Genomic DNA, 68725 nt, shown 5'->3' with positions numbered 1-68725 from the left:
TTCCAGTTTCTGCCAATATCCAGCAACTTGGCACAGCCATTGAAGAGGCTATAAACTCTATGCAAATGAGATGTTTTGCACTGTGTGAGGCAAATGGTAGTCACACCAGATACTGACTTTTTTTTTTAACCTTATAGATTCCTAATAAAGCAAAACTGCACACTTCAGCGTGGCCTTTTATTATGGGCAGCTTAAGACACACCTGTGCAATAATCATGCTCTTTAATCAGCATCTTGAGGAGTGATGGATTATTTTAGCAAAGTGCTCACTAACACAGATTTAGACAGATTTGTGAGCAATATTTGAGAGGAATAGGGTTGCTATAAATCAGGGCTCTCAAACTCGATTTACCCGGGGGCCACTGGATGCAGAATCTGGGTGACATACTTGATCAACAGCCATACAGGCCACACTGACGGTGGCCATATAAACAACTTTAACACTCTCACAAATATGCGCCACACTGTGAACCCACACCAAACAAGATTGACAAACACATTTTGGGAGAACATCTTCACCGTAACACAACAGAACAAATACCCAGAATCCAATGCAGCCCTAACTCTTCTGGGCTCCAATAGGGGCGGGGGTTTATATTGTAGCCCGGAAAAATTAGGGTTGCATTGGATTCTGGGTATTTGTTTTGTCTCGTTTATGTTGCGTTACGGTGAAGATGTTGTCCCAAAATGTGTTTTTAATTCTTGTTTGGTGTGGGTTCACAGTGTGGCGCATATTTGTAACAGTCCTAAAGTTGTTTATACGGCCACCCTCAGTGTGACCTGTAGGGCTGTTGATCTACTATGTCTTGCAGTCCCTTATTTCGTCTACAGAAGTCAAATACATTATGTGGCTGGGCTCGTACACTCTTTGTACAGGTTTTAGAGGACATTAAAGGCAATGTCTCCACGGTGTCCCTTTGATATTGTTCTTTGGGTGAAATTTGGGAGAATGATCATCCCTGGGGGGGCACTGAAAATTTGTAGTCTCCTGAAAAAATCGAGGGTATTCAAGTATGATGCTGTTAAGCGCCATTCATATCAAACTTGCGGGCCGTACCAACATTACATTTTCTTATTAAGGTGCGGGCCGCAAAACAATGTCTCGCGGGCTACGTGTTTGAGACCCCTGCTATAAATTGTGCATAACCGTGAATGTGTGTTTGTTTATAGCAGTGTTTCCCAACCTTTATTGAGCCAAGGTAGTTCAAATATACACACCACTAAACAAAAATGTGACAAAAATATCAACTGTACAGAGTGATTACCATAGATCAGTGGTTCTCAAATGGGGGTACGCGTACCCTTGGGGGCACTTGAAGGTATGCCTAAGGGGTACGTGAGATTTTTTTAAAAATATTCTAAAAATAGCAAAAATTCAAAAATCCTTTATAAATATATTTATATATTTATTGAATAATACTTCAACAAAATATGAATGTAAGTTTATAAACTGTGAAAAAAAGACAACAATGCAATAATCAGTGTTGACAGCTAGATTTTTTTGTGGATATGTTCCATAAATATTGATGTTAAAGATTTCTTTTTTTGTGAAGAAATGTTTAGAATTAAGTTCAAGAATCCAGATGGAACTCTATTACAATCCCCAAAAGAGGGCACTTTTAGTTGATGATTACTTCAATGTGTAGAAATCTTTATTTATAATTGAATAATGTGTTTATTTTTCAACAAGTTTTTAGTTATTTTTATATCTTTTTTTTCAAATAGTTCAAGAAAGACCACTACAAATGAGCAATATTTTGCACTGTTAAACGAACTAATAAATCATAAACTGATGACATAGTGCTGTATTTTATTTCTGTATCTCTTTTTTTCAACCAAAAATGCTTTGCTCTTATTAGGGGATACTTGAATAATAAAAAAAATTCACATGGGGTACATCACTGAAAAAAGGTTGAGAACCACTGCCATAGATGAACAAATATACATTTGGATTGGACCAATAATTTACAGACCAATTCAATGAAATTGGATGATTCTCCGCTGATAACACAAATTTGCCAATGGTTGAAAATCATTGGTTTCTACCGGGTTTCCCACAATACCATAGTAAATTCAGGGCGGGGTTTAGATGACGCCATCGTCTAATTTGTAATCAGATTTGTTGCTTATCAGTTTTTTTTAAAAAGGAAATCGAAAAAAAGTCTGAATACTTGCTAAAAAAGTTGGCAGCACTGATCTTTCCTCATATCATCATATTAGTTTTCTTTATCAGACCAGCTGCATATGAGATGTGTCAAGAAGCAGAGTTACGATGCCATCTACTGTACAGCGTTGGGACAACAAGCTATATACTAACACACAGTCCCATTATAATGTGTTTATGAGTGAGGGTGAACAGGTAGCACCAAATCTATTTACAGTTGGACAACATCAATTTATTTAACAAATAAATGTATGGGAAGCACCGAGTATGTTCCCTGTGAGTGACTGGCCACAATTCTATAGTGTACCACCACTTATTGGCTGGGATATGCTCCAGTTCAAACATGACCATAATAAAGACAGGCAAAATAAAAAAATATAACACACCAGACATTTCATTTCACCTGCTAAATCTCTTTGATCATTCTATTGTATTGGATGGATTGCAAGTTAATGGACTTTTACCAGGCCCAAATCTGGAGTGTCCAAAGATCGGGACAATTTCTGTCCGACAGTTTTTTTTTAAAAATTGGTCGCCCGAATACAACTGAGATAGGCTCCAGCACCCCCGTGACCCCAAAAGGGACAAGCGGTAGAAAATAAATGGATGGATGGTTGTCAGTTTATGTAAAAATAAAATGTAATATTTCGATTTTTAAACTTCCATCCATCCTTTTTCTACCGCTTGTCCCATTCGGGGTAGCGGGGGTGCTAGAGCCTATCTCAGCTGCATTCAGGCGGAAGGCGGAGTACACCCTGGACATGTCGTCTCCTAATCACAACGCCAACACAGATAGACAGACAGCATTCATAGTCACATTCACATATGAGGGCCAATTTAGTGTTGCCAATCAACCTATCCCCAGGTGCATGTATTTGGAGGTTGGAGGAAGCCGGAGTACCTGGAGGCAACCCACTCATTCACGGGGAGAACATGCAAACTCCACACAGAAGTATCCCGAGCGCAGGATCAAACTTACATTATTTATTTCAATGATGTCGCAATATACAGAAAATCTGCTGGATAGAAGAGTGAAGAATGCAATACATATACAATGAATCCATTAAAAAACTAAACTACCAGTGGTTAATTACTGTTCATGAGTCTGAAGTGAATATATAGATAGTGTATCTGTATTGGCCTATATTAGATTATTTTTTTGGCATGTTTACAAAGTGAATCCCCCATTTTTTTTCTCTAAGCGCCCTCACCGGGCAATCACTTACTGGAATCGACTTCCACAATATCTGGTATCAATCAACAGCATAGTGGGTTTTAAGAATAGACTAAGAGGAGAACTATTGCAGAAAAAGATTATTCTAGATTGTACCTAATGTCATGACTGGTTTTATTGATTATTGACTATTTTATAGATTATGGGACAAGCAGTAGAAAAATGATGGATGGTACTTTTTCATCACTTATTGTTGGTCTTTGGTACAATAATGTGTATATTTTAGGCCATTGGTTCTTTGTTTTATTTTTGCAAACATATATGTACATATATGTCTTGATTGGATTGTCCAGAGAATAGTGCTCGATACCGTGGTAGAGCGCAATATGTATGTGTGGGAAAAATCACAAGACAACTTCATCTCTACAGAACTGTTTCATGAGGGGTTCCCTCAATCATCAGGAGATTTTAATGGAAGCATTCACATACAATGGTGGTGATTGGCTCAGGTAACACAGGCGTAGGGGTCACCTGAACTACAAAGTGGTAAAAAACATGTCATTTGCTATAGATAACATCTTAGAATGTATTACCATTGAAATATGTCAGGAAAATAGCAAAAACATAGTAATTAGTTGTATATACAGATCACCTAAGTCAAGTATAGAAACATTTGAAGAATGGATCAAGGCAACTTACATGGACAATGGTAAAAAAATAATTTTCTTATGCAGTGACTTTAATATTGACTTATTGAACCCTAACAAGCAAAAGTTTATTGATGACTTCATTGATACAATATGCAGCATCAGTTTATATCCTAAAATCACAAAGCCAAGCAGAGTCACAGGACACTGTGCCACACTTATTGATAATATTTTTACTAATGATTTTGATAATAACACTACAAGTGGTTTACTTATAACCGACGTTAGTGATCATCTGCCAGTTTTTACAATATATGATGGAAACTGTAAAAAGAACACGGAAGACAAAAGGACATTTCAAAGACTGTGCACAGAGAAGAGGATGATTGCTTTCAAAATGGAGCTACAAAAGCAAGATTGGGACAATGTGTACAATGAAGAAGAGGTTGATGAAGCATATGAATATTTCTTAAACAAGTTCATAATACTTTATGACAAACATTGTCCATGGAGACAACTCAGTAGTAAACAGAGAAAGAATAATCAACCATGGATGACAAAAGGATTAAAAAATGCTTGTAAGAAGAAGAATACGCTATATAGAAAATTTATAGTACAAAGAACTACTGAGGCAGAAGTTGAGTACAAAAAGTATAAAAACAAGTTAACAAACATACTACGATCATGTAGAAAAGAATATTACAGTGAATTATTGGACAGGAACAAAAATAATATGAGAGCAACATGGGGCATTCTCAATAGCATTATTAAAAATGGCACTAAGAGGGATTACCCCCATTACTTCTTAGACAGAAATAAACACAATGACAACATAAAGGAAGTAGTTGAAAGCTTTAATAACTACTTTGTAAATATTGGACCAAAATTGGAAGAAAGGATTCCAGACCCAGTTTCAATTGAGGACTATTATGATACCATAGAGCGAAATCCCAACTCCATGTTCCTCAGTAATGTGACACAGGAGGAAATAGTTAAAATTGTGAAAAAATGTAAATCAAAGACTTCAACTGATTGTAATGGAATTGATATGGATACGATAAAAAAGGTGATTGATGAGATCTCAGGACCATTAATGTATATTAGTAACCTATCATTTCAAACAGGTACATTTCCAAACAAAATGAAAATAGCTAAAGTTGCACCAATATATAAGACTCGGTGATAAACATCTATTTACAAATTATAGACCTGTTTCTTTACTTCCACAATTTTCTAAAATCATTGAAAAACTGTTCAATAACAGATTAGAGAGTTTCATAAATAAATATAGAATACTCGAAGAGAACCAATATGGATACAGAGCTAATGTTACAACTTCAATGGCTTTAATTGAAATCACAGAAGAAATTACCAATGCAATAGATAATAAAAAATGTGCGGCAGCAGTGTTTATGGATCTAACTAAAGCATTTGACACAATTAATCACAATATTTTAATAAAAAAACTGGAACGATATGGCATCAGAGGGTTAGTCTTGAATTGGATAAGAAGTTATCTAACGAACAGGAAACAATACGTGAAGCTAGGCGAACATACTTCTACAATGCTAAATATTTCCTGTGGTGTACCTCAGGGATCAATACTGGGACCTAAATTATTCAATCTCCATATAAATGACATTTGTAAAGTTACAAGAGATTTAAAGTTAGTATTATTTGCGGATGATACAACAGCCTTTTGTTCAGGAGAGAACACACAGTGGATAATACAAATGATAACAGAAGAAATGAACAAATTAAAAAAATGGTTTGACAAAAACAGACTATCATTGAATCTCAGTAAAACTAAAATAATGCTATTTGGTAACAGTAGAAAAGAAAGTCAAACACAAATACAAATAGACGGAATAGAAATTGAAAGAGTAAATGAAACCAAATTTCTAGGTATAATGATTGATGATAAATTGAACTGGAAATCTCATGTAAAAAATATACAACACAAAGTTGCAAGAAATACATCAATAATGAATAAAGCCAAATATTTTCTAGACCAAAAATCACTTTATATTCTCTACTGCTCACTAGTGTTACCATATCTGAGTTACTGTGTAGAAATATGGGGAAATAATTACAAAAGTACACTTCATTCACTAACAGTGTTACAAAAAAGATCAGTTAGAATAATACATAATGTTGGATATAGAGAACATACAAACCCTTTATTTATTGAATCAAAGATACTGAAATTCCACGACATAGTGGAATTGCAAACAGCTAAGATTATACACAAAGCAAACTATAACCTGCTTCCCAAGAATATACAACAATTCTTCTCAACAAAAGAAGAGAAATATAATCTTAGAGAAAAATGTAATTTAAAACATTTGTATGCACGTACAACACTTAAAACCTTCAGTATATCAGTATGTGGAATTAAATTATGGAATGGATTAAGCAAAGCAATCAAACAATGTACTAATATGATCCATTTCAAGAAACTCTTCAAACTGGAAGTGTTCACAAAGTACAAAAATGAAGAACCATGATAAACATTCTGATTTTACTCACACATTCATTTTCAAAATAATCTGACTTATCTCATCGTATGGATTAAAATTTGAGCAATTATTTATTTATTTATTTATTTGTATTGTGATTACTTATTACTTATGGAGTATACATTGTGAATACATTGAGAACAGGAAGTGAACAAAAGTTTTAGCAACTGTTATGTAAAGAAAAGGGGTAGGATTAAATAAGCTCTGCTTCTTCCTCCTCCTTTTCGAACATGTTGGAAAGAGAAACTGGAAGTTGTGATGTATCATGTTGTATGCTTGCATGTTCGAAATAAACTCAAACTCAAACTCAAACTCAATTGTATGTGAATGCTTCCATTAAAGTCTCCTGATGATTGAGGGAACCCCTCATGAAACAGTTCTGTAGAGATGAAGTAGTCTTGTGATTTTTCCCCCACATATATATATATGTGTATATATATATATATATATATATTTTTTTTTTTTTATATTGCTCTTTTTATCTTTGGTATGAACATTATTGTGTAAACTTGAAGTTATGGGGTTTTTTTGGTTCTTTGTTGTTGCTGTTTTTGTATTACAACATTTTATTACTTGATCATGTTGTACAGCACTGTAATCTTTCGTTTTGTTATTGTGTGATGTTTTTTGCCTGGACCCCAGGAAAAATTGTCTCCACTGCGATCTAGACTAATGGGGATCCTTAATAAACTAAACTAAACTAAACCAAACTGGTAAAAGGTTGGACACTCAAATGAAAAGTGTTCAAACAAAATGCTTTTGACACCTGTAGAGCAGTGGTTCTCAAATGGGGCTGCACGTACCTCTGGGGGTACTTGAAGGTATGCCAAAGGGTACGTGAGATTTTTTTTTAAAATATTCTAAAAATAGCAACAATTCAAAAATCGTTTTTATATTTATTGAATAATACTTCAATAAAATATGAATGTAAGTTCATAAACTATGAAAAGAAATGCAACAATGCAATATTCAGTGTTGACAGCTAGATTTTTTGTGGACATATTCCATAAATATTGATTTTTTTTTGTGAAGAAATGTTTAGAATTAAGTTCATGAATCCAGATGGATCTCTATTACAATCCCAAAAGAGGGCACTTTAAGTTGATGATTACTTCTATGTGTAGAAATCTTATTTATAATTGAATCACTTGTTTATTTTTCAACAAGTTTTTAGTTATTTTTAAACCTTTTTTTCCCAAATAGTTCAAGAAAGACCACTACAAATTAGCAATATTTTGCACTGTTATACAATTTAACAAATCAGAAACTGATGACATAGTGCTGTATTTTACTTTTTTTTCCAACCAAAAATGCTTTGCTCCGATTAAGGGGTACTTGAATTAAAAAAATGTTCACAGGGGGTACATCACTGCAAAAGGGTTGAGAACCACTGCTGTAGAGCAGTGGTTTTCAAATGGGGGTACGTGTACCCCTGGGGTTACTTGAAGGTAAGCCAAGGGGTACGTGAGATTAAAAAAAAAAAAATTCTAAAAATAGCAACAATTCTAAAATCTTTTATAAATATATTTATTGAATAATACTTCAACAAAATATGAATGTAAGTTCAAAAACTTTGAAAAAAAAATACAACAATGCAATATTCAGTTTTTACAGCTAGATTTTTTGTGGACATGTTCCATAAATATTGATGTTAAAGATTTTTTTGTGTGAAGAAATGTTTAGAATTAAGTTGATAAATCCAGATGGATCTCTATTATAATCCCCAAAGAGAGCACTTTAAGTTAACGATTACTTCTATGAGTAGAAATCTTTATTTTTAATTGAATCACTTGTATATTTTTCAACAAGTTTTTAGTTGTTTTTATATCTTTTTTTTTCTTTAAAAAGTTTAAGAAACATCACTACAAATGAGCAATATTTTGCACTGTTATACAATTTAATACATCAGAAACTGATGACATAGTGCTGTGTTTTACTTCATCTTTTTTTCAACCAAACATGCTTTGCTCTGATTAAGGGGTACTTGAATTAAAAAAATGTTCACAGGGGTTACATCACTGAAAAAAGGTTGAGAACCACTGCTGTAGAGGACAATCCATTTAACAGTATTTCTGGTGTAGCGCTGCATTTTGAATATTAAAAACACATCATAGTGCGATGCTGTCATTGTAACTGGTGCAAAAGTAAGTCAAGCAAAACGGAGCGTTAGTACGCTTTGTAGTAAAGTCTAGAATATCTGACGTCATGAAGGTGTGCCCTTATGCTGTGGCGCGGCGCCACACTGCCACATGTGGACATTTTCGGTACTACGTGACGTCGGCGTCGTGCGCGTCCAGACGCTGTCATGGTTAGGAGGAAACTCCTCCCAGCACAAGACACCGCGTTCTGTCGCCTCTTCAGCGCTATGGTCTCCTGGATCATCTCCAGACTTGTGGTGTAAGTCATTTAAAAAAAATATTTTCACTGAAACAACAATAATTGTGTGGTTTGAGTCTTGAGCGTCGTAATCGTCACGCAGCGGAGGGTATGTCGGATTTATGGTTGTTGTTGGTGTGTGAGGAGAATAAGAAACACTTCGAGATGACATGAAACACTCCACCAGGAATGCGACAGTGTCACAGTTATGATTATTTATAATGCCACGGTGATATTATGTGACACGCTATAGGAGCGGTCCTGTGTTTATGTCCCACATCGAGGAGAAAAAACAAAACAAAAGGGATGGGTCAGCCTTCTCGGGTTACAGCCCTTCATGTCATTATTAAGATCATTAAATATAGCAATGCAACGCCCCACTGCTAAAACAAAATAAGCTAACTAATATTGCCCTGTTTTATATTTAGTCTGGTGTGATTCAGCGCCATGACCACAGGCCTGCCCTAAAAAAATAAAGCAGTTCAATTTAGATGAGGACTAAAAATATAGGCCTATGTATCAAATATATATGTCATAACCACCCCCCTACTCCCCAAATAAAACAGGTGAAATGAGTGTTGTCTGCAAAGTGTTCTTGGCCGAAAAGGTGCAACAGCATGCGGGTTAGTAACTTGATCGGATCGCCCACACAGCTGTTGGCTATAGTGCTTCTCAGGCGGGAGGACGCAGGTGTCTTCACACGAATAGAACCGTGAAGGGACATGCATGCTTTATAACTTTGTCTCAGTGTGTAAGACACACGTTCTGGCTTCTTATTGGGGCCTGAACGTAACATACGCCTGGTGACTTTATTGTCATACAGGAATTGGCATTTATTCACACTGGGGTGTCCAAGGTGCGGCACAGGAGCCATTTTTGGAGCTTTTTTTGACACACATTGTTGAAGTCAAATTAATCAATAAAGGCACAATATATAGTGCCCTATATTTTTAATATAAATGTACTATCAAATTACATCCACATCCTTTTAAGTATTTGTCAATATATCTTAGAGCAGGGGTCTTCAATGTTTACCAGACCCAGACGGACACATGTCTTGTATAAAATTGTGTGTCCCAAAGGTACACTGTAAAAACAAATTCTGTAAAAAAACGGTCATCTACTGGCAGCTACGGCTGCCAAAGGAAAACCATAAAATTAAAGTGAAACACTGTAAACCAAATAATGATCAAAAACATTATATTTACAGAAATTTTCATGAAATGTTTTGCGGAAAAGGCCCTGCGATGAGGTGGCGACTTGTCCAGGGTGTACCCCGCCTTCTGCCCGATTGTAGCTGAGATAGGCGCCAGCGCCCCCCGCGACCCCGAAAGGGAATAAGCGGTAGAAAATGGATGGATGGATGTTTTGCGGAAAAATATCGTAATTTTACAGATTTTTACTAAATTATTAAGATCAACCACCTTTAATAAAGTGACGATGCAAACAATTCTGCAGAAAAATACCTTTATTCTACAGAGTTTTTCCAAATTATTACGATCAACCAACTTTAATGAAGTAACAATGCTGCCAGTTCCTCAGAAAAATACAGTTATTTTACAGATTTTTTCTGAATTGTAAAGATCAGGGGTTTCAAACTCATTTTAGCTGGGGGCCACTGAATGCAAAAACTATGTGAAAGTGGATTCACCTTCTTTGAATGGCTATCCCGCCCTGGCAACATACTTGCCAATCCTCCCGATTATAACGAGAGACATCTTGTGACTCTCGCGAAAGATTGTCCCGATATCGACCGGACAAGTATTTTAAGAGGGTGCCCTGACAGCAATGCCTCCATCGTTCTCGGCGACCTTTCGTCGCTTTCGCTTTTTCATCAAATAAGCAGCGTGCCGACTGAGAGGCATGTTGTGCAAGCCTTCGATAGACATACAATAATGACTTCAAGACATTTTTGATCAACAGCCATACAGGTCACACTGACGGTGGCTGTACAAACAAATTTAAGACTGTTACAAATATGCGCCACATTGTGAAGCCACATCAAACAAGAATGACAAACACATTTCGGGAGAAAATCTTCACCGTAACACAAAATAAACACAAAAGAACAAATTCCCAGAATTCCATGCAGCACTACTTTTCCGGGCTACATCACCCTACGTCACCGCCCCCTTCTGTGCGTTGGTTGAGGTGGGCGGGGTTTGGTGGTTGCGGGGGTGTAGCCCGGAAGAGTCATTCTTGTTTGATGTGGGGTCACAATGTGGCGCATATTTGTAACAGTGTTAAATTTCTTTGTACGGCCACCGTCAGTGTGACCTGTATGGCTGTTGATTAAGTATGTCTTGCAGTCACCAACGTGTCATATTACAGAGAGCATTGTTAAATTGTTAGTATGAGCATAAACCTTTCTATAACAGGCTACAAATATTTTTCAACTTGAATATAAAATACACATAAATATTAAAAAAAATAAGATTTTCCTTAAAATTACGTATAAAACTGTTGGATTGTTAGTATGGACATAGACTTTTATATAACAAGCTACATATTAAATGAAAGTTAATTACTGTAATTTTACATGAATTTTAAAGTAATTTGAGAAAACAGAAAATGATATGTATTAATAATTTGGTATTTTTCTGTAAAAAAAATAGAAATATACATAGTTTGTCCTTACTGGCATATTACTTAAAATAACAGGCGGTATGTTTATTTACAGATAATGTCATCAATTCTACAGTTTTATAACCTATTTAAAAAAAAATTGAAAAATTACAGTAGAAATTTAGAGTAAATTAACCATGAAAATAGAATTTTTTTTTACAGTGTACCGTGTTCACTTTCGGTTGCTGGTGTTATCTTTCTTCTGCTTGTGTTTTATTGTGTTACTCAAACACTTGTGATTAAGGGCTGTATAAATAAACTTTGATTAGGCAGCGCGGTGTCTGTCTATCTGTGTTGGCCCTGCGATGAGGTGGCGACTTGTCCAGGGTGTACCCCGCCCCCCGCCCGATTGTAGCTGAGATAGGCGCCAGCGCCCCCCGCGACCCCAAAAGGGATTAAGCGGTAGAAAATGGATGGATGGATAGGCAGCGCGGTGTGCCAAGGGTTAGTACGTGTGCCTCACAATACGAAGATCCTGGGTTCGATCCTGGGGTCTGGATTTTTCTTTGTGGAGTTTACATGTTCTCCCTGTGACTGCGTGGGTTCCCTCCGGTAGCCCGGCTTTCTCCCACCTCCAAAGACATGCACCTGAGGCCAAGTGTTGTCTGTCTATCTGTGTTCGCCCTGTGATGAAGCGGCGACTTGTTCATGGTGTACCCCGCCTTCCGCCCAAATGCAGCTGATATATGCTCCAGCATCTGACCTTGAAAAGGACAAGCAGTAGAAAATGGATGGATGGATGGATGATAAACATTAACTAAAACTAATGCTAGAAGATGGATACTTTTCAGTGTTATGCTTATTTTTACAATTATCTGTGTTTTTGTTGTGTTGATTGTTAGATTGTTGAAATTGTCCTGTTTATTCATTACAGTAGATTGTTTACAAAATCAGTGAATAAAAATAAATTAATACAGGATGACTTTAGGGGTGAAAGCCACAAGAGTATTTTAATGAGAATTTATACTCAAGTTTTTGGTTTTACTTGTTTTATACCATTCACTTTATTAAAGGCCTACTGAAATGAGATTTTCTTATTCAAACGGGGATAGCAGGTCCATTCTATGTATCTTTCTTGATCATTTCGCGATATTACCATATTTTTGCTGAAAGGATTTAGTAGAGAACATCGACGACAAAGTTCGCAACTTTTGGTGCTGATAAAAAAGCCTTGCCTGTACCGGAAGTAGCAGACGATACGCGCGTGATGTCACGGGTTGTGGAGCTCCTCACATCTGAACATTGTTTACAATCATGGCCACCAGCAGCGAGAGCGATTCGGACCGAGAAAGCGACAATTTTCCCCATTATTTTCAGCGAGGATGAAAGATTCGTGGATGAGGAAAGTGAGAGTGAAGGACTATAAAAAAAAAAGAAAAAAAAAGACTATATAGTGGGAGCGATTCAGATGTTATTGGACACATTTACTAAGATAATTCTGAAAAATCCCTTATCTGCTTATGGTGTTACTAGTGTTTTAGTGAGATTATATGGTCGTACCTGTACAACATGAAGGTCGGCCCCGCACCTTTCTTCAGCACCAGTCGACGGGTGGTGGCGATGCCTAGCTCTGCCCTTCGCAAGGGACCCTCTTCGGAACACGATCTTTCGAAATGATCGCTGCATAATACTCTGTACTTTGTGTGTGTGGTCCAATCCAACAGTGTTCGCTTGACCGCTCTGTTCCATAGTAAATCTTCACCGTCATCTTTCGGGAATGTAAACGATGAAACACCGGCTGTGCTTGTGTTGCTGAAGGCGGCCGCAATACACCGCTTCCCACCTACAGCTTTCTTCCTTGAGGTCTCCATTATTAATTGAACAAATTGCAAAAGATTCAGCAACACAGAGTCCAGAATACTGTGTAATTATACGATGAAAACGGACGACTTATAGCTGGGAACGGTGCTGGAACAAAATGTCCTCTACAATGCGTGACGTCACGCGTTAACATACCGCGACGTTTCAGCAGGATACTTCAGCGCGAAATTTTAAATTGCAATTTTTTGGCATGTGTTGCAATGTTAAGATTTCATCATTGATTTATAAACTATCAGACTGCGTGGTCGGTAGTAGTGGGTTTCAGTAGGCCTTTAAACTAACATCCATTCATTTTCTACCGCTTATTCCCCTTGGGGTCGCGGGGGGTGCTGGTGCCTATCTCAGCTACAATCGGGCGGTAGTACACCCTGGACAAGTCGCCACCTCATCCCAGATTAAACTAAGAGTTTTGTGTAATAAAAGGGTATTAAGTCAATGAACTGGGAAATATTGTGAACATGTGTTTTCCTAAAACCCATGACCTATATATTTTAGTCTGATTCTAATGTAGTCATGATCAACAAATTGAAGGAAAAAACAATCAATTATCAATATTGGCAACGCCGTATCACACACTCCTAAAGTAGTGACACATAAGCATAACATTTTTTTGCATCCTAATATTAATGTTTTCTTTCAGACTGGTATTTGGTACACTATATCCTGCCTACTCATCCTATAAAGCTGTGAAGTCAAAAGATGTGAGAGAATATGTGAGTACACTACATTTGTATTTCATACTTAGTGTATAGTTTTGTTGGCAAGTTTAACACTGGAATGCTAATAATTTTAGGCAATTTTTCATCTGTCTGTCTATTAAGAATGAAAAATATCTATAATGCAATGTATAATTTAATTATCTCTGTCGGAACTGTATTGAACAATACTGTTACAGGATGAGACAATCGCTCAATTTTGATGTCATGATCATTGGAAAGCTAATTTGATGATATTGTATTTTGAGTTACTCTACCACACTATTCCATACACCGATTTCAGTGTTTCCCACGCAGTGGTACCTCAACTTAAGAGTGTATTGAGATAAGAGTTGTCTCTCGGCTCATTGTTATGCCTAAAGTTACAAACACTGCGCCATTAATCGGTGCAGCGAATGCCACAGTGAACCCCAAAACAACTTGTTTTACTTGCTAACTTACTCAGTGGCCTAGTGGTTAAAGTGTCCGCCCTGAGATTGGTATGTTGTGTGTTCAAGCCCCGTCATATCAAAGACTATAACAATGAGACCCATTACCTCCCTGTTTGGCACTCAGAATCAAAGGTTGGGATTGGGGGTTGAATGACGAAAAAATGATTCCCGGATGCGGCCACCGCTGCTGCCCACTGCTCCCCTCACCTCCCAGTGGAGAACAAGGGAATGGGTCAAATGCAGAGGACAAATTTCACCACACCAAGTGTGTGTGTGACAGTCATTGGTACTTTAACTTTTTGACTTAACATTAGTTTATAGCCAGAGACGGAAATAACTTGGTTTTCCAACCATGGAAAGAAACAAAGTGAGTATAGGACAGTGCTAAGAAGAAATGGATGATATTAATTGAAATTAAGATATAATTGATCAAACATGACAGTTTTTTGCCAACTTGGTGAAGCAGTTTGATCATAGCAGTGCTAGTCTGAACTATACTGAGGCAGAATGAGTCATACGACAGCCAAGAATGCTAAAATAATATCTAAATGGTCAACATTTATCCATGAAACTATGGAAAAGTTGCTGATGGTGTGTTTGACGCAACTGGAAGAAGATACCATAGAAGTCGACTCCAAGATAAATGTTGTGCATTATTATCACTGTACTTCATAAAACTACTGTAGTTTTTTGTTGTATGTAGTATGTATATACATTGTTTTGTTTTTATACAATATTTATATTCAAATTGTGTTTTTCTTTTTTAAAAGACATGTTAAAGTTGTATTGGGGATAAGCACCATTACATTGATTTCAATTTCAAACTAAGATACAAGTGTTTTCAGTTAAGAGCTCTGTCACAGACCCAAATAAGTTTGTAGGTTGAAGAGGGGGGGCACAGGTTCGATGGCCACAAATGAAGCTTTGGCTGTCCAGGGTCGGGACCCGGGCTGGACCACTCTTCTGTGCATCGGTTGGGGACACTTACACACTTGATCATGGACTAGACTCTCACTATTATGTTAGATCCACTATGGACTAGACTCTCACAGTATTATGCTAGATCCACTCGACGTCCATTGCACCGGTTGCCCGGGGGGGCGGGGGGGTCCCACAATAGCGGTCCCCTCCAAGGTTTCTCATTATTATCCCATTGGGTTGAGTTTTTCCTTGCCCTGATGTGGGATTTGAGCCGAGGATGTCGTTGTGGCTTGTGAGGCCCTTTGAGACACTCGAGATTTAGAGCTATGTAAGTAAACATTGATTGATTGAACTACAGCTGTATATTCATTTGTTTGTGGCGCTCTTAGTGTTACGGCTCAGACCCTTGCCTACGGCGTTCATCCGTCTGTGCGCTCCAATGAGCGCACCTCAGGACACGCTCAGGGACCCGCCATGCGCGTCTCTGCCCTGCAGCGGCCGCCAGCTGTAATCATTCACCGACAATCACCACACCTGCCCGTAATGAAGGACCTGCCTTCATAAGCCTGCACAACTTGGCATGCCGGAGTATAGCCTTCCGTACCTTCCCTGTGGTCATCCCCGAGTCACGCTGTGTGTCGTGTGCTTCCGGATCTTCCCTGTCTTCCTCGTGCTTCCTGGTTTTTGACTCCTCGCTCGCCCCGGACAACGACGACTCGCTCCTGCCTCTCGAACCCGCTTCCGCCCCTGGACTACCCTGCCTGTCTTGCCCTTTTCGGAATGCACCGCCTCTCTCAACACGCATCTCCAACACTTACGGTAAAATCCCTCCGGTTAAATCCTGCACATAGCCTTACACCATACACACTCTTCAATCTCGTTCACACTCCATTTCCCTAGTTATATCATTGTATTATTATATATATATATATATATATATATATATATATATATATATATATATATATATATATATATATATATATATATATATATATATATGATCTATATATATATATGAAATAAATCTTTGGACATTACTGCCACCTTGTGTCAGTCTGCCGTCATCTCCCCCTGTTTACACCTTAACACTTAGTCGCGAATACGTTTGGACCACCACAAGTGGATATGGCACTGTTAAAACATAATTCAGCTTCTTAACACAGCTCATACACACTTGGTCTGCTGTAGAATATGAAGATGCAGCAAGAGAGATTAGTGTTGTAAGCTCTAAACATAAAAGACTGGAGCGAAACACAAAAAGTGTTTCTGGCATAAAGAATCTCTGAAGTCTTGCATTTACTCTGAAATCAAACACAAGCTGTCATGAAAAGTATGTGCTGTGGGAGCGCAGATCTAGATATTCAGGACACCTCCACAAGCCTGGGGAGTTTGCATTGCCATTGCCGTGAAAGGCGAGATGTGAAAACAAGCAGAGCACCTCCACATGTGTGCAGACTAGCTTATGACTAGCGGGAGTCATGACTATAGCGATAGTCCTTCTATTATTGTTCAGTTACACTTTGCCCTCCTGGGGAAATAAATTAAAACAGGTTTGTTTATATTTTTATGGCACATTAAAGAGCAAAAATTATCAAAAAGGGACTAGGGAATGGGAAAATAGAAAAAAATGCAAAGTTTAAATGCTGATATTACAAAACCCAAAACCAGTGAAGTTGGCACGTTGTGTAAATCGTAAATAAAGACAGAATACAATGATTTGCAAATAATTTTCAACCTATATTCAATTGAATGGACTGCAAAGACAACATACTACAGACCTTCGATCCCTCAGGTGGTACTGCATCAAAAAGCGACATCAGTGTGTTAAGGATATCACCACATGGGATCAGGAACACTTGAGAAAACAACTGTCAGTAACTACAGTTGGTCGCTACATCTGTAAGTGCAAGTTAAAACTCTACTATGCAAAGCAAAACCCATTTATTAACTAACACCCAGAAACATCGCCGGAGAAACTGATGCCAAGTGAAAAAAATATTCTGCCAACTCCACATTTGAAATTGTTTTTGGAAACTTTGGACGTTGTGTGCTCTGGAACAAAAAGGAAAAGAACCATTTGAATGGTAATAGGCGCAAAGTTCAAAAGCCAGCATCTGTGATGGTATGGGAATGTATTATTGCCTAAGGTATGTGTACTGTAAAGGCACCAATAATGCTGAAAATTTACAGTACATACAGGTTTTGGAGCAACATATGTTGCCATCCAAGCAAGACAATGCCAAGCCACGTGTTACAACAGCGTGGCTTCATAGTAAAAGAGTGCGGGTACTAGACTGACCTGCCTATAGTCCAGAGCTGTCTCCCATTGAAAATGCGTGGCGCAATATGAAGCCTAAAATACCATAACGGAGACCCTGGACTGTTGAACAACTTCAGCTGTAAATCAAGAAAAAATTGGAAATAATTCCATGTGAAAAACTTTTAAAAATTGGTCTCGTTTCCGAAACATTTACCGAGTGTTGTTAAAAGGAAAGGCTATGTAACACAGCGGTAAAAATGCCCCTGTGCCAACTTTTTTTTAAATGTGTTTTTGCCATTCTAAATTAATGATTATTTGCAAAAAAAAAGTAGTTTCTAAGTTTGAACATTAAAGGCCTACTGAAATGAGATTTTCTTATTCAAACGGGGATAGCAGGTCCATTCTATGTGTCATATTTGATCATTTCGCGATATTGCCATATTTTTGCTGAAAGGAATTAGTAGAGAACATCAACGATAAAGTTCACAACTTTTGGTTGCTAATAAAAAAGCTTTGCCTGTATCGGAAGTAGCAGACGATGTGCGCGTAACGTCACCGGTGAGAGGGCCCCTCACATCCTCACATTGTTTATAATGTGAGCAATTCGGACCGAGAAAGCGACGATTTCCCCATTCATTTGAGCGAGGATGAAAGATTTGTGGATGAGGAAAGTTAGAGTGAAGCACTAAAAAGATTTGTGGATGAGGAAAGTTAGAGTGAAGCACTAAAAAAAAAAAAGAAAGAAAAGGCGACGGCTCCATGCGGCGGCAGTGGGAGCGTTTCAGATGTAATTAGACACATTTACTAGGATAATTCTGGAAAATCCCTTTTCTGCTTATTGTGTTAATAGTATTTTAGTGATATTATGAAGTCATACCTGAAAGTCAGATGACTGCGGTGAACGCCAGTGTCTCTGAGAGAAGCCGATGTGCCAAGATCACAGCTGCCTTTTGAGCTGCAGGATGAGGTCAGGTAATCCTCTCAAGTCTCCGGTAAGAGCTGACTTAATATCACAATTTTCCCATCCAAAAACTTTCTGATTGACGTAGAGAAACATGTTCGCTTGACCGCTCTGTGTTAAACCTTAACAACAAACAAAGAAACACCGGCTGTCTTTCGGTTGCTAAAGGCAGCTGCAATCCACCGCTTTCCCCCAACAGCGTTCTTATTTGACGTCTCCAATATTAATTGAACAAATTGCAAAAGATTCAGCAACACAGATGTCCAAAATACTGTGTAATTGCGCGATAAAAAGAGACGACTTTTAGCCGTAAGTGCTGCTGGGCTAATATGTCCACTCCAACCAATAACGTCACAAACACGCGTCATCTTTCCGCGACGTTTTCAACAGGAAACTCCGCAGGAAATTTAAAATTGTAATTTAGTAAACTAAACCGGCCGTATTGGCATGTGTTGCAATGCTAAGATTTCATCATTGATATATAAACTATCAGACTGCGTGGTCCGTAGCAGTGGGTTTCAGTAGGCCTTTAAATAACTTAGCCTTTGCAGTGCATTCAATTGAATATAAGTTGAAAAGGATTTGCAAATCATTGTATTCTGTTTTTATTTACGAATTACACAACGTGCCAACTTCACTGGTTTTGGGTTTTGTAATAACACAAATATGTGCTGTTAAATGTATGTAGAAGATTATTTTTTAGACTTTTTTTGTATGTACATGCGTCATGGCCAATAACACTATTAGACGATTACTATTTCTGGACCACGGCTCGATTTTTTCGTGGGCCTGTGGTACATTATAGAAATAAAATAAACAGGAAAAATCCATCAAAAATAGGGCAAGAGGCAAAACGTAAAAAGAAAAAAACTGGAAGTGTGAGGATGGTGCATAGCGGCTGTTGGCGTGATCACTGGATGCAGAGAAGGCAAGTGATGTGCAGACAGAAGTTCATGTAATTAGGCACCAGGCAGAAGTAAAGTAATACAGGTTGAACAGGATTACTGTGGCGTTATCTAGATAATGAACCGGCACTGAAGGAGGGACCAAAGTGGAACTAAATAGAAATAATTAATTGTGAGGAACAGGTGTGCTGACAGGACAAAAACAGAAAGTAAAGGTGCTGCAAAACACAGAGACTAAACACGAAATGCTGTCAAAACTAGAGCACCAGGACAGAAAATGATGCAATAAAAAGCAACAAAGTCCAAAATGTCATGTAGAACAGTGACAGGAATGCTAATAACTAATAATAACACAAAGATTTGTCTTTAAATAGACAGTATGCATACATTTTTAAGCCTTTTTAAATATATCCTTTGTATTCACATACTTCAAAGTCAATTATACAAATAGACGAAGACGCCAGTTCAACCCCTCACAATAATACCAATATTTGCATCAGTATCTGTAAAACCATTATCAAGTATCGATACTGTCAGTGTCCAATGTTAAAGTACGTGCACTTACACACTTGATCATGACTCTCACAATTGTAATTCTCACAATTTTGTTTTGATGAAGAGTTACAACACAATTAATTTGAACACTATTGTAAGATGGTTAAAAATAAATTATATCATAGAGCGTGATCATTGTGTGACAATAATAATAATGGATTATATTTATATAGCGCTTTTTTAGACACACATAGACTGTATTGTGACATCATTCATCATTTATATTGAACACTAATATGAACGCAAGACTTTTGTTTTTACTACCATATATTCATGAGTTAAACTCAAAGATCTAACAATTTTACTATATTCACAAAATACCTATTCCTCTCAAATCTGTCTAATTCTGTTAGTGAGCATGGTCGTAACTACCATTGCGGACACTGAGGTCATTTCCTCTGTATTTTTTAAGTGACAAAAAGAAGATATGACTGACGCAAAATGTACTTTGTATAGAACATTGAGCACGCTGTACTTTACCACGCCTGCACAGTACTGTGCGATCATCTTCTCACAATATACGATCTTTGGTCATTCACTGCCGGCTGAAACTCCAGCAACGTAACACAAGGACATCCACTTTTACTATAAACATCATCCGATCCGAAATGTGCTGTCAACATGACATTAACATTAAATTATACTGACATAACCAATGTCGGTTTCATCTGAAAAAAATTGATGTGAAACGCTGTCAGGGAAAATACCGTTGTCATGTCAGCCAGGTTCTGTTCTCAGAGATCACGCCCACTCGCCCTAAACTTAGATGCGCTTAGGTCTTTGCGATCCGTGGGGGGCCCCATTTTGCATAGAGAAGCACAGCACGTGTCAAATGTGAATTATTGAATGACATTGAATCACATAAAATTTTACCCCAAACGTATTCCTGGCCACGTCATACTCGCACTGATATTAATATGAACACATATTTCCCTTCCAAACTTCTGGCAGCTTTTGTGGCGCATGTCATTAAATCTCAGTTGCTAATCTTGAGGTCGTGGGTTCAATCCCCGGTCATAGTTAAAATTATGGAAAGGTAGGGCTGGAGGGGACAGAGCGCTTTCCGCTACCGGTTTGATCTGGGACACATGTACCACAGAATGTCTCTTGACTGAGGGTGGGAGAGCCAGCTTGACAGATACGGGGTTAATAATAGAGACGATGGGAAATGGACCTACATAGCGTGGAGTTAATTTTTTAGACGGTACCTGGAGATTAAGGTCCTTAGCTAGTAACAGAATTTGCTGTCCCGGCCGATAGGATGGAGCCTGGACGCGATGACGGTTTGCGTTGCGGCACATATTCTCCGAACCCCTCTCCAAGGCTGCTCGAGCGGCTCTCCACACCCTCTGGCACTTCTTGCCTTAGTCTAGGGCACAGCTATCTCCTGTTGTTGTTGAGGAAACAAGGGGGGGTTGATAGCCCAATGATCATTCAAATGGTGACATAGAGCCGCGCTCTTCAAGGAGTTGTATGAATACTCCACCCTAGAAAATAACTTTCTCCAGGATGTGGGTTGTTTGCTGACGACGCAGCGTAGCATGGTCTACAGGCTCTGGTTCGCCCTCTCTGCCTGCCCATTGCTCTGGGGGTGGTATCCCGAAGTGAGACTGACCGAGGCCCCAATCCCCTTTAAAAAGGGTCTCCAGACTTGTGACGAAAACTGGGGCCCCTGGTCAGAGACGATGTCCACCGAGATACCATGCAGTTTGATGACGTGCAGAGTGAGAAGGTCAGCCATCTCCGAAGCAGAAGGTAGCTTGCAAAGTGAGATGAAGTGGGCTGCCTTGGAGAAATGATCCACAATGGTCAAAATGGTAGTGTTACCTTTGGATGCTGGGAATCCCGTGATGAAGTCCAGAGCGATGTGTGACCAAGGGCGGGCAGGGATGGGAAGCGGGTGAAGGAGACCAGCTGGAGATCTGTGTGAGTTCTTACTGTGGGCACAAGTAGAGTAGGCTGCGATGAACTCACATGTATCTTTGGCCATGGATGGCCACCAGAAGCGTCTTTGCAGAAGTGACAGGGATCGCTGAAAGCCTGGATGGCACGAGAACAGACTCGAATGGCCCCAATCAAGGACTCTGGATCGCAGTTCCCGATGGACAATTAGTCTGTTGGATGGTCAACCCCCAGATCCTGGATTGGAGCGTAGCGCAGATTTGAGAAGTTCCTCGACTTTCCAGGAAACCATCCCCACGATACGAGAGGGAGGAAGAATGGGAACGTCCAACGACGGCCCGGAAGGTTCCTCCATAAAAAGTCTGGAGAGAGCGTCCGCCTTAGCGTTCTTAGACCCGGGTCTGAAAGACAGCAAGTAATCAAATCGGGAAAAAAATTGTTGCTATCTTGACTGTCGATTGTTCAGCCACCTGGCATAGCGGATGTGGAGGAGATTGCTGTGGTCGGTCAGGATTTGGAACTGGTGTCGGGCTCCCTCAAGCCAATGTCTCCATTCGGCAAGAGCCTCATGGACCGCCAACAACTCCCTATTCCCAGCGTCGTAGTTCCACTCTGCCAGGGACATTCGTCTGGAAAGAAGGTACAAGGGTGAGTCAGGTTATCAATTTTTGAGCGTTGGGAAAGAATAGCACCAATCCCAGAGTCGGAAGAGTCCACCTCCACAAGAAAAGCAACGTCCAGGTCAGGGTGGACAAGGACAGGGGCGGAGACGAAGCTCCCCTTCAGGTCCTCAAAGGCGTTGTTGGCTTTATGAGACCAAACAAATGGGCTCTTCGGAGAGGTGAGGGCATGGAGTGGTCCGGCTGGAGTCCCGGATGAAGCATCTGTAGAACCCAACAAAGCCGACAAACCGCCGCAACTCGATTCTGGAGGATGGCTGAGGCCACCCTATCACTGCCTCCACTTTCCTGGGGTCGGTTCTGATGTGTCCCCTCTCGACCACAAAACCTAAAAACTCTACAGAAGAGGTATGGAAACTGCACTCCTTGGCTTTAACAAACAGGCGGTTCTCCAGGAGTCTCTGGAGAACGAGTCGAACATATTGTTGGTGGTCTGACACATTACGAGAAAAAATCAAATTATCATCCAGGTAAACTACGACGAACTGGTCCAGGTTGTCCGGCAGAATGTCATTTACGAGGGCCTGAAAAACAGCCGGAGCGTTAGTTAGTCCAAAGGGCATGACCCGGTATTCGAAGTGCCCCAAATGGGTGTTAAACGCCGTCTTCTATTCGTCTCCCTCCCTAACCCGCACAAGGTTATAGGCGTTGCGGGGAGCCAACTTGGTAAAGATGGTTGCTGGGGCCAACGGTTCAAAAGATGAGTTAAGAAGAGGCAGGGGTTACTTGTTTTTAATGGTGATGTTGAGATGGCGGTAGTCAATGCAGGGCCTGAGTGAACCGTCCTTTTTGGTCACGAAGAAAAATCCAGCAGCCACTGGTGATTTGGACGGTGTTATGATTCCTGAGCTCAGACCCTCCGTGATGTATGCCTTCATTGCCTCTTTCACCGGGAGGGACAAGTTGTAAAGACGTCTGGCAGGTAACTTAGCTTCCGGGAGTAGCTCGCTGGCACAGTCGTAGGGTCTATGAGGTGGTAGACCCTATGCCCGCTCCTTGTTGAAGACCTCTGCCAGGTCATGGTAGCATGCTGGTACTAGAGACAGGTCAGTTTGAGGGGCACTGGTACTGGGATGGTGGAACGGAGGGGAAGCTGACCTGAGGCAGTTAGCGTGGCAAGGTGTACTCTACGCCAAGATGGAGCCAAGACCTACCCAGGACCAGTGGGGCGACAGGTGATTCCAAAACCCCAAAACTGATGGTCTCGATGTGGTTCCCTGAAATGGTCATGGAAATGGACTCCGTGCGATATTTGATGGGTCCCAAAGGTCGCCCATCCAGGGCTTGGGCAGGAAGAGTCTTGTCCAAGTGGACCAAAGGAACGCCCATCTGCCGGGCGAATTCGAAGTCCATCAGACTCTCGTCGGCGCCTGAGTCCAAATAAACTACCACTTGGATGGTCCTGGAGCCCCATGCTAGTGTAGCGGGTAATAGGAAGTCTGGGTTCTCCTCATCTTGGGGGTAAGACGTATGGCTCACCAGGATCCCCTCAGCTGGTGAGCCGGGTCTTTTGGTTTCGCCGGACAATAGTGGAGGATATGTCCGGCTCGACCACAGTAGAGACAGAGGCGCTGCCTGTACCTCCTCTCCCTCTTCTCAACGGTCAGCCGAGTCCCTCCCAGCTGCATAGGTTCCGGAGTAGTCATCATGGTGGGTGGAGGCTGGAGTGGAGCGGCTGGGGGCTCATAGGTGGGTAGGAGTTGAGCCGTGGAACTGATCTTCGCGGCTCCCTGAGCGCGCTCAGCCGCCCGTTCAGACAGTCTCTGGTCAAACATGAGTGCAGGTTCGATGAGACCCCTGCAGGATGTGGGTCTGTCCCTCAGTAGTCCATTCTTAATTTCCTCGGAGAGCCCCCAACGTAACGCACTCTGGAGCGCCCGGTAATTCCAGCCGCTGTCCGCCACCGGGGTCCGGAACTCCATGGTGTAGGCCGCCACAGAGCGAAGTCCCTGCTCGATGGAGTGAAGACGTCCTGTGGCGTCCCTCCCATCCTTGGGGTGGTCGAATACGGATATGAATACGTAGTTCGAGCTCAATCCCACGGCCCTGTCCACGGAGGCCGTAGCCCACTTTAGAGCAGGTCCAGTGAGCAGGGCGAAAATGAAGGCGATCTTAGCCCCAACAGAGGAATAGCGTGAGGGCTGGTGTTGAAAAATAAGATCGCACTGCACAAGAAATCCCCTGCACAGTTTATAATCCCCCCCCGCATCTTGCTTTGCCATACCTGTGAGGTGGAATGCATTATTTTAGGTAAAAGAGGACATGCTCACTAACACAGATTTATACAGATTTGTGAACAATACTTCAGAGGAATTTGTGTATGTAGTAAAAGTTTTAGGTCTTTGCTTTCAACTCGTGAAAAATTGAAGCAAAAACAACAGTCTTGTGTTTTGTTCAGTATATGTGTAAATGTTTCCTAACTGTTTTTTTTTATAGGTGAAATGGATGATGTACTGGATTATATTTGCCCTATATACGGCTGTGGAAGTGTTCACGGATATGTTTCTTTGTTGGTAAGTATGGTCTTTTGGCGTATAAATAAAAATACATTTTCTACCATGGTCATCTTTTACCACAGTCATGTTTTATTGAACACTCAACATTTATATTGGTGTGTTGCCAGGTATCTGGACAATAATGTGTTAACTTATTTTAAATGGACAGTACATCTATTTGGGGTGTCACGATCCATTATTGATATCGGACCGATGTCAGCAAAAAAACAAGTATCGCCTAATATCGGCGTGCATCTGAAGTGTCCAATGTAAGATCCGATACAAGCAGTCCTGCAGCGTGTTTACTTGTGCAAAAGCTGAACAGTCAGTGAACATCTAAATGTCCTCCAATAAACACACAATGTTGGTCTTTCTTTTTGTTTTAGTGAAGTCTTTTACAAAAAGTAAACATGGCAGGCTTTAGGCTACTCGGATACTAGCTCCTGTGTTGAAAGGTTATCAGGTGACCACAGATGAGGCACTAGCTGTTAAAAGTTGGGACCAGGGGTGGACCACTCCTCTCTGCATTAGAGATACGTTTTGTTTACATTCAAGATGATCCCTGCTGGCCCCACTATGGACTGGACTCTCACATTAACTATATCCACTCGGCATCCATTGCACCGGTTGCCTGTTAGGGTGGGGGGAGCTAGCAGCTACACAACATGTAAGCACACAATAGCACACAATGTTGACATACGTAATGGGTGTCCTTAATTTAACAATATTGCAGTCTAAAACAACACATTTGTCAATATAAACAAGTATCAAATATTTATAGTTGCATATTACTAACAGATACAAAGTCTCCAAGGCAGAAGCGTATTAAAAGTATTCAGTAACAAACGCGTCCGCATCATTCAATTTACTGTGTCATTATCTTTACTTTCGTATTGTGAGTTCTGGGTTCAAATCCAGGCTCGGGATCTTTCTGTGTGGAGCTTGCATGTTCTCCCCGTGAATGCGTGGGTTCCCTCCGGGTACTGCGGCTTCCTCCCACTTCCAAAGACATGCACCTGGGGATAGGTTGATTGGCAACACTAAAATTGGCCCTAGTGTTTGAATGTGAGTGTCAATGTTGTCTGTCTATCTGTGTTGGCCCTGCGATGAGGTGGCGACTTGTCCAGGGTGTATCCCGCCTTCCGCCCGATTGTAGCTGAGATAGGCGCCAGCGACCCCCGCGACCCCAAAAGGGAATAAGCGGTAGAAAAAGGATGGATGATCTTTACTTTATTAATTACTGGGACTACTTGGTGTCGCCAAAAACAAATTAGCACTCCACTTCAGGGGCATATAAGTTGTTGTTCCATACACAGCATTGTTCTTTGAGTAGTTTCACTTAATTAAAAATGTATTAACATTCCACACTACAAAATAAAGAAGACACTCCACTTCAGGGGCATATAAGTTGTTGTTCCATACACAGCATTGTTCTTTGAGTAGTTTCACTTAATTAAAAATGTATTAACATTCCACTCTACAAAATAAAGAAGAATGTGTGACTTGTGGCGATATCGTATCAAGTTAATATCGGTGTCGGTCAGTACTCAAAGCCCCAATATCGGTATTGCATCGGAAGTTAAAAAGGTGTATTGGGACACCCCTAAAATCTATATTTTTATACAAGCTGTTCACTGACTACTTTCATATATTTTGTTTTATAGCACTGTTCCCTGAGAATATATACTGTAATAAAAATAGCTACTGCAATGTGAAGGGTGTACTATAATCCCTTTTATGAGATATTATCATACCATCTACTGTTTAGTTGACTGTTTTGGTGTGTGTAGGATGGTGTTCCTATTGTTGTGTCCAGAAGGCACGTTGACTGTGTGTGTGTGTGTGTCTGTGTGTGTGTGTGTGTGTGTGTGTGTGTGTGTGTGTGTGTGTGTGTGTGTGTGTGTGTGTCATCACATCATTCCAGGATTCCTTTCTACTATGAACTGAAGATAGCCTTTGTGGTGTGGTTACTGTCCCCCTACACTAAAGGCTCCAGCGTACTCTACAGGAAGTTTGTCCATCCTACCCTTTCCTCTAAAGAAAAGGTGAAAAATACGACTTTTTTTTTGGTGACTTATCTATTGTAGTCCAAGCAAAGCATCGGTCTTGTAATTTGTGCTGTCCGTCCACCCCAACAGCATTCTCAGCTACCCAGGGAACAAAAGCCCATTTGTGCTAATTCACCTATTTAAATGTGTTGTATATGTTATGATTTGTGTGCTAAAAAACTAAAGTTAGCGTGTGTTGAGACATGACTCAATCAAGAAGTACTCCAGTGCGCTACCGTAGCAGCGCATGAAAGAAGCAGTCACGCAAAGACACACAATGTGCTTTTTGTTTTGTGGCCTTTCACAGGATATTGATGACTACATCTGCCAAGCTAAGGACAAAAGCTACGACACGCTGGTGCATTATGGGAGAAAAGGGCTGAATGTTGCCGCCACGGCTGCAGTCATGGCTGCAGCAAAGGTACTGCCGAATCGGGACATTTTTTTGTCCTTGTACTTGTACCCCAGCAGCTAATATCCCCCTGAGAGCTATCGTCATCTACATGGACATTTCTATGTGGTTTATTTTGTTGTCAAAATTACAAATGTTAAAAAAAATTGCCCAATTATGCATGTCCAATGTGGATGTGGAAATTGTTGCTGTTGTAGGTTGCACACTTTAAGAATACTAAAGGTAAAAAAGTACCAATGATTGTCACACACACACCATGTGGTGAAATTTGTCCTCTGCATTTGACCCATCCCCTTGATCACTCCCTGGGAAGTGAGGGGAGCAGTGGGCAGCAGCAGTGCCGCGCCACGGAATCATTTATGATGATTTAACCTCCAATTCCAACCCTTGATGCTGAGTGCCAAGCAGGGAGGCAATGGGTCCCATTTTTATAGTCTTTGGTATGACTCAGCCGGGATTTGAACTCACAACCTACCGGTCTCAAAGCGGACACTCTAACCACTAAGCCACTGAGTAGGTGTATGGTCATGCAATAGAACAATATTTTATTTGATTGTGTTGTTATGTGCAACATGCAGATAGAAAACGAATGAAAGAATCATCCCTGTAGGAAATAAAACTACAGATAAAAATTCACTTGACATTCAGCACCTGATCTACTAAGATCCAAACTATCACGTGCTAAACAGTGTGTGCAAACTATAAAATTATGAGTACTATTAGCAGGCGTGTTGCGTGTGATTTGCTAAGACAATTGATAACAAGTGCAAGCGTGATGCAGACCGCTGTATTTAAAGGAGGATTTTGCATGTACTACAGTCTGTCCAAGTAAACACTAATTTCCCTCCAAATGTATGACATCATATGCTCCAAAGGTCCAATATGTGCTGTTTTGCTATGTTGTACAATACGCAGCATACAACACCTTTTCAGGGTGATATATTGTAGTCGTGAGATTTGGACAACAGGACCTTTTTTTTTAGCACGCTGAAAGGTGCGCTTTGGGAAGCACCGGTGTTGCGATGGTGCACTTGGAATAATCCAAGATGCATTAAAGAATACATGAAAATACATGTTTCTAGAAGTTTTTTCATATATGAGATATATAAAAAAACACTATGGCCAAAATATACCCCACCAAAACATATCAATTGAATTTGTTTTAACCAGTGCCTGAAGTCATGTAGCAGCTATAACATTTTAAAAATGTATTGCTGAATAGACGATATGTCTATTTTTCCATTTATTTCTGACAAACAAAATATTTTGACAGACACAGAGGTTGGCCACATGATTCGTTGTCTTTGGCTTCTTTCTTACAACCGTTTGTCCCTAACTGTGCCAGATTAAAGAACTTGCTAAATATAGTCGCAAAAATAGTAGTCACAAAACCTTTCATTAATCACATTGCCAGCGCTAAATTATTATACTTGTATCTCTTCAGTATTGTTTGCACTCTATTTTTCAGCATATATTCTGCATATTCATGAAGACAGGCACGGTAAACAGATTTTGCCTATCATTTGACTCATTTAAGAGATGCATCATCCTCTGCGCAAAAGCTTAGTCGATCAGCTTTAAGTGCGCTATCAAGTTTGCATGTGTCTAATACACACGCAGGCCTTTAGTAGATCTGGCCCTTGGTAACATTTGAACATTCATAAGTCATACAAGTTTAAAAAGAAGTGCTGTTAATAATGAACCATACGATAATATCTTATTTTAGAGTCATGCGTAAAGTAATGAACGCTTATTCTTCACAAAGATTAAACACAGCTTTGTTCTTTTAGTGTTACTGTTGGCAGCAACATCAATATTGTACTGAGCTGCCAGGACACATTAGGTATGTTTGGTTAGTAGGTTACCATCACATTTGTGCTCCTCTTCTTACTTTTTGTGGTTATTTTCACAGAAAAAAAAAGAAGCAAAACATTTTTGCCGTTAATATTTTGTTAAGCTCTCATGTCGTCATGCAGGATAGTGTTTTTTTTTTAAAACTGGTGGATTTCCCCCCATTCCATCCATCCATTTTCTACAACTTGTCCCTTTTGGAGATGCAGGGAGTGCTGGAACCTATCTCAGCCGCATTCTGGCAGAAGGAGGTGTACGCCCTGGACAAGTCGCCACCTTATCGTAAAGCCAACACAGACAGACAATACTCACACTCACATTTCCCCCTATTCATTGCAGAAAATTTGAGGTTGACCATAAGAGAAAACTCAGTAAAAGTATGCTCACATAAATGCTTAAAATAGAAGCTGCAGTAGCCTTAAGTAGTGTACCCACTATGACAAATGATTAGCGGATGCCATCTTGTTTACTTAATATTTTCTGCCCCAGGGTCAAGGAGTTCTGTCAGACCGGTTGAGGAGTTTCAGCATGCAAGATCTGTCTTCTTACCAGTCGGACCAGGACACCCCCAGCTCTGAGTCTACGCAGCCAAGGGCCACAACAGCAGCCCAGCACCGGACCCGCACCATGATGCGCAGCAAGTCTGAAAGCTCCAACAAAGGTGAATATACAGTTTCAACCTTGCAGGAAATATTGATTTATCCTGCAGTTTTTGTAAGTTTATCCCCTTGCATGAACAGTTTTTTATGCTAGAATCATTTTAACAGAGGCAGATTATTAACGCAAAATTCACACCAAATGATTAAAATTGTAATTTAATTAATACATTTGATGCTATTTGTATGTTTGGATGCATGGATGCAGAAAAGAGCTGAATCTTTTCGGTCCAATATGGAGGCAGATGAATAGGGCCTTAGGCTGTTTCAACACTCAGACGGCCACGGTTATACAGGATATATCCCATCTAACCTTATCCCTGTCCACACACATACAATGCCATCGTTTGAGACCACCTCGCGACTCTGTCCGCGGGCGGGCCCTGAAGTGTATTCTCACCCGGCATATAAGCATTGTAGAGATGCACACAAGATGGTAATTTAGATTGTTTTCATCATGCACGCTGCCTGGCCATTTCACGGTCATATCCATAAAGCATAATGTTGCTCAACATTGCTATGTTGCCATCTGAGATGTGTTGTATCCGAAATAACTGCAATTGCGCGTTTCCTTCTCTTAAGGTATTCATGTGTGGTTTCTACAAGCGCCTGTACATGTAGAAGAAGGAGAAACATGGCTATGTCTGGATGACTCGCCTCCATCTTTCTAGTGTTTATCTCTAAGTGGAAACATGTTGTTATGAAGCTGCTGTGGCGCATTCTTTCTGACTTCACTTCCTGTGTGGGGCGCAGTCTTTCTGACGTCACTTCCTCCCCGAACTCAGTTTGTAAACGATCAATGAGTCCAGGAGCCGGAGATTCAAAAAATAGACAGCGCACTTACCCATAAAAATTCCCAAAAAGGAGAACCATAAAGAATAGGTTAGTGTGGCCGACACAGAGTTTAGGCTAAATAGTTATTCGTTTAAGGACTTATCGGCTTAAAGGCCTACTGAAATGAGATTTTCTTATTCAAACGGTGATAGCAGGTCCATTCTATGTGTCATACTTGATCATTTTGCGATATTGCCATATTTTTGCTGAAAGGATTTAGTAGAGAACATCGACGATAAAGTTTGCAACTTTTGGTCACTAATGAAAAGCCTTGCCTGTACCGGAAGTAGCAGACAATGTGCGCGTGACGTCACCGGTTGTAGAGCTCCTCAAATCCTCACATTGTTTACAATCATGGCCACAAGCAGCTAGAGCGATTTGGACCGGGAAAGCGACAATTTCCCCATTAATTTGAGCAAGGATGAAAGATTTGTGGAGGATGAGGATAATGAGAGTGAAGGACTAGAAGAAAAAAAAAAGACGAGGGCAGTGGGAGCGATTCAGATGTTATTAGACGCATTTACAAGGATAATTCTGGAAAATCCCTTATCTGCTTATTGTGCTACTAGTGTTTTAGTGAGATTATATAGTCGTACCTGAAAGTCGGAGGGGTGTGGTGACCGCCAGTGTCTCTGAGGGAAGCCACGGAGGAGGCAAGAAAGTCGCAGCTGCCTCTTTGACAGCTGCAGGAGGAACGACACAAGCTCCGCTCATGTTTATGGTAAGAGCCGACTTATTACCACAATTTTCTCCCCGAAACCTGCCGGTTGACTTGTGGTAGAGAACCATGTCCGCTTGACCGCTCTGTTCCATATTAAAGCTTCACAACAAACAAAGAAACACCGGCTGTGTTTGTGTTGCTACAGCCGGCTGCAATACACCGCTTTCCACCAACATCTTTCTTCTTTTTAGTCTCCATTATTAATTGAACAAATTGCAAAAGATTCAGCAACACAGATTTCCAGAATACTGTGTAGTTATGCGATAAAAACAGACTACTTTTAGCCGTTATCGGTGCTGGGAGAACATGTCCGCTACCACCGGTGACATCATGCGCATGCGTCGTCATACGCGTCATCATTCCGCAACGTTTTCAACAGGATACCTCGCGGGAAATTTAAAATTGCAATTTAGTAAACTAAACCGGCCGTATTGGCATGTGTTGCTATGTTGATATTTCATCATCGATATATAAACTATCAGACTGTGGTCGGTAGTAGTGGGTTTCAGTAGGCCTTTAATAGACAAGGTCTTAGCCAGAGTATTGAAGATATTTGGTTGATGGTTCTTCCAGTTTGACAATGTCTAAAAAAAATACTGACAAGGCAACAAAGTAGTGGCTCATAAAGAAACACATTCAGATACTGGTGCGGCCTCTTGCCAATCTTCAGACCTTAATCCTGTAGAAATGTCAGGTTGCCAAGCGACAGCCTCAAAACCTTAAGGATTTGCAGAGAATCTGTAAAGAAGAGCTGACCAAAACGCATCCTGAGACAGTGTTTTTGTCTTACGGCATAGGGGTTTGTGCATTTTCTAATTGAAATCATTGGCCATGATGCAAAACCCAGTGTGTGTGTGCACGTGTGTAAAACTGAGCGTTTTCATTTGTGTCATTAGAAATGTTATCTCATGTTTTTTAATCTTATTTAACAACAGAACATGAAATGTGTGTCTTGCAGGTGTTGGTTTGTGTGCATGTGCCTTACAGCACTCACCCTTTTGTGTCTTAGGCTCCATTTAAGTGTGCCCTGATTTTAAAGATACGGTTTGAATGTCTATTTAAAAACTTAATCGGTTCTTGAACAGGGTTCCTAAATAGAAAGGGTCACATATTGAAGCTAATTTTGCCGTAAGAAAGAAAGTAAATATTAATAATGGGTTGCAGCCTCAACAAGGTAAAATTGTGTACCCTTTGAACATAATATAAAGCTCTATACAGTACTGCATAACAGATAAACAAAATCAAGGAGATGATGGATCCTCTTTGTATTTAATAACAAAGTAAAAAAACAGCAACTAGCTGAACTGTCCTTGTCATTTTCTGCTACTTCCTAAGTAGGAGTGCAGTCTCAAATAACAGATAAAAGATATAAAGATGCCAGATATGACAAACAATTGTAAAATTAACCATATCAACATGAAACAACGAATTGAAACTTGAAAAAAGCTCTGACATTGTTTTACTTTAAGATCACTGATTCGCTCATTTTGCTGTCATCGAAAAGGGTTCAGCCTCAGGCAGATCATCCAATCACCTAACCTAACTTTACATTCACCTCCAGAGACGCTGAGCGTCCAAAGGGCGGGACAAAGCCAAGCATTTATTCAATGGCTGTCTAGTTTGGCTGTAATTTTGACTCCCATTGAAGTCAATGGACGCACCGTTTCAACACTGTTTAATGCACATTGATGCTACCACAATGAATGAGAAGAAATGGAAACTGGATTCTGAATAAAAGTTGAAAGCATTTTAGCGCATATTTAGTCAATAAATGTAAACACAAAAATATATGTATATATCTATAGGGGCAGCATAGCTCGGTTGGTAGAGCGGCCGTGCCAGCAACTTGAGGGTTGCAGGTTCGATTCCCACTTGTGCCATCCTAGTTACTGCCGTTGTGTCCTTGGGCAAGACACTTTACCCACCTGCTCCCAGTGCCACCCACACTGGTTTAAATGTAACTTAGATATTGGGTGTCACTATGTAAAGCGCTTTGAGTCACTTGAGAAAAAGCGCTATATAAATATAATTCACTTCACTTATATGTTGTGATGTTTATTATTTGATAGGACTCATCCTTCAGCAAACTAATGTACCTCTGAACATGTGGATGAGCAACAATGTCATCTACTCTTTGGAGTCTAAACTACAAGCCGTATTATAATGTGTTTGTGAGTGAAGGCAAGCAGATACTGTAGTGATACATCTAGAAACAAATAAATAGAAAAGATTGACACATCTTTCTACCGCGGTTCAAATTTATCTAGTGCAGGATGCCACAAATCAATGAATGTATGGAAATACTAAAATATGCAAACTTGGTGACCAGCTAAAAGAAACACTTTTTGCATTGGGATGAAATACTTAATATCCATAATCATACACGGATTAAAACATTTGTTTAATGTTTTTTTTCCCTTTATGTTACAATTACATAACTTACCATAAAACTCTAGACTGGATGAAATAATAATTTCTCCAGTGTGTGAAAGTTCAAATCCATATGGATTTATTGCTCAGACTAAGTAAAAGCCACAGATGTTTGGTCTGCCTTCCTGAGTGCCCCCCGCCCTGATTATGTCCCTCTAACCCCCAGGCCCGCTTTCCTGTTTTGTCCGATGATGTTGCTCACATGTAGCTGGGGGGATTTGTTCCTCACTCCACATCATGGAAGACTCTTATTTGTTGTTTTCTACGCTGTTCTATTTTTTTTAATCTTATTTCTTTCTTTATTTATTTTCGCCTTCTAAAATAAGATATTTAAATGTAAGCGCACCCAATATTTCAAACAGTCACTGCTGAAGTTTCGGGCTTGCTGTTGACAACTTTCAAATAATTCAAAGATTAATCATTCAGTAAAAAGGATAGTCACAAAATACTGCAGTGTGTAATACATTCAATGGACACAACATAATTTCTCATAAAAATAAGCTCTAATACATCAGCAATGATTACAAAAATACACTGTTTACAGAGGTATTGATTTAGTAATTTGATTATTATTGTGTTTACAGTTAACTGCGTAGTAGTAAAACACTAGTAGTAGTAGTATAGTCAACTCCATTGAGTTGTGTGTGCGTGCGTGTCTGTGTTTTTTTTGTTTGTATCAGTTTTATTGTTATAAACAGTACCTGAGATCTCAAAATGGCCTGAAAATAATATTTCTTCTTTCAATTTATATAAAAATTATGAAATAATTTTCTCTCAAATTATATGCAAAATTATGTTTGTGTGTTCCTATTGTTGTGTCCAGAAGGCATGTTGACTGTGTGTGTGTGTGTGTGTGTGTGTGTGTGTGTGTGTGTGTGTGTGTATATATATATATATATATATATATATATATATAACATTGTAACATAATTATTAGTATATTTATTAGTTGAACTATAAATGTATTTATATCTGTATAATTATAACAATACTAACATTATTATTATGTATTAACAATATAGTAATGAGAGAAGCCAGAAATTATTTAGCAAATAATCAACTACGTCAAATATTTTTTTCTGTTCAGAAATGTAACCTAAATAACAAAAATGTAATATAATTAGCTATATAATTCAGTTACAGCACTGTGATATTAACTGTAACTGTATGTTAATAGTTACGAAAGCATAAATGACCAACGCTGTTCATTTAGGGCAGCTGCAACATAAACCAGTGATTCCAACCACTATGGTGCACATTTAGCACACAATATGAATGAAATCTTTAGGAACAAACACATCTTAACGCTCAACATAATCATTAAAGTTACTTATACGTCCATATAACGCACAGTCACTCACAGAACAATAAACAACTTAGCGCCTTTTTCCTTTCTTCGTGTCTGCAGCATCAGCAAGCCCTGTTTCCCCTGCTTTGTGCAGGCGGCGTTCAAGCGCACTGCATACAACTACAAGTGTTCAGACACCAATGTAGTCACGCCGTTTAATTTGTATTCACATACAGTACACTCTATTACATTTAATCAGTGGTGTGCCGTGCGTTTCCCACCTAGGCCTTCAGTGATCTCCGACTTCAATGATTACCTCTCAAAATACCATCATTTATGTCACCACATGACAATTGCTGGAGAAATACTATATGGGAACACATACACGCACTACTGGTCATTGAATCCCCACATCAACATTGTACAAAACGGGTTAATCTCTGGCGCATTTAAAAATCAACAAACCCGCATCAGCAACTAAAACATATCATATGTGGTACTGTCAAAATTAAAATTGCAAAAAATATATTATCCATTTTCCATCCATTTTCTACCGCTTATTCCCTTTCGGGGTCGCGGGGGGCGCTGGCGCCTATCTCAGCTACAATCGGGCGGAAGGCGGGGTACACCCTGGACAAGTTGCCACAGCATATTAATCGTGAAAAAATAAAGAAATAAAATATTTGAACTCACAATTTGTAGAAGCCATTTTACGCCGTATAAGCCAGTGGTAACGCTCGTAGTCGGTTGATTCGAGTGGAAATGGCGGGCATTTCCCCAATTTATCGCCGGGACAGCTGAGCTTGCTTACGGAGTTCGCCGACATCGTCTCACAATATGTAGTTTCTCATTAAATATCCTTCTTGAAAGGGGCCTTGCGAATATATATTTGCCACCTAAGCAACATTTTGTTCTCCTTTTTTGAGGGTTAAAAATTTGAGTATTGGTGATTTTTCTGCTAGCCCGGCGCAACACTTCCTGCTTCCTGCTAAATTGCAACTTTTGAATGGATACTCACTTTGGAATGAAAAGTGAGTATCCAATCACAGTCTCGTTAACATCAGGTTACCTAGATAGGTTACTGTCAACAGGTAGTGATCTGATTGGCTATCGCAACTGTCTCTCAACTCTGTGTTCTCAAATTCATCCGCTAACGGTCCCGGTGAGTATCCAATTACAGGACACGTAAACGTCACATTTAACGTGAGGCCAGCTAGAAGGCCTTACTGACAACAACTCATGATCTGATTGGCTATCCCAATTATCTATCAACTGTATGTGTCCATTTACTTACACCCGCATTGTTAATACTGAAGGCTCTGGGCAGATTTGGTACAGCATGGCAACATAAGCTAGCTGAATTCTGATTGGATACAAACTAAAACTAAAAACAACAGCACTGGAAGGAGCATAATATGACATGCAGAGAATATGAATACTTTTAGATATTTAGGGAAAGTAAATTAAAAAATACTTTTATCTTTAGGTATGATCATGATTTCTGATTATGTTAGGCCAGCAGAGAAGGCCTCGCTGGCCCTGACGGCACACCACTGCAGTTAATGTACCCCAGGGGATATCATAAGCAGTTGGATCATCCCCTGTGGAGTACATTGTAGCTTTCTACAACCATGTATTTCTGTGGATATTAAAACATTTAAAAAAAAGTTATTTATTATTATATTATTTGCGCCACTTAATGTAGTGGCCAGAGGGAGATTTCTAAGCAACATTTTGTAGACTGCTTGCAAATTTTACACATGAAGATGTCCATAGTTGCTGTTTATAAGACTCTATTTTAAGTATGTCCATAAAATGTATTTATAACACTTTTCGAAAGCTGAAGGTCACAATGTGCGTTTGCAAGACGAGAGACGCCAAGTAAACACAAATACAGCAAGAGTAGATAAAGAGCAAGCACATAAATGACTCTATAACCTTTTGACAGTTTTCCATCTAGCCTCTCAGAGGACAAATAATAGTGTCAATATTTGTCTCTTGGACAATGTCACTGATTTCTGGTGTCTTCCATTCCCACTTTATGTGGTGCAGGACAGGATTTTGACATGACTGAATATGAGGTGTTGGGATTAGACAAGCCAAAGGAGTTGCTGACACCCGATCTCTCCTTGCACTGCCCACCCGCTCCCACTCCTCCAGCTCCGCAGCAGCCAGAGGAGGGAGCGAGTGAGGCGCATCAGGCTCAAGACTCACCACAGCTCATGTTGATGAAAAGAAAAGCTCCGGAGGTAACCTGGCAGCCAGCCTGCTCACCAAGAGTCTAACCCCGTCCTCCTGAGTGCTCATTCACTCACACAGCAGATTGATTACACTTATGTGTTGCTTGCAACTAAATGAGCGCACCTGGAGCTGGAAGCACGTTTTGCACGGATGCACAATGAGGTGTCATGTGCAGATGTGGCATGCCAGAACTAAATATAAATAATGCACTGTGACTTTCAGTATGCTTGTAGATTTGTCCGCCAATCCCCCTTTATTTATCCAGGAGAGTCTCCTGAGATTGAGAAACTCTATAAAAAATGTAAACAAGGAGATGATTTCTACTTTTTTTATTGTTGTTAGCAACAGTGCATACTGATGAACATCAGCAGTGTAAATATGACATTCTAGTTCAGTTGATGTGTTGTCCCCAGGTGCATGGAAACAGACAAATAAGAATAGGAATACAAGGGAAGCAATAAACAAAACTTAAAAATACATTAAAAGTAATCACAGACCTCATTCCGTTTCATCCGCTGTTTAGTAGGCGGTTCCAGTTTTTTATTAGTTAAAAAAGAATGCTATATTGAGCTTCAGCAGTGCAGTACAACAAAGTGCATAGATAAACAACAACTGGGCTCAGATGTTTTTTCATTTTGTTTTTATAGTGGAAGCTATCATCCACACCAAACAAATTAAAAAACACAAAAAAAACTAGCAATAAATAAATAAATATTATATATAAGAAAGATAAATACGTAGATACATTAATAAAGCATGGTGTGACAGGGGTTAGTGCATGTGCCTCACAATACAAAGGTCCTGGGTTCAGTCCCGGGCTCAGGGTCTTTCTGTGTGGAGTTTGCATATTCTCCCCGTGACTGCGTGGATTCCCTCCGGGAACTCCGGCTTCCTCCCACTTCCAAAGACATGCACCTGGGGATAGGTTGATTGGCAACACTAAATTGTCCCTAGTGTGTCTATCTGTGTCAGCTCTGCGATGAGGTGGTGACTTGTCCAGGGTGTACACCGTCCTCCACCCTTGTTTAGCTGAGATATATCCCCCGCGACCCCGAAAGGGAAAAGCAGTAGAAAATGGATAGATGGATACATTTGATCAAACTTATTCAAAGAACGTTGAAGAAAAAATCTTACAATTTTTAAATTTCCAGATTTGAATTGCACAACACAATTCCCTAATGCATCGATCGTAAAATGGAGGCCCAGCAAAGATGCATTTAACTATGAAAAATGGTGTATTAGAAGTGTGTTGTCCAAAATCTTGATGCTTGAATTTAGACCGTTTTTTAATGTGTTTTTTTTAATAAGTTCGACTTGTAAAATGTCGTTTTGTGTGTCTGTAGCTTTAATGCTGATAAGCTGCATTTGTGTGTGTCTCTATGTAACCCAATTGTGTATCCACTTTTTACATACACACTAACTTTTAGCTTTAGTACTAACATTTTAGCATCTTTATGTTTGGTTAGCTTATTCACTGAAGGGTCAGATACCAAATTTTAACCGACTGGTGGTTAGTTGGCAAACAAGCTTTTTTGAAGTGTAGCAGATGCTGTTTTTCTTTTTTTTTTATTTTTTTTTTACAAAACTGTGTTCCGTGAAGTGCAGGGCATGTACATATTTAGTAGCAGGTGGCATTATGTACAGGAGGAAGGAGTTTGTTTTTTTACAAACCCCGTTTCCATATGTGTTGGGAAATTGTGTTAGATGTAAATATAACAGAATACAATGATTTGCAAATCCTTTTCAACCCATATTCAGTTGAATGCACTACAAAGACAAGATATTTGATGTTCAAACTCAAAAAACTTTATTTTATTTTTGCAAATAATAATTAACTTAGAATTTCATGGCTGTAACACATGCCAAAGTAGTTGGGAAAGGGCATGTTCACCACTGTGTTACATCACCTTTTCTTTTAACAACACTCAATAAACGTTTGGGAACTGAGGAAACTAATTGTTGAAGCTTCGAAAGTGGAATTATTTCCCATTCTTGTTTTATGTAGAACTTTAGTCGTTCAACAGTCCGGGGTCTCCGCTGTCGTATTTTACGCTTCATAATGCACCACACATTTTCGATGGGAGACAGGTCTGGTCTGCAGGCGGGCCAGGGAAGTACCCGCACTCTTTTTTTTACGAAGCCACGCTGTTGTAACATGTGCAGATTGTGGCTTGGCATTGTTTTGCTGAAATAAGCAGGGGCGTCCATGAAAAAGACGGCGCTTAGATGGCAGCCTATGTTGTTCCAAAACCTGTATGTACCTTTCAGCATTAATGGTGCCTTCACAGATGTGTAAGTTACCCATGCCTTGGGCACTAATGCACCCCCATACCATCACAGATGCTGGCTTTTGAACACACTGAGAACACGAAGGGGGGCAGAACACAGGGAGAGCAGGATCGCAAAAAGCAGGATGAGAGCTTACTGAACGTCAGTTGAGAACTAAGTTCCCGCGAGGATCCCTGGGTCCACTGGTCTTTAAAGCAGCTTTCGTCATCAGTCACAGGTGTGGACTGCGGCCGGAGAGTGGGCGCGGTCCGCTTCATGAACGCGGGGGCGTGTCCAGGGGTGCGCTGTCAGCGGGCCGTCTGGGTGGAACCGCAGTGGAGGAAGATGCAGACCGCATGTGCCACAACACACCCGTTCCCAATTAGCCTGCACACCTGTGGGATGTTCCAAATAAGTGTTTGATGAGCATTCCTCAACTTTATCAGTATTCATTGCCACCTTTCCCAACTTCTTTGTCATGTGTTTCTGGCATCAAATTTTAAAGGTAATGATTTCCCAACTCATGGAAACGGGGTTTGTATCTCTGACAATAATGACATCAAGTAAAAAAGTCAGCGTTTGAGTGCATCTTCTTTCAAAAGAAATGAGAGGAAGAGAAATTCTCATAAACAGACTCACTTTAACGTTTTAATATTAAATAGGAACTGCATTATTTTGGGAATCAATTATCTTTCACAATCCCTATGTAAGACTGCCAACAATACTCCATTTACATCTTGTGACCTGAATATTAACATGTATTAGTGATATTGTCATTATAAGCGCTAACGCAGAGGAACTACTTTTATTGGCACCGTGATAACAGCGGTAACATGTTTATGCAGCTATTGACATACTGAGCTGGTGAGCTGCTGCACCACCTCTGAGTTGGTAAAAGTTAATTCTAGATTTTAAAAACTCATGAACCTCACTTTTATAGTAGGTTGTTGTTGCCATAAACCAAGACGTTAGTCAACTTCGACTTTCAAGTTAGACCCGCAGATCGCAGGAAAGACAAAAAGACTCTAATTTGCGCCCACCTTAAAAAAATATATATATATATTTTTTTTTTAGCTGCGTAAGGATTATGATGAATTTTTTATCCAAACAGGAAGATGTCAATCAATCAATCAACAATGTTTATTTATATAGCCCTAAATCACAAGTGTCTCAAAGGGCTGCACAAGCCACAACGACATCCTCAATCAGATCCCACATCAGAGTAAGGAAAAACTCAACCCAGTGGGATGACAATGAGAAACTTTGGAGAGGACCGCAGATGTGGGTGACCTCTGCCCCCACCCCCTATGGAGACCGGTGCAATGGACGTTGAGTGGATCTTAGCATAATATTGTGAAAGTCCGGCCCATAGTCGATCTAACATAATAGTGAGAGTCTAGTCCATAGTGGGGCCAGCAGGGGACCATCCCGAGCGGAGACAGGTCAGCAGCGTAGAACTTTCCCCAACTGATGCACAGGCGAGCCTTCCACCCCAGGTCTTGACTCTGCACAGCCAGCACGTCATCCGTGGCCACCGAACCTGTGACCCCCCTCCATGATGGAGAGGGGGGCAGAGCAAAAAAAAGAAACGGCAGATCAACTAGTCTTAAAGGGGGGTCCATTTAAAGGCTAGAGCAGGGCTCTCAAACATGCGGCCCACGGACCAATTGCGGCCTGCGAGACGTTATTATGCGGCCCGCGCTTTGATATGACAATTTAATGTTGGTGCGGCCCGCGAGTTTAATATGAACGGCACTTGACATCGTCATACTTGCCAACGTTCCCAGGAGACCCCTGAATTGCAGGGCACCAATTCTCTCGAAGCCCCTGTCAATTTTTACCAGATCAACAATATTCATGGAGTGCCATAATGGCACTGCCTTTAGCGCCTTTTACATCCTGAACTTACAGCGTGCAAGCCCAGTTGTGTGTTGCATCTGGCCATGTGATACGCATGTGTGTTATTGCAAGATATATTTGATCAACAGCTACACACGTCACACTAAGGGTGGCTATAAAAAAACTTTTAACACTGTTACCAATATGTGCCAGACTGTGAACCCACACCAAACAAGAATGACAAACACATTTCAGGAGAACATCCGCATCATAACACAACATAAACACAGCAGAACAATTACCCAGAATCCATGCAGACCTAACTCTTCCAGGCTACAATATACACACCCCTGCTACCACCAACCCCCCACACCCCCACCCTCCCTACTTGCGTCGGTTGAGGAGGTAGTTGTTCTCTTGTGTTTAAGTTGTGTTAGGGTGCGGAAATTCTCCCCAAAAGGGTTTGTCATTCTTGTTTGGTGTGGGTTCACAGTGTGGCGCATATTTGTAACAGTGTTAAAAGTTTTTTACGGCCACCCTTAGTGTGACGTGTATGACTGTTGAACAAGTACGTTGTTCTGCACAAGTCTTGCACAACATGATACAGAGCATTGGTTGTGTGATATAAAAGCATGCGCGATGACATGTAGTGGAGCAGTAGTCTTCTTTTGGGGGTGCGCGGACCACTGGAGGAACATGAATGTATACCAAGGGACAAGTGAGATTTATTTAAAACATTCTAAAAAAACAGCAATCAATTCATAAATCCTTTATACATATGTTTTTTGAATAATACTTCAATGAAGTATGATTGTAAGTTCATAAACTGTGGAAAAATAATACAACAATCTAACACTCAGTGTTGACAGCTAGATTTTTTGTGGACAAGTTCCATAAATATTGATGTTAAAGATTTCTTTTTTTGTGAAGAAATGTTTAGAATTAAGTTCATGAATCCAGATGGATCTCTATTACAATCCCCAAAGAGGGCACTTTAAGTTGTTGATTACTTCTATGTGTAGAAATCTTTATTTATAATTGAATCACTTGTTTATTTTTCAAGAAGTTTTTTAGTTCTTTTTATATCTTTTTTTCCAAATAATTCAAGAAAGACCACTACAAATGAGCAATATTTTGCACTGTTATACAATTCAATAAATCAGAAACTGATGACATAGTGCTGTATTTTACTTCTTTATCTCTTTTTTTCGACCAAAAATGTTTTGCTCTGATTAGGGCTACTTGAATTAAAAAAATGTTCACAGGGGATACATCACTGAAAAAAGGTTGAGAACCACTGTTGTAGAGGACGTTAAAGGCAGTGCAGTCACGGCAGCCCTTAATGTCGGCTGGGGGCAAAATGGGAAAAATTCGGGAGAATGGTTGCACTGGTAGATTGTCAGGAGGAGCACTGAAATTCAGGAGTCTCCCGGAAAAATCGTGAGGATTGGCAAGTATATTGCTAGGGCCGGAAAGCCATTCGTAGAAGGTGAATTCATTAAAAAGTGCATGTAAGATGTTTTAAGAAATCGTTTCTTGCGGCCCAGCCTCACCCAGTTTCTGCCTTCAGTGGCCCCCAGGTAAATTGATTTTGAGACCCCTGGGCTAGAGTATACAAATGAGTTTTAAGATGGGACTTAAATGCTTCTATTGAGGTAGCATCTCTAACTGTTACCGGGATGGCATTCCATAGTACTGGAGCCCGAATAGAAAACGCTCTATAGCCCGCAGACTTTTTTTGGGCTCTGGGAATCACTAATAAGCCGAAGTTCTTTGAACGCAGATATCTTGCCGGGACATATGGTACAATACAATCAGCAAGATAGGATGGACCTCGACTGTGTAGTATTTTATACGTAAGTAGTAAAACCTTAAAGTCACATCTTAAGTGCACAGGAAGCCAGTGCAGGTGAGCCAGTATAGGCGTAATATGATCAAACTTTCTTGTTCTTGTCAAAAGTCTAGCAGCCGCATTTTGTACCAACTATAATCTTTTAATGCTAGACACAGGGAGACCCGAAAATATTACGTTACAGTAATCGAGATGTAACAAACGGATAAATAATGATCTCAGCGTCGCTAGTGGACAAAATGGAAAAAATATTAGCGATATCACGGAGATGAAAGTCAAGTCAAGTCAATTTTATTTATATAGCACGTTTACAACAACTTTTAAATTGAACCAAAGTGTTTTACAGGTTAAAAAAAGCATAGAGCAACAGAAACAGAAAACAAACAAAAGAACATAAATAATGAATAAGCTGGACACAATAGTGCAAAAAGCAATACGGTAAAAGGGGTCGAATAAAAAGTAAAAACATTTGCTAAATAAAAATCATTGTAATAAAAAGAGCGACAAATAGAAAAATAAAACTAAAGCGAATGGGTCGGGGGTAGGACTAGAAAATGATGGCCTAGTTGGCAGGCTCAGCTCAGGTCAGGTCAAAGGCCAGCGAGAAGAGGTAGGTCTTAAGAAGGTTTTGAAAACCCCCAGGCTCTGGGCTGATCTAATGTGGAGGGGAAGGCTGTTCCAGAGCTTAGGGGCGGCAATGGAAAAGGCTCTGTCCCCTCTGGTCTTTAGCCTGGATCTAGAGACCGCCAACAGCAGTTGGTCAGCTGACCTTAGGGCTCTAGACGGGGTATGATGATGCAGAAGCTTGGTCAGCTATTGGGGGCCAGACCATTTAGGGATTTAAAAACAATTAAAAGTAATTTAAAATCAATGCGGTAATGGACAGAGAGCCAGTGGAGTGAGGCCAGGACTGGGGTGATGTGCTCACGTTTTTTGGTGCTAGTGAGGAGACGAGCAGCCGCGTTTAGTACAAGCTGCAAACGGCGGCGTGATGCCTAATCAATGCCAACGTACAGGGAATTGTTGTAATCTAGCCGGTGTGTGATGAAGGCGTGGATAGCAGTCTCCAGGTCGCTCTGGGATAGATAGGCCTTGGTCTTTGCTAGGGTTCTGAGATGGTAAAAGCTGGTACTAACCACTGAGCTGACCTGTTTGGTGAATTTGAAGGCCCTATCAAAGATCAGTCCGAAATTTCTCAGAGGACCGAATGTTTTTACCCAGAGGACCTAGAACACGGACAAACAAGACTGGAGATGTTTCGCCGAAGATGATGATCTCGGCCTTGCTCTCATTAAGGTTGAGGAAGTTAACACTCATCCATACTTTAATGTCAGTCAGACAGTCAAGCAGTGGCTGAAGTGCGACCTGTCCTGTGGCCTTAAAGGGGAACATTATCACAATTTCAAAAGGGTTAAAAACAATAAAAATCAGTTCCCATTGGCTTGTTGTATTTTTTGAAGTTTTTTTCAAAATTTTACCGGTCCCGGACTATCCCTAAAAAAAGTTTTAAAGTGCTTGATTTTCGCTATTTGTGATGCGACTATCCATTTCCCTGTGACGTCATACAGTGCTGCCAATGTAAACAAACAATGGCAGATACCACAGCAAGATATAGCGACATTAGCTCGGATTCAGACTCGGATTTCAGCGGTTTAAGCGATTCAACAGATTACCAAGTATTGAAACGGATGGTTGGAGTATGAAGGTATTGAAGAAGAAACTGAAGCTATTGAGCGAATAGCTATTGACGCTATTCATAGCCATAGCATGGCCGAATAGCTGCGTTAGCATCGCCGGTAAAATGTGCGGACCAAACGATCAGGACTTTCGCATCTCTTGACACTGGAGCAACTTAAATCCGTCGATTGGTAAGTGTTTTTTTTGCATTAAATGTGGGTGGAAGGAAACGTAATATAGTTGCAAATGCATCTGCAGGTTATCCATACATCTCTGTGCCATGTCTGCTTTGGCACCGCCGGTAAATAGCATGTTGGCATCGATTAGCTGGCAGTCAACATCAACAAAACTCACCTTTATGATTTCGTTGACTTTATCGTTGCAAATGCATCTGCAGGTTATCCATACATCTCTGTGCCATGTCTGCCTTAGCACCGCCGGTAAATACCATGGTAGCATTGATTAGCGTAGCATGTTAGCATTGATTAGCTGGCAGTCACGCCACAACCAAATATGTCTGATTAGCACATAAGTCAACATCAACAAAACTCACCTTTGTGATTTCGTTGATTTTGTCGTTGCAAATGCATCTGCAGGTTATCCATACATCTCTGTGCCATATCTGTCCTCGCCGGTAAAATGTGGAGACACTCCCGCACATTCAATAGGGGTCTGGCGGCAGACACTTTCGCATCTTCGGGCCGGTGGTGCAACTTGAATCCCTCCCTGTTAGTGTTGTTACACCCTCCGACAACACACCGACGAGGCATGATGTCTCCAAGTTTCCAAAAAATAGTCGAAAAAACGGAAAATAACGGAAATCGGTTAAAAAAATATATGTTTTTTTTTCTGCACCATCAAGGTATATATTGACGCTTACGTAGGTCCGGTGATAATGTTCCCCTTTAAGAGGTAAGTAGATCTGAACATCATCGGCATAACAATGGAATGAGACATTGTGCTTGACCAGGATTTCACTTAAAGGTAGTATGCACAGTAGGAAGAGAATGGGACCTAGGATTGACCCTTGAGGAACACCACAGGTGAGGGGGGCCACCGAGGAGAGAAAGTCTCCTAGCTGCACAGAGAAACTATGGTCAGTTGGGTAGGACTGAATCCAGCTTAGGCATGCACCTCAGATGCCCACATACTGCTTCAGTCGTGACAGTAGGATCCTGTGAGCCACTGTGTCGAAGGCAGCTGTGAGGTCCAGGAGCATCAGGATCAAAGGGCTACCAGAGTCAGCGGCCAGAAGCAGATGATTTTGCACTCTCAGTAGTGCCGTTTCAGTGCTGTGAGATGTTTTGAAACCAGATTGGAATTTCTCCTGGATGTTATTTACAACTAGAAAAGATTGTAACTGGACATACACTACTCTCTCAAGGATCTTGGACAGAAAGGGTAACTGAGAGATGGGTCTGAAGTTAGAAAGAACAGAGGGGTCAAGAATTTTCTTTTTAATTAAAGGCTACACCACAGCATGTTTAAAAGCGGCCGGGACATATCCGGAGGAGAGGCTGGTGTTAATCAACCATAAAATAGTTGGGTCAACTGAATCAAGGACTTCTTTGAGAAGGCGGGAGGGAAGGATATCTGATGGGCAATATGTGGGTTGCAGGTGTTTGACTGTGTCCGAGAGGGAGGAAAGGGAGATAGGCTCAAACTGCTCAAAAACAGCAAGCTGGGGAAGTGGGGGGAGAGGAGGAGAGGAGGTGTCAGATGGTTTGAAAGAAGGCCGTATTAGTAACACTCTTAATGTGTGACTCAAACGAGAGAGTTGGGTCGAAGATAATACCCAGATTCTTTACCGAGTCGCCTTGTGTAGTTGTTTGGTTGTCAAATGTTAATGTGGTTTTATTAAATAGATGTCGTGTCTAGCAGTACCGATTATCAGCATTTTCGTTTTCTTAGCGTTTAGTTGCAAAAAGTTAGCGGACATCCATTGTTTAATTTCATTAAGACACGCCTCCAGCTAACTGCTGAAGAGTGCAGGGCCAAGAACCGAACCCTGGGGAACTCCATGCGTTACCTTAGCATAGTCCGAGGTCACATTGTTAAGGGGGACAAATGGCATCCTGTCAGTAAGATAAGAGTTAATCCAAGACAAGGCTAAGTCTGACATACCAATACGTGTTTTGATAAGCTCTAATAAAATATTGTGATCGACGGTATCGAAAGCAGCGCTAAGATCAAGAAGCAGCAACATAGATGACGCATCAGAATCCATCGTTAGCAATAGATTATTAGTCATTTTTGCGAGGGCTGTCTCGTAGAATGATTTGCCCTGAAACCGGATTGAAAGGGTTTCACAGAGATTGTTGAACGCTAAGTGTTCATTTAGCTGTTGTGCAACAATTTGTTTGAGGATTTTCGAAATAAAGGTAAGTTGAGATACCAGTCCGTATTTTACCAAGAGGTCATGATGGAGGTTAGGTCTTTTGAGCAGAGGATGAATAACTGCTTTTTTGAATGCTAGGGGAATAGTGCCATAGGAAAGTGATAAGTTTATAATATTTAGCACTGATGGACCTAATAGTACAAAAAGCTCCTTGATAAGTTTCCCAGGAAGTGGGTCAAGTAAACACGTTGTTTCTTTTATCCCATTTACATGTAACAATTCCTCTGTTATTTCATCAAAAAGAGAGACTATTTTGGAGGGCAGTATGCGTTGTATGTACAGTCATATCTGTGTTAATAGAACCCAGTTGTAGCTGGGATGCGTTGTCTTTAATCTCCTTTCTAAAGAGTTACATTTTCTTATTAAAGAAATTCATAAAGTCATCTGCCGAGTGGGTGGAGCTACTAGGAGGAGTCCCTTGTTGGGTTAGGGATGCTACTGTACTTAACAAATATTTAGGATCGTTTTTGTTGAGGCGAATGAGATTTGAGTAATATTTAGCTTTACCTATGGTAAGCATGCATTTATAAGTTATTAAACTATCACCCCATACTTGATGAAAAACCTCAAGTTTAGTCGCGCGCCATTTGCGTTCCAGCTTTCTACATGATAATTTATGAGCTCTAGTTTCTTCTGTAAACCATGGGGTACGCCTTTTACAGGCCCTTTTTAGCTTTAGCTGTGCTATACTATCAATGGTTTCGCGCATGGCGTCGTTAAAGTTGTGAGTGAGGTTATCAATAGAGCCTACATAATTTGGGAATGGTGCCATTACCGAGGGGAGTAGGCCAGCAAGAGTCATCGTTGTGGCAACAATAGTGGTGCGGCTGCTAAAGCAGTAATTATTATTATTAGCTTGTTGACAATGAGTCAGAACTTCCAATTTTATAAGGTAATGATCGGACATTACTTTAATCATACGGCAGTATCATAACTTTGGAGGTGGTGACCACCCTGACAAGCATTAGATCTATCGTGTTACCATTGCGATGCGTTGGTTAATTTATTATTTGTGTAAGACCACAGCTATCAATAGTCTGGAGGCCACGCGAGGAGGCTCGAATGGGGTACTCATATAGATATTAAAGTCCTCCATTATAATTATATTGTCGGCGTGCGTCACTAGATCAGTGACGAACTCTGAGAATTTACTGATAAGGTCTGAACAGGAGCCTGGGGGGCGGTAGATAACAGCCAGGTCGTGAGGCAGCGGTGTGACAGACCTCATACTAAGCAACTCAAACAGTTTATATTCATTATTTAGGTTAGGGGTAAGGTTAAGGTTTTCATTGTATATTAGTGCGACCTTCCGACCCATTTTACGGGGACGGGCAATATGCGGATTCGTATAGTTAGGAGATGTCTCATTCAGCGCAAAAAAATTGTCTGGTTTGAGCCAGATATATAAACATCCCATCAGTGGGCATCCCAGTTAGAGCAGACATTGTACAATAAGTGATTTTTTTTTATTATGTTTTTAGTTTGTATTTCTTGTTCAGCACTTACCAATACTGCTACTTGTTGGATCTGCTTATCACTCGGCTTTTAAAAATTGTAGCTAGTCCTCCATATTCAGGCTCCAAAATATAAGGTTCTGGATCCCCAAATTCATGTAAATAAAATTTAAATAACCATGCATGAATAAGATCAGACCTGAACTTCTCTTCGGTACGATTAAGTTCTATAGTATGATGTAATGTCAAGGTCTGGGTGTGGTTAGTGCACCCAAAGGCAGAAGAGCAGTCATATTCAGCTTAATTAAATAGTTGTTACCAAAAATCACTTGGAAAACTTAGGATCAAAAATACTAAATAAAAAACAAAAGTCTCTGAATGTCCAAATACACAAAACCCACATAAGGAAACTACAGAATTACGTACAACAATTATTAGGGAATTCAAGCATATTTGCACCTGTTTAAATACTTTTTAAAAATCAAATACATTAATATAGATATCTTAGTGGTATCTGTTTTTAATTTGTATCAATTTTTTTATTACCTATTGGCTTACATCAGTTGTGTCTCTAACTTTTTTCACTGAGGGTCATATAGAAATGCTGGGGTCCACTTATATATACAGCTGTATATATTTAAAAAAAATATTTTAAAAAGAAAAAAAAAAGTCGATATTTAAAGACAAACCTTTAAATATGATCTGGGTTTCACAGCATTTAACAGTATTTTTTCCACAGTCAAACTGTTACTAAAATATACTGAAACATGACAACATATATTATAATGCTTTTATATTTCACAGCAATTAACTGCAATTTCACTATTAACCAAAGTCCAGTACAAAAAAAAAATTACTGTAAATTCAAACTGATTTCGTTTTCCGTAGACTATGTTGCACACTCTTGTACAATAAGTGGTGGTATGCTTTTAAAGTAGGTACCAATACATTTAAAGTTGTGACGTTACTGCACTGTAATTAACTGCAAAAGCACAGCTCTGCAGTTACAATAAATTGCTGTAAATATACTTCATAGTAAATGTTTTCTGAAAGTAACCAGGAATTTGCTGTGAATTTACAATGAAAATGTTTACCGTATGGTATTAGTGTCAGTATTTCAGCTCTAATTTGAATGTTTCTATTTTTTGTTGTATTTTATTTTTACAGTGTGCTGCTGGTCAATAAGAATGACCCGGGCCAATTTTTGACCTAAGGCTGGGGTTCTCAAACTGTGGTACCCGGGCTTCATCTAGTGCAGGGGTCGGCAACCCGCGGCTCTGGAGCCGCATGTTCTTTGGCAACTCTAATGCGGCTCAGCTGCACAATCGCTGACCCCCCAGATTGTTGCTGGGAGATTCCGGAATTCAATGCTTCTCCCGGACATCATCCGGAGTTAACGTTCTCCAATTTTCACTCGGACTATAATATTAAGGATGTGCCATGATGACATTACTCTTGATGTCCTCTTGAACGTCATCGCGCCTGCCATTCACGGAATGCTATTTGCGTGCATTTCGCTGCTTCTATCGGCACATGTATGAGATTGCAAGGCATACTGGGTGACACAGAGTACACTGACGGTTGTGATATAAACAACTTTAACACTCCTACTAATATGCGCCACATTGTGAACCCATACAAGAAGAATGACAAACACATTTCGGGAGAAAATCCTCACAGTAACACAACATAAATGCAACACAACAAATACCCAGAATCATTAGCATCCATGACACTTCCTGACCCCCTGCATGGTTGAGGTGGGCGGGGTTTGGTGCTCGTGGGGTGTATAACATAGTCAGGAATTATCATGGATGCAAAGGATTCTGGGTATTTGTTGTGTTGCATTTATGTTGTGTTACTGTGAGGATTTTCTCCCGAAATGTGTTTGTCATTCTTCTTTTGTGTGGGATCACAATAAGGCGCATATTAGTAGGAGTGTAGTTGTTTATATCACAACCGTCAGTGTACTCTGTGTCACCCAGTATGCCTTCAAGTCGTGTGCATGCATCTGCGGAAGCCTTTCACAACATGTTGCTGGACTGGCAAGCAGTTTGTACATGTTATAGAAGGTGTTTAAGGCAATGGCTTCATATCATGCCCTTATTCTTGTCATCTGGGTGACCACCAGCCGATGTTGACGAGAATAGTTGCGGCTCCCATTGTCTTCCTCTTTTTGTGAAATGGGTCAAAATGGCTCTTTGAGTGGTAAAGGTTGCCGACCCCTGATCTAGTGGTACGCCAAAGAATCACTTGATTAAAGCACACTATTTTATTTTACTATAATTAAACACATTGTTACTGTTCAAACTGCATGTAATGTTACAGTAGCCAAAATACCTGTTGTTTTGATGAATACTTAGGCCTACTATGGTACTGTATTTGAATGTTGGCTGTTATGTTGAACTTCGTGAGATGGTACTTGATGAAAAAAAGTTGAGAACCACTGACTTAAGGTACAAACCCCGTTACCATATGAGTTGGGAAATTGTGTTGGATGTAAATATAAACGGAATACAATGATTTGCAAATCCTTTTCAACCCATATTCAGTTGAATGCACTACAAAGACAAGATATTTGATGTTCAAACTCATAAACTTTATTTTTTTGGGCAAATAATAACTAACTTAGAATTTCATGGCTGCAACATGCCAAAGTAGTTGGGAAAGGGCATGTTCACCACCTTTTCTTTTACAACACTCAAACGTTTGGGAACTGAGGAAACTAATTGTTGAAGCTTTGAAAGTGGAATTCTTTCTCATTCTTGTTTGATGTACAGCTTAAGTCGTTCAACAGTCCGGGGTCTCCGCTGTCGTATTTTACACTTCATAATGCGCCACACATTTTCGATGGGAGACAGGTTTGGACTGCAGGCGGGCCAGGAAAGTACTCGCTCTCTTTTTTTACGAAACCAGGCTGTTGTAACACGTGGCTTCGCATTGTCTTGCTGAAATAAGCAGGGGTGTCCATGATAACGTTGCTTGGATGACAACATAAGTTGCTCCAAAACCTGTATGGACCATTCAGCATTAATGTTGCATTCACAGATGTGTAAGGTACCCATGCCTTGGCCACGAATACACCCCCATACCATCACAGATGCTGGCTTTTGAACTTTGCGCCTATAACAATCCGGATGGTTATATTCCTCTTTGTTCCGGAGGACACCACGTCCACAGTTTCCAAATATAATTTGAAATGTGGACTCGTCAGACCACAGAAGACTTTTCCACTTTGCATCAGTCCATCTTAGATGAGCTCGGGCCCAGCGAAGCCAGCGGCGTTCCTTGGTGTTGATGATAAATGGGTTTTGCTTAGCATGACAGAGTTTTAACTTGCACTTACAGATGTAGCAACCAACTTTAGTTACTGACAGTGGTTTTAAGAAGTGTTCCTGAGCCCATGTGGTGATATCCTTTACACACTGTCGGTTTTTGATGCAGTACCGCCTGAGGGTTCAAAGGTCCGTAATACAATCGCTTACGTGCAGTGATTTCTCCAGGTTCTCTGAACGTTTTGATGATTTTACGGACCGTAGATGGTAAAATCCCTAAATTCCTTGCAATAGCTTGTTGAGAAATGTTGTTCTAAAACTGTTCGACAATTTGCTTACAAAGTGGTGACCCTCGCCCCATCCTTGTTTGTGAATTACTTAGCATTTCATGGAAGCTGCTTTTATACCCAATCATGGCACCCACATGTTCCCAATTAGCCTGCACACATGTGGGATGTTCCAAATAAGTGTTTGATGAGTATTTCTCAACTTTATCAGTATTTATTGCCACCTTTCCCAACTTCTTTGTCACGTGTTGCTGGCATCAAATTCTAAAGTAAATGATTATTTGCAAAAAAAAAAAAATGTTGATCAGTTTGAACATCAAATATGTTGTCTCTGTAGCATATTCAACTGAATATGGGTTGAAAATCATAGTATTCCGTTTATATTTACATCTAACACAATTTCCTAACTCATATGGAAACGGGGTTTGTACAATGAAAAGGTAGGAATGCAAGTAAAAGAGTCCATAACAACTGTTACTGAATGTCTTTCTTTACGAGAGTGAACATGTGCCTTGAAGTAAGCCAATGCCTGATGAAGCATGCTCCTTATGTGCATTCAAATCATCAGGTGGCACAATGAGCTCGGAGCAGGAAACATGATTTTCTTATGAACAATTCCTCCTCTCATTGCTAATGTTTGCTTCTCTCCATCATTCTAGCCTCCTCTTAGAGTCTTAAGGCCTCTCACAAGATCTCGGAGAGCCGTGTCTTCAAACACCGAAGCCATGTGAACGTGTCGGCCATGCAGACAGGCGCCTACAGCTGCAAAAAGCAAAACTGACACGCCAAACCTTACGTGACTGCAGCAGCACTGCTTTGGAATTAGTATTACCAAAGTGACCTATAATGACCTGTGTATAAATATGACCTGGCAAGGAGGACTGCTGGAGTCAGGCTTTTTTGATCATGTGTACAGCGTGTTTCATCTTTAATTTTGTCAGGCATGGGCAGGCACCTTGCATGCGTGTCTGGCCATGTCAATAACGTACACTGGGAGGCAAGGTGTTCTCCTGAGCGTAAAGAAAAACATGTCATGACGAGCCAAGCAGCACTGAAATATTTACCTCTCTTGTAAAGCCTTAATGCAAGACATGCATCACAAGTTATCATCAATCCATTATGCACTATGTGGTGAATAGAAATTCATGCCCACAATTCCAGAATTGACCAAAACAATGTGGAGAAAAAAAGCAATCATGTGAATTTTTCTGTATTTATGTGCTGGATAGATATCAGTTTTCAGTCACCTCCACAAGTGCAGCATTCATTTTGACTATTCAGCACGTCTTTTTCGTCCATTATTTGCTATAAAAACGTTTTGTAGTAGTGTCTTTTAAGTAACAGCATTTTAGGAGATTGTAGTTGTATTTGTGCATTTATGTCTGCAACATTTGTCATCACTGCTTTATTGCTGAAACTATACACAGAACTGTAGCTTCTCAGGTGCAAGAGTCCTGTTTACACTCTTCAGCGTGATGTTGGGGCTACACACATGGAGTATACTTTTAAAGGATGTGATTAAAAACAACTCTACGGGAAAGTCATGTGATTTCCTTCCATACAGTGGCATGTGATCCGACTGCATGATATTTGTCATTTAGATTGAATTTTTAGGTAAACTATTGTGAAGCTAGCTGTGCACATTGACTTTTGTTGCTTCCACTATGCAGGGTAATCAGTGGAGTTTATTTTCTGGCAGGCCAGAATAACATTTCAAATGTGATGTGAGCTAAACGCGTAACAAGAACTGATATTATGACATGTGGGTTAGTTAAAAATTCACTTTACAGACATTAAACATGAAGAAAATGTATTTGTTTTGATGTGTGTGTGTGTACTAGTGCAGCAAATCAACAAGGATGTCCTATTGTGGGATTATAGCATTTATTTAACAATACATGAATTACAGTTTAAGGTTTACCCTGTCGTGGTACTTCAGGTACGGATCATTCAAAAACCAGTTCCTCCTTTTCCAAAAGGGTGATGTCATTTTATCTAAAAGTTTACACTGTGTCCTATTACAAAAGACATGCTCCCGCAAGCGCTTTTTTCTGGCGGGTTTCTTCTTCCACAGTTTCTTCTTGTATCCAGCCTTTAAAACAGAGGGATCAAAGATCAGTAATGAACAACAAAAGTGTGTGCGCTAAGTCCGAGAGAACCGACCTTACGCCTAATCCACAGGCCACAGTGCAACCTCATGAACCTTTGTGTCACAGACTTGACAGACTTTCTCTTGCCCTTCTTTACACTGTAGTATGTCAAACTTCGGATGGGCTGCTGACTCAAGGGGGCAATGAGAGCCGAGGCCCTGCAAAACATTTAGAAAAGATGCTGATTTAATACAAATTACTATTAGGAGTAGAAATCTTGGGCCACCCCACGATTGTATTCTGATTTGATTCCAAAGTGATTATGGATGCCTTTTTTTGGACAGGGCAAACAAAAACAAAAGACTGAATTAATACAAATGTTATTAAACCCTGCAAAGGTGCATCTGTTGATCTTAAACTTCAGTCTGTTCCCCAAAGTTTCGGTTATCTTTGTCGCTTTGCATAAAAGTAGTGTTCTTTCCAAAACATGCTCCATGGCCTCGAAGCCTTGCACGTCACGCAAAAATGGTAATCACTCAAACTCGGGTTTTCCCAAAAGCAATGTTTTGGTACCAGCACCAAAATGTATTTAGATACTTTTCTAAATAAAGACGACCCAAAAAATTTTAATTTTTGGCTTTATTTTGACAAAAAACCTTGCGGTATATTAAACACATGTTTCTTATTCAGGAACAATGTTTGTCCTTAAATAAAATAGTGAACATACAAGACAACTTGTCTTTTAGTTGTAAGTAAGCCAACAAACACTCCTAATTTGTCTGCTGACGTATGCAGTAACATATTGTGTCATTTATCATTCTATTATGTTGTCAAAATTATAAAGTATAAGCGGTACAAAATTGATTATTAATCTACTTGTTCATTTACTGTTAATATTTGGTTATTTTCTGTCTAAACATGTTCCATCCATACTCCTGTTAAAACTTAATAATCACTTATTCATCTTCTGTTTGGATGCTTTACATTAATTTTGGATGATACCACAAATTTGGATATCAATCCGATACCAAGTAGTTACAGGATCATACATTGGTCATGTTCAAAATCCTCATGTGTCCAGGGACATACTTCCTGAGTTTATAAACAAAATATGATTTAAAAGAAAAAAAAAAGATTTTGTGATTCTAAAAAATATCGATGTAATCATTGTAATATCGACTACAAACGCTCTCTTTACTGGGTATCATTACAGTGGATGTTAGGTGTAGATCCACCCATTTGTTTACATACAGGAGCGCTAGGTTGTTAACGGTGACGCCAGTGAGCTGTTGTATCCTCCTACGGTGTGTAGTGAAGCATGTTTAGCTAGTCCTCGTCCTGCAGGGATGATACTTGTAAGAAACGTACTTTATTTGTTGCCATGGAGACGAGGATTAGTAAATTAAAAGTAGCTAAAACACTGCCGACTGCAGATGGACATTAGCCGCTAGCTAGTTAGCCATGTCTTAAAGCACCTCTTGCTGAGCAGCATTTCAGTGTTATAACTTTGCCTTTATCAATAGTTTTTAAGCCAAAATGCGTTCACTCTCCCTTTTCTGTCTACACACTGTGTCTGCCTTTGAGGACTCTGTAATGGTGCGTTGCCGAACATGCTGCTCTGCTCATAAAACCAGCAATGTCATGGCATGACGTGATGCCCGTTAAAAAAAACAGAACTAGTACATTTTAGAGGCAGTATAGTATCGATTATGATTCATTAGTATTACACTACTCTATTAGTACCGGTATACCGTATAACACCTAACTCAAACACATCCTTTAGGGTTTTACAATTAATATTTTGCACAGTTCCATACTGTTGAAAGGCTTAATGGGCCGCATGTGGCCCCCGGGCCTTAATTTGCCCAGGTCTGTACTATGTCATAATAATTACATACTTAGTATCTCAGGTAACTAGGACTGTTTTGTTTTTACTTTACGGAAAAAATATAGAGATATTAATCGTATATCGCCATTCAGCAAATGGAGCGAAAAACACAACCAAAAATTGTAGGCTTCTTCACGCAACGAAGCCGTCCTACTTCACTGAGGTCTGTAGTTGCAGCGACGAAGTGGAGACGTGATGGCGACAGGCCGAGTTACACCGATCCTTACACCCACTCACCCCCTTCCCTGATCTGTCCGCCGGGGAGACACCACCTTAACTAACACATTTTCTGGGGGAAATACTGAACAGCATTACTTGTAATAATTATAAGGCTCCTATTTCATCAAAAGGAAGACATGTGAGCAATATGCTGAAACATTTGAACAAACATCATGCAATAATTATAAATGAAAGTCACGTTTTTGAACCGCTCCGATCTCATCCCAGCAGCAGTAACGCTAGCAGGTCATTTGAATACAACAGGTACTAACTCACCACCTATCATGTTAGCGCTATTATTTGTTAAATTGAAATGAATGCCTTTTCATTTAGATGCAGTTGCCGCTCCTGTTCACAGCTGCACTTTTTGGGAATTTTGCCTATCATTCACATTCCTCATGTAAGACAAGCACACGTTTTTATTTTCTTAAGCATTCTAACTCGTAAATATACGTTAGCAAAGTCAGGTAACAATGGAGCCAATGAAAGTCGCTCTATTCTGACTATAAAGCACTCTTAAACACCCCCATCAATGTTTTATATACATGTGTCAGTAACTATGTAATGTAGTAAAAGACATTCATAATAACATGAAATATTTACGTATTTTGCTAATATGAAGCATACGGCGGTGTATTATTTTCACAGACGCATCTGAATGTTCACTTTTTTCTTCAACTACAAACACTAAGCATCACGCAGCAGCAGTTCTCAACAAGCACTTCAAACATGATAAAACAATCAATTACTGTACAATGTCTGCTCTCACTGGGATGCCTACTGGTGGAATGTTTATATTGTCACGTTTAGATGAAGAATTCATTATAATACTCATGAAAGGTTAAAAAACTAAATGTCACGCAAACCAGCGTATGTGTCTTTCCTGCCATCTCTTGGTTTGAATGTCAAGGTTTAGCAACATCTGGTTTATGGCCACAGGTGAGAGGCATGATTTATAATCTAGAATTAACATTTACCAGGTCAGAGGCGATGCAGCATCAGCAGCATTTTAACGGCTAAATATGTCAATATAGCAGCATAAGTTATAAACGTGATTGATTGATTAAGACTTGTATTAGTAGATTGCACAGTACAGTACATATTCCGTACATTTGATCACTAAATGGTAACATCCGATTAAGTTTTTCAACTTGTTTAAGTCGGGGTCCACGTTAATCAACTCATGGTAAAGCTCTCTGTGTTCACGGCGCCACTAAAATAGTTTGTCTGCGTTAACACTTTTAATAACAATATGGCTAAAACTTGGTTAATATTCAGGTCACGAAATGCAAATTGTGTATTGTTAGCTGTTTTTGAGGGCTTTATGAGCGCAATTAGTGTACTCCCATTAGCTGCATTGTTAGCCACCTCGTAGTGGCAGTATATTACGACTAGGAATGTAAAAAAAAAAAGAAAAACATATGTGTTCTTGTCTTACACAGGAATTGTGAATGAGAGGCAAAATTGCTAAAAAGTGCAATTCCAGATAGTCATCCCTCAGGTCTGATACCTGTTAGCCTTGCTAACTTCCGTTTTGTGAGCTTGCAGAATTTCTCTATTGCAGTTGTATTTGGCATTTGATGATTTTTTGTTTTAGCTTGTGCAGTGTTTGAAATTGTTTAGCATTTTCCTGTTTCATTCGTTTGTTTTTAGTTTTCGATCATTATCATATGAGGGATTCTAGCTAACTATCACGTCAAGAAATCTGAGTGCTGATGTAAGCATTTCACCAATCTCGCGCACTTTGCAAATTTGGACGCGATCTAACAGCAAAACAGTCTCCCCACACTGCGTAGATGGCATCAAGGCTTATTTATCCAAGCGTGAGGGTTGGGAAACGAAGGTGTTTTGCGAGGGGAAGTGTGGATTCAGGCCAGGAGGCCTATTTCAAGTTCCAGGTAACCCTACATTATTATATTTTATAAATAGTAAATACAGTTGTGGTAGTAGATTAGTCAGTAGTTTAGTCGTGGATGTACACTGTATAGTGGTGAATCCAATAAACATTTGATTTGATTTGACATTAAATTAGCAAAATGCGGTTGCGCATTTTGCAAATTGCGCACCATTGGTATTGTGCTTATAACAATACTGGGTCATTATAGCCATTTTCGATTAATCAATATATCCCGCATATGATAACGGATAGACATTTAAAGCTAAAATAAATAAGATAATAATGACAAAGACAACTTGGCATCATATAGCAGCAACTTGACAAAAGTCTGTACCGTTGGAGGAGGCCACATCGAGGTAGGAGACAGTGTGTAGCCGACAAAGGAGTGAGAATAGCGGGGAACGAGGAGATGCACGGAGGCTTGGACCTTGTGAGGTTAGACAGTGGAGCAACCTTCGGTGTGAAGGCGCACAAAGACACAGACAGCGGCCTCAGCAGTCCTGTTAAGCACAAACACAACATGGCAACACAGAAGGATATGCAGTCAGCTAGCTAGCTAGTTCGCCGCAATTTGGTAGCTCGCCCTTGAGTGATTTGCTCGCTTAAAGGCTTATTTCCCTAACTCGACAAGTTAAAACGAAATGACAAAATAAACTGAACGTATTGTTCCTGGGACACATTAAAATAATAACTGAAAAGTCAAAATGTCACATTGCATACCCGACACCTTCCTCGCCAGGACGGCCGCCATGTTATCCACTGGTGTGTGACGTCACTACACGGTCTCGGAGGGACAAACTTAGCTGTCGCCTTGTTGTCACTTCAGAGGTGTCCGCTGACATCTGGTGGGTGGAACGGAATAATGTGACGTCTATTGTGCTTCGCGCATTATTTATCTACCCATCTATCCATCTATCCATCTATCTATCTATCTATCTATCTATCTATCTATCTATCTATCTATCTATCCATCCATCCATCCATCCATCCATCCATCCATCCATCCATCCATCCATCCATCCATCCATCCATCCATCCATCCATCCATCCATCCATCCATCCATCCATCCATCCATCTATCTATCTATCTATCTATCTATCTATCTATCTATCTATCTATCTATCTATCTATCTATCTATCTATCTATCTATCTATCTATCCATCTCCCCTCCTAGGTTTGTCATTGTGCCCATTGGGTTGAGTTTTTTTTCTTCCCCTGATGTTGGATCTGAGCCGAGGATGTTGTTGTGGCTTGTGCAGCCCTTTGAGACATTTGTGATTAAGGGCTGTATAAATAAACTTTGATTGATGATCTATCTAAATGTCTGTCCATCTATCCATCTATCTATCTATCTATCTATCTCTCTCTCTATCTGTCTGTCCGTCTGTCCGTCCGTCCGTCCATCCATCCATCCATCCATCCATCCATCTATCTATCTATCTATCTATCTATCTATCTATCTATCTATCTATCTATCTATCTATCTATCTCCCCTCCTAGGTTTGTCATTGTGCCCATTGGGTTGAGTTTTTTTTCTTGCCCTGATGTTGGATCTGAGCCGAGGATGTTGTTGTGGCTTGTGCAGCCCTTTGAGACATTTGTGATTAAGGGCTGTATAAATAAACTTTGATTGATGATCTATCTAAATGTCTGTCCATCCATCCATCCATCTATCTATCCATCTATCTATCTATCTATCTATCTATCTATCTATCTATCTATCTATCTATCTATCTATCTATCTATCTATCTATCTATCTATCTATCTGTCTGTCTGTCTGTCTGTCTGTCTGTCTGTCTGTCTGTCTGTCTATCCATCCATCCATCCATCCATCCATCCATCCATCCATCCATCCATCCATCCATCCATCCATCCATCCATCCATCCATCCATCCATCCATCCATCCATCCATCCATCCATCCATCTATCTATCTATCTATCTATCTATCTATCTATCTATCTATCTATCCATCCATCTGTCCACCCGTCTATGATTTGGCAGGTTTTAATATTGCTAAATGTGTGCGGGATGAGTTCAAGACACACATAGTGAAGAGTTTTAATACAACAAATAAATAGTAAATTATTCATTAATTTATCTTTTTTTTTTACAGATTACTTTAAGATTATTTTACCGTAACTCTATCTTCCTCTTTACCACAAAAGGTTACAGTTTTGCATAATAATTGTTATTAGGCTGGCTCAGATGTGTTTTACTGAATCAGTTTGTACTTGACTGAACTGCATGATGCCTTCTGCCTCTTCTTCCTTCTATTTGTCATCTCTATCTGGCCAGGTTTTATGACAATAACGTTAATAATAGTCAGGTAACAATGGAGCCAATGAAAGTCGCTCTATTCTGACTATAAAGCACTCTAAAAAAAAACATCAATGTTTTATATTCATGTGAAAAGAGAAACTGGAAATTGTGATGTATCATGTTGTATTCTTGCATGTTCGAAATAAACTCAAACTCAAACTCATGTGTCAGTAACTATGTAATGTGGTAAAAGACATTCATAATAACATGTAATAATCACATATTTTGCTCATTTGAAGCATACGGCGGCGTATTATTTTCACAGACGCATCTGAATGTTCACTTTTTTCTTCAACTACAAACACTAAGCATCTCGCAGCAGTAGTGCTCATCAAGCACTACAAACACAATAAAACAATCAATTACTGTACAATGTCTGCTCTCACTGGGATGCCTACTGGTGGGATGTTTATATTGTCACGTTTAGATAAAGAATTCATTTTAATACTCATGAAAGGTTAAAAAACAAAATGTCACACAAATCAACGTATTTGTGTCTTTCCTGCCATCTCTTGGTTTGAATGTCAAGGTTTAGCAACATCTGGTTTATGGCCACAGGTGAGAGCCATGATTTATAATCTAGAATTAACATTCACCAGCTCAAATTAAGCACTGCTGCCATTGACTGTCACACTCACAACCAATGTGGAAGGCAAATTAGGCTCCAGCCCCTTACAGACTTTAATTTTCAGCTCATAAACATGGACACTAATGGATAAATGAAATCCACTGAGCACAAGTCATTATGGTAGGTATGTTCATAGGCAGCTAATAAAAATAAAGAATGTTACAGTTTTCCCTTGGGTTTTATTTGTGAAAACTGTCGAAAGACTCAATATTTAGTGTGAGCACCGCCATGCTTCATAATGTCACAGTTCATGTTGGAATTCATGTTTTCCCCAATGAACCATAGCACCATAGCTGCACTCATGCAGCCCCAGACCAGGCAAGTAACATATCCCGGGGATCACTTGTGTTGCTAGCTATTTTAGACAGTATATTGTCAACTAATTTTCAGTGGGTAGTAAACATATACTACTATACAAGCTGTACACTAACTACTCTGAAGTTTATCCAAGTTTTATTTCTGTAGTATTGTCCCTCAAAAATATTTTCTGACTGTGATAACCATGATTTCGTGCGTTGTGTCCTCTGCAGTGTTCGTTTGTCATTTTTTTCTGTAATGTTTAACTTTGACAAAAATAGATGTCCATGATATTTGTGTGGTCGTATACCATTTATTTTGTGAGCTGCAGAATTTTCACAAAAGATTTTTGTCTCTCTATCGGTGTTGGCCCTGCGATGAGGTGGCGACTTACCTGCCTTCGGCCCAAAGTTCAGCTGGGATAGACTCGCGACCCCGATAGGGACAAGTGGTAGGAAATGGATGGATGGAGGCTTTTCCCTGTATGTTTTCTTGACAGGAAGTTGACAATTGTATTGTACCAGTGCGCTTTATTTTGACAGCCTTTGTGGAAGTTGAAATGCGTAGGGGGAAACTAGTACTCCTGGTTTTGCTGAGTGTATGTTGGCACTTGTTTTTTAACCCCTCATACGCTTCAGAAAGCAATGGCTGTAAATAAATAGGTGTTTGAAACCCTCCGCGACCCTTGAGGGACAAGTGGCAGAAATGGATGGATGAATGGAAGTTAAAGTTACAAGATTGGGGGACTTTTAGGTGTCTTATATATATTATTAAAGATTGTTTAAGTCCATCCATCCATCCATTTTCTACGGCTTATTCCCTTTGGGGCTGCGGGGGGGCGCTGTTGCCTATCTCATCTACAATCGGGCGGAAGGCAGGGTACACCCTGGACAAGTCGTCACCTCATCCCAGGGCCAACACAGATAGACAGACAACTCTCACACTCACAAGGCCGAGTCACACCAAAGACTATAAAAAAAATGGGACCCATTACCTCCCTGCTTGGCACTCAGCATCAAGGGTTGGAATTGGGGGTTAAATCCCCATAAATGATTCCCGGGCACGGCACCGCTGTTTCCCACTGCTCCCCTTACTTCCCAGGGGGTGATCAAGGGGATGGGTTGAATGGAGAGGACACATTTCACTACACCTAGTGTGTGTGTGACAATCATTGGTACTTTAACTTTAACACACTAGGGCCAATTTAGTGTTGCCAATCAATTTATCCCCAGGTGCATGTCTTTGGAAGTGGGAGGAAGCCGGAGTACCTGGAGGGAACCCACCCCTTCAGGGGGAGGACATGCAAACTCCACACAGAATTCCAGAGGCCGGGATTGACCCCAGGACTACTCAGGACCTTCGTATTTTGAGGCAGACGCACTAACCCCTCTGCCACCGTGAAGCCCGACTGCTTATGTATGGAAGTAAAATTGTTTCACATCAACTTATACAGTATATATCAATATGTTGGCCCTGTGATGAGGTGGTGACTTGTCCAGGGTGAAGCCTGCCTTCCGCCCGAATGCAGCTGAGATAGGCTCCAGCAACCCCCCGCAACCCCAAAAGGGACAAGCGGTAGGAAATTCACACTCACATTCACACACTAGGGCCAATTTAGTGTTGCAAATTAACCGATCACCAGGTGCATGTCTTTGGAAGTGGGAGGAAGCCGAAGTACCCGGAGGGAACCCACGCATTCACGGGGAGGACATGCAAACTCCACACAGAAAAATCCCGAGCCTGGGATTGAACCCAGGACTGCAGGACCTTCGTAGTGTGAGGCTGCCGCACTAACCCCTCTTCCACCGTGAAGCCCGTACAAAAATGTGACATACAAATAAATCAAGAATTTGTACAAATAAACGTGTATTTGTGAATACATTTTTGAGATTTAAATATAAATATGCTAGATTTTGTAATTGTACAGAATTTGCATATGTGGATCGCTTCTTTGCTTTTGTGTCGATGAGACATTCCTACCACAAACCTGATGCACAAATAAATGTGACACACACTCCCCTGAACAACCGGCAGAGGGCACTGCAGCCTGATAAGAGTAACAGGGTCAATTATGTCTTGCAAATAATGTTCTAATTTTCTAATGTTTTATTATTGTTATAATTACACAAAATATGTAAGTTACATGTAAATACCTGAATATTGTTTGTTTTGTCAATGTGGAACCATTGTCTCGTTGTCCCTCCTACTGCAATAATAACTTTTTATATGCGTTGGACACGCCCTCCAACTTCCCTTTTTGTCTACGATACGGGAGAGGTGGGCGTTGTCACGCCAAATTTCCTCCCCCTACTACCCCCCCCCCCTCCCATTTACTTCCGGGGTCTTGATTAATACAGACGTTTTGTTAACGCTATATTATGAAAATATAACGCTATATTGTAAGAATACAGACGTTTTTTAACGCTGTATTATACTTTTTTTTAAATTAAAAAAACAATTAAAAAAAAACCCACAAGCTATGTGTTGACGTAAGAGGAAACGTGAGGAAACGTGACCCCGAAAGTAAATGTGTCATCCCATAGCTAAATTGTTTTTTTTATTTAATTTTTTATAACCTAGCGTTAACAAAACGTCTGTATTTTTATAATATAGCGTTATATATTTATAATATAGCGTTAACAAAACGTCTGTATTAATCATGACCCTGGAAGTAAATGGGGGTGGGGGGGAATTTGGCGTGACAGCGTCTATGCGACGACAGAAAATGTTTTGTCTTGTTAAGAACTTCAACTAATTTCTTGTCCATGATTATATTTGTGTAGGGGCTCGACGATGGCACAACGTTTTTGATGACAATTGTATTCTGTATTATCAGTAAAGTGCAGCTGAGAAACCCATGGTGTCGGTCGTGTTCCATAAATCACACACAAGGCAGAGGAAAAGACCACCGGTTACACAAGGTCATCGAACGGCATTGATACAATAAAATAAACAGTTAGCACGGTCTTTCAGATTAACTGGATGAATTAGCATTAGATAATACGACCCTAACGTTAGCAAGCTCAGGCCCGTTGTGCGTTCTCTCTGTAAAGACTTGGATATTTTGTGTGCAGAGAACTCCGGGCATTTTGCTGTGACCCAAACCGCTATGGCTGCAGTGCCCTCTGCTGGTTGTTCAGGGGAGTATGTCACGTTCATTCGTGCATCTGGTTTGTAGGGGGAATGTCTCATCGACACAAAAGCAAAAAAGCGATCCACATATCACATATGCAAATTCAATACAAATACAAAATCAACCCTCAAATCTCAAAAATATATTCACAAATACACGTTTATTTATACAAATTCTTGATTTATTTGTATGTCACATTTTTATATGTATACATTTTATTTGTATATATTTTCAAATCGCCAAAATATATTTACTAATACGCCTTTATTCATAAAAATATTTATTTATTGGTACATCACATTTGTATTTGTATATTTATTAATATATGCATATTTATTAATATCATATTGATCTTGTGGATCTCCTTCCTGGGTTTGATTTTTAACCTTTTTTGGACTTGTTCCGACTTTTTCTTATTTTCTCTCCCACTTTCGGTGGTTCTCTTCTGGGTGCGTTTTGGTCATGCCCGGACCAAAATGTCCCTAAAATGTCCTAAATACTTACCCCGGCTTGAGTTCCACAAGTCCTGCCGCCGGCTGCGCAAGCCCCGTCGGTACAAAAACGAGAGAAGGTGATATATATAAGCGGTAGGAAATTAGTGGATGGAAGTTGATGTGAGACAATTCTACTTCCATATTTATGTGACGAGCTGACTGCTGCAACGTAAATAGGTGAAAGAATTAATGTGCGTTTGTCGCCACTTAGTGGTTATTTTGGGTACTCCCCACGGATTCATATATATATATATATATATATATATATATATATATATATATATATATATATATATATATATATATATATATATATATATATATATATATATATGTATATATATATATATATATATATACACACACACACACACACACACACACACCCTTCTCTGCTGGCCCAACATAACCAGAAATCTTGATCATAATTAAAGACAAAACTATTTTTCTATTAACTTTCCCTAAATATCTAAAATTATTCATATATATTTCATGTCATATTGTACTCCTTCCAGCCCTGATGTTTTAATGTTATATAGTTTTTATCCAATCAGATTTCAACTAGCTTATGTTGCCATTCTGAACGAAATCTGCCCGAGGCCTTCAGAATCAACAATATGGGCGTCCGTGCACTCGAAGTGAACGTACACAAACATTTGACAGACAGTTGTGATAGCCCATCAGATCACGAATTGTTGTCAGTACAGGCCTTCTAGCTAGACTAAGGCAGATAGATATATAGTGATGTTATGAGCTAAGTCACATAAAAAATCAATTTCTCAGCTTGCCACAACAGTGAAGAGCATGCGCAGTATCCATGTTTAGGTTGTGAAATGTAGACATGCCGGTGTCCGGCCCTGCGATGAGCTGGCAACTTGTCCAGGGTGTACTCCGCCATACCCGATTGTAGCTGAGATAGGCTCCAGCCCCCCCACCCAGCAGTTCCGAAGGTAATAAGCGGTAGAAAATGGATGGATGGATGCCGGTTTCCTGCTAAATTCTGTATCGCTGAAATATTCTGCATCCCTTTCCGCGGGAGCGCTCATGGGGGGCGGAGCTCTGTGCCTTGTCCACTTCAGTGTTATTAGCGATGTCAATGATACAAGATGTGGATTATTACGATCATGCTTTGATTGTCAAATGTATTAATTATTTTGATCATCTGTACATACATGTTGTACTAGTATTCACATCGCTGCACACGCTTCTCTATCGTATACGTGTCATGCTGCAGATAGTTGATCAGCCTGCTATTTTCTGAAAATTAAATTCTTAACAACCTGTAATTTGGTTTATTAATCATTCCATCTTCTGATTGACTATAAAAAAACAATACACTGGGATCAAAGTACAAACACTACAGCGTAGACTAAATTCTATGTAAAAAACAAAAACAAAAACAAAAAAAACCCACGTATTTTATGCCATAAAATATGTGTCCCATGTATGTCCCTCATCCTACGTAACATTATTAGGATTATATGCACAGACTTGGCATTACAAAACTTGTAAATTTTGACTCATTTTATTAATTACAAAAAACTTAATAGGGGATACATAATATTTATAATCACTGACATCGTTAATGACACAGAAGTGCTGCCGCTCCAGTGTGTAGGGACCAAGACCATAGGGGGGTGCTGAATCCAAGGGGGGCCAGTTTGCTCTTCAGGTGCTGAGGGATGATTGTGTTGAATGCCTCGCTGAAGTCCAGAAACAACATCCGCACATGTGTGTCTTTTCCTTCTAGATATTATTTTCGGGTCTCCCTATGTCTAGCATTAAAAGATTACAGTTAGTACAAAATGCGGCTGCTAGACTTTTGACAAGAACAAGAAAGATTGATCATATTACGCCTGTACTGGCTCACCTGTACTGGCTTCCTGCACACTTACGATGTGACTTTAAGGTTTTACTACTTATGTACAAAATACTACACGGTCTAGCTCCAGCCTATCTTGCCGATTTATTGTACCATATGTCCCGGCAAGAAATCTGCGGTCAAAGGACTCCGGCTTATTAGAGAGTCTCAGAGCCCAAAAAAAGTATGCGGGCTATAGAGCGTTTTCTATTCGGGCTCCAGTACTCTGGAATGACCTCCCTGTAACAGTTCGAGATGCTACCTCAGTAGAAGCATTTAGGTCTCATCTTAAAACTCATTTGTATACTCTGGCCTTTAAATAGACCCCCTTTTTAGACCAGTTGATCTGCCGTTTCTTTTCTTTTTCTCCTTTGCCCCCCTCTCCCTAATGGGGGGGGGGGGGCACACCCACAGGTCCAGTGGCCATGGATGAAGTACTGGCTGTCCAGAGTCGGGACCCAGGATGGACTGCGCGTCCAGAGTCGGGACCCAGGATGGACCACTCGCCCCTGCATTGGTTGGGGACATCTCTGCGCTGCTGATCCGCCTCCGCTTGGGATGGTTTCCTGCTGCCTCCACTATGGACGGGACTCTCGCTACTATATTGGATCCACTTTGGACTGAACTCTCACCGTTATGTTGGATCCACTATGGACTGGACTTTCATAATATCATGTTAGACTCGCTCGACATCCATTACTTTCGGTCTCCCTGTGGAGGGGGGAAGGTTGCCCACATATGCGGTCCTCCCCAAAGTTTCTCATAGTCATCATTGTCACTGTCTCCGACGTCCCACTGGGGTGAGTTTTTCCTTGCCCTTATGTGGGCTCTGTACAGAGGATGTCGTTGTGGTTAGTGCAGCCCTTTGAGACAATTGTGATTTAGGGCTTTATGAATAAACATTGATTGTTTGATTGATGTTCTAAGCTCAGGTGGAGTGTAGAGGAGATGGCGTGCTCTGTGGAGCGGTTAGGCCTTTAAGCAAACTGTCATGGGTCGAATGTGGGGGGAAGTTTGGAGACAATGTATTCCTTCACCAGCCTCTCGAAGCACTTCATCATGATGGGGGTGAGTGCCACAGGGCGATAATCATTGAGGGAGGATATTGTGGGTGTTTTAGGCCTTAGAATGATTGTATCAGTCTTAAAACATTATGGTACCACAGCCTGGGTCAAGGAGGTCTTGAAGATGTCTGTGAGAACCCCAGC

At 40.2% G+C, this 68725-nt stretch overlaps 2 protein-coding genes and 1 long non-coding RNA gene across 4 annotated transcripts; 2 read left to right on the top strand and 1 right to left on the bottom strand.

Annotated features, from left to right (window-relative positions):
• Positions 1–8760: 8760 nt before the first annotated feature.
• Positions 8761–54499, top strand: reep1 (receptor accessory protein 1). Of its 2 annotated transcripts, none has more exons than XM_061895184.1 (8): positions 8761–8901; positions 13967–14039; positions 25097–25173; positions 27080–27200; positions 27511–27624; positions 29956–30127; positions 37556–37644; positions 53346–54499. In XM_061895184.1, the coding sequence occupies exons 1-8, from the start codon at positions 8810–8812 to the stop codon at positions 53415–53417; spliced, it is 810 nt and encodes a 269-aa protein (XP_061751168.1). In that variant the 5' UTR covers positions 8761–8809; the 3' UTR covers positions 53418–54499. The 2 variants fall into 2 exon arrangements, with proteins under 2 accessions (XP_061751168.1, XP_061751167.1); XM_061895183.1 differs by having other exon boundaries at positions 37448–37644.
• LOC133549606 (uncharacterized) lies at positions 37654–40577 on the top strand. Its single transcript, XR_009806122.1, has 2 exons — positions 37654–40066; positions 40137–40577. It is a non-coding gene; the product is annotated as an uncharacterized LOC133549606 (long non-coding RNA).
• Positions 54500–54553: 54 nt separating the features above from the next.
• On the bottom strand, positions 54554–59640 carry mrpl35 (mitochondrial ribosomal protein L35). The gene is made up of 4 exons (XM_061895185.1): positions 59501–59640; positions 59115–59280; positions 54850–54994; positions 54554–54778 (listed from the first exon to the last, which is right to left on the bottom strand). The coding sequence occupies exons 1-4, from the start codon at positions 59529–59531 to the stop codon at positions 54590–54592; spliced, it is 531 nt and encodes a 176-aa protein (XP_061751169.1). The 5' UTR covers positions 59532–59640; the 3' UTR covers positions 54554–54589.
• Between the last annotated feature and the right edge of the window lie 9085 nt (positions 59641–68725).

The sequence above is a fragment of the Nerophis ophidion genome, linkage group LG03 (assembly GCF_033978795.1).
Source record: "Nerophis ophidion isolate RoL-2023_Sa linkage group LG03, RoL_Noph_v1.0, whole genome shotgun sequence".
In the NCBI taxonomy this organism is placed as follows: domain Eukaryota; kingdom Metazoa; phylum Chordata; class Actinopteri; order Syngnathiformes; family Syngnathidae; genus Nerophis; species Nerophis ophidion.
Note: the sequence above shows the minus strand (reverse complement) of the source record. Positions and strands in the feature narration are given on the sequence as shown.

Bases quoted from the DNA above. Each gene is read 5' to 3' on its own strand.
- reep1 (XM_061895183.1), top strand. From the start codon at position 8,810: ATGGTTAGGAGGAAACTCCTCCCAGCACAAGACACCGCGTTCTGTCGC. The intron at 14,040-25,096 runs GTGAGTACACTA...TTTTTTTTATAG, and splicing joins CAAAAGATGTGAGAGAATAT to GTGAAATGGATGATGTACTG. The intron at 37,645-53,345 runs GTAACCTGGCAG...CCATCATTCTAG, and splicing joins TGAAAAGAAAAGCTCCGGAG to CCTCCTCTTAGAGTCTTAAG.
- mrpl35 (XM_061895185.1), bottom strand. From the start codon at position 59,531: ATGGCGGCCGTCCTGGCGAGGAAGGTGTCGG. The intron at 59,281-59,500 runs GTATGCAATGTG...TGTGCTTAACAG, and splicing joins CCTGGCGAGGAAGGTGTCGG to GACTGCTGAGGCCGCTGTCT. The intron at 54,779-54,849 runs GTCGGTTCTCTC...TCTGTTTTAAAG, and splicing joins GCCTGTGGATTAGGCGTAAG to GCTGGATACAAGAAGAAACT.